A 72,089-nucleotide genomic window follows, 5' to 3' on the forward strand; every position below is an offset into this window, starting at 1 on the left:
GTGTTTTTATTTAGAGAATCGATTGTGGCGTAGGCCTCGATGTGTATTCTCTAAATATCCAAAAAAACTGTATTTCATTTAGAGAATCGATTGTGGCGTAGGCCTCGATGTGTATTCTCTAAATATCCAAAAAAACTGTATTTCATTTAGAGAATCGATTGTGGCGTAGGCCTCGATGTGTATTCTCTAAACACTCAAAAAATTCAAAAAACTCTTTTTTGGTATGATCTAAGTCACAAACAAATTCCCCATAAAAAAACACCAACCAAAAACACTCAAAATGCTTAATAAAGGTTCAGACTTAAAAGAAAGTAAGGAAGTGGTGCGAAGCCTTGTAGTGGGTTTTGTCACCATGGAATTACCCTAAAAGACACAAACCAATCTCTCTTTTTCTTCTTTCTAAGGGCATTGTTTTTTCCGCTCGATCGCATCGTAGGTCGTCCCTTATGCAAGAGCGCGAACGTTAACTCCGCCCAACTAAAAAAACACAAAAACAAACAGAAAATCGTGAGCCGAGCTACGGTAACTCTGATTCCTGAAAAGGATACGTAGGCAGCGGGGTAGGGCCCGTGCGAGTACAATTCTTTATTTTCCCTACATTTTGCATTCATTCACATGTAGACATAGACATAGATACACACCCTTTAGATAGAAACAAACATAGGTGGATACCATCGAGTACGATGGGCGCGAGGGGTGCTAGTACCTTCCCCTTTGCGTAACCGACTCCCGTACCTAGATTCTCTGGTCGCGAGACCCTGTTCTTTCCTTTGCTAGGTTTCTGATATTCCTTTCCCTTATGGGATAAATATATTGGTGGCGACTCTGTTCATTTTTCGCGAGCGTGCGACATTGTTCATAGGATAAAATTGATTAAATTCGATTGTATGCATGTTCCTAAATTTAATTGCGTGTTATCGTTTGTTTAATTCGTTAACTCGTCATATTCTTAACCGTTTGCTTAATTCGGTAAATAGGAACATAACTCGTATGATTTTGATAAGCGCTTGTCTGATTAATCTCATAATCGAATAGGATCGAAGTCGTTTAGGAATTGGTGTTATTATAACCGATGATAAGTCGGAACCCGAATCAGTAGGATTAGCCGTTTAGCTTATTTTGATAATAAGTTAATTTACTTTGTTTTATAAATTGATTCTAAAACCATAAACCCCCAATTCGATTTTTAATTAGTTATAATACAAGAATCCTTGTGAGAACGATATCCGAGTTGTCATTACCGTTACACTATATTTTCAAAAGTTACTCGTTTTTTATTTGTGCGCGACATTGGATCAAATTGGCACCGTTGTCGGGGATTCTTGTTGTTATTAACTAATATTAAGCATAGTGTTGTTGCTAGGATTTTTCTTTTTTTTGTTGTTTTTGTTGATTTTCAGGGTTGCAATTCCGGTTGTAGTACAGTGATAAGTTTTCCAGCCTATCAGGTAAGTTTGAAAGCTACTGTTTCAAATCGTTCCGAATTTTTTCCACAAAGTCAGAAAAAAATTGACGAACAATACTTTTTTAGAATAGAATTCAAAATAAATTTGACCCTCAAAATCGCAAATTCGTTGTTTTTCTATTTGTTTTGAATTTTTTTACTGTTTTCATAGTTTTAGAAAATTCCAAAAAAATTCTCAAAATTCGTATTTGCCTTAAGTAGATTAAATTTCGTGTTTTTATATTTTTTAAAATTTATTTTAATCGTTTTCCTTCTTTTTATTTGTTTATGCCTGTATGAGACATAATTGGTATTTCTGTGTTTGTTGAAACCATGGCTGAACAAAGAACTTTGACGCAGTTGGCTGTCCCTAATGTGAACTATAATGATTTATGTATTGACTATCCTACGGCTGATGCACCTTTTGAATTGGAATATGGTTTAACACATTTGCTGCCTAGGTTTAATGGTTTTGCAGGTGAGGATCCGCATAAGCATCTGAAAGAATTTCAGGTTGTGTGCTCTGCACCTTCCGAACCTTCACTAGAGGATATTGTCAATCAAATGGCTGCAAATAATCTTCAGTATCAACAACAAATAGATTCTACTCTTCAGACTTTGCAAACACAAATTGGACAACTTGCCACTTTGATGAATGCCATGCAGCAAGCTCAAGGATCAAACCAACAATCCTTGGAAGAACAATTTATTCTTCAAATAGAGTTGCTTTCTGAAACTGTTGATGATACTTGTACTGATTTATTTGCAGATGATTTTCCATCATTGCCTGATTTTGACGATGTTTACTCTTGTGATGTTTGTATTGACACTAAAATTTGCTCTGTTTGTGCTGAAATTGAGGTTGCCTTGCAAAATGATATTGTTACTGCATATGAGGTTGCAAATGAAGTTGTTCATGTAGATGAAGCTCTCGACGCCCTGGCTGCCCGGAACAAATCATTCATCGAACAACCTCATTCCCAAGAGATGAAACCAATTCCTGAAAACCTTAAATATGCTTAGAGATGAATGAAAAGCTACCGGTAATAATTTCTTCTAACCTTGATTTTGATCAAGAAAATAAACTTTTGCAGGTTTTGAAGAAGCATAAGAAGGTGATTGGGTGGACATTGGCCGATATTTCTGATATTAGCTCGTCCATGAATTTGCATAGGGTCTCAATTGAAGGGGAAGATGAAACAAAAGTAGCGGGGCAGCCCCTCAATCTTTTTAGCTTTGATGTTGTGGAAAAGAAGATCACGTTCCCATTCGACACTTTTACTTATCGAAGATTCTTCTTTGATCCTGGAATAAAAGGCGAAGGCACTAATAAAAATTTCAAGTTCAATGGGCATTACCCAAAGTTACTCCACGAGATCCCCACTTTGGAAGAAGAAAGTGTAGAACATATCTCTTTGGGAAAGGCTGCTTATGTGATCACATATCCTCCTTGACTACTCGGGTGTGTTCTTTCCTTTCTCTCACTCTTATTTTATATTTATGTTCTTTCATTGAGGATAATGTGAAGGATAGAAAAACACTTAGAAAAGGGGGGTTTGAATAAGTGTGACTTCAAAAACATGTAAGATAAAAACAATTAACACAATTATTTATATCCTGGTTCGTTGTTAACGAAACTACTCCAGTCCACCCCCTTAGAGTGATTTACCTCAACTGAGGATTTAATCCACTAATCCAACTTATTACAATGGTTATCCACTTAGAAAACTTCTAAGTCTTCTAGAGTATACAGATCACAACTTGATCACTCTAGGAAATCACCACTTAGAAAACTTCTAAGTCTTCTAGAGTCTACTGATCACAACTTGATCACTTTAGGAACCTTTTACAAACAATGTAAAATAAATATTTACAAGAGTAAGATTGCTTCTTATAAAGCTATAATCACAACAATGATATTTCTCTTAAGTTCTAAGCTTAAGACTCACTAAATATTACAAGAGTTTGTGAGGTTGAAGATGATGTTCGTGAGCTTTTATTTTGACAGTGTTTTGTATATTACGCAAGTGTTCTCTATGCTGCTTCTGATAAGAACTTCTATATATAGGCGTTGAGAGAAGATGACCATTGGGTTGCATTTAATGCTTTGTGTGAATAGTATAGCTTTGCATTTAATGTTTCACACTTTTGTCAACTACCTCGAGCCATGCTTTTGCTACTTTTGCTGACTTTCCCTTTTGTAGCTTCTAACGTTCCTTTTGTCAGTCAGAGATTAGACTTAATAGCCTGTCATCTTGTACTTGCTTCTGAACTCAAATTTATAGATAACAATGTTTGAATTTCAGAGTCAACAGCTTGGTGCAGAGCATCTTCTTGTCTTCTGACTTTGAAGAGCTTGAGCGTGATGCCATTCAGAACTTCAGTGCTTCTGCTTCTGACTTCATGTTCTTCTGATGCTTCATAGTTCATGTTCTGATTCTGCTTGACCATCTTCTGATGTCTCAGAGCATGTTCTGATGTAGCCATCCAGAACCTTCTGAGCCAGTGCTTCTGAGCGCAGATTTATGCATACTCTTTATGTATTTCCTGAAATGGAAAATGCATAGGATTAGAGTACCACATTGTCTTATACAAAATTCATATATAATGTTATCATCAAAACATAGAATATTGATCAAAACAAATCTTGTTCTAACAATCTCCCCCTTTTTGATGATGATAAAAACATATATAATTGATATAAATTTGTAACCAGAATATCAGATGACCAAAGACAATTACACAGTTATAGCATAAGCATATAATCAGAGTGTGTGAATATGTCTCCCCCTGAGATTAACAATCTCCCCCTGAAATTAATACTAGAAGAATTTATAAATAAAAGACTTCCCTGAGTATTTTTCCATTTCAGCCGAGACTTTCACGTAGCATAGAACTTCAGAACATTCAGAGCTTCTGCTTCTTGCTTCCATAGGACAGCTTCAGAGCTTTTAATTTCTCTTTGTAATCAATTGAATCAGACCATACTTGATTCTATTGGAGCATTCTTGAATGTATCATAGCATTCTTAAAAAAAATGTATCAGAACATTCTTCTTGCTTCTGATCTTGAAGCTTAACAGCACTAAGCTTGCTTCAATTCTCTAAGAATGTGTTTCTTCTTAGAATTGCTTTTCCCCATGTATTTGCTTCTCATGTTGAGCTTTTTCAGAATATCTTCAATCCTTCAAAAACTATCAAAAACATAGAACTTGCAAATAATGTTAGGAATGTTGAAACTTAATCCCAGCAACTGATATAATAAATCAATTTCAATTATCATGTTTCTCCCTGAAAATTATAGTAACACATGCTCGATGTCAAGCTGGATGTTATGACATCCACAATTACGCAGCACATTCAATAATAACAAATAGCATAAAACAGTAAAGAACGCACATAATTGTTTACCCAGTTCGGTTCAAACAACCTACTCTGGGGGCTACCAAACCAGGGATGAAGTCCACTATCAGTAATATCAATTCAAAGCTAAACTCTCCCGGTTACAACTTATCACTTAATCACTACCCTATGACCCTTCTACCTAGGTTCTATCTAGATATGGAATATCTCCATTCCACTCCCCCTCAATCACAGCAGTGATAACACATACACAATAAACAATTACAGATTGAAGGCACACTTCAAAAACACACCTTGATCTGCTTAAAAGCTTTAATCAAGAGACACACACTCGTGCTTAAAAGCTTAGAATGACACAAATAAAACACAAACTAATTCCAACGCAATCATCAAAGATAATAGCGTGCATCACAAGAGACAGATACAGAACATCCGTTCTTCACAATACACAATCTTCTGTCTGCGTTCCAAATTAGGATTGCAGGTCTTTTTATATGCAGTTTTGGGCCTTGGGCTTCTTTAGAAACACATTAGGGTTAACAAAGTTAACCTAATTCGCACGCCAACTGTCTGTTACACAATATGCTGTCAGTAGGATCTTCTAGACGAAATATGCAGCACTCAATAAAAAGTTTCCTAAACTGATAAAAAGGATAAATCAGGAAACACAATTAATAAACAATAACAGCTCCTGCTGTCACACACGGATGTCATGACATCGATCATGACATTCACTACAAAACCTGTATTAGCTCCACACAAATATGCAACCTGCATGCAAAACACCTTCAATCTCCCCCTTTGGCAAATTTTTGGCTAAAACATCCTGTCACACCATACCAGAGAAACACTTGCAGCGGATAATCAAAACAAACACAAGCTAATACAAACAAACAGCACACATCATCAGTATGCACACAGTGCTCAGACAAAAAACAGACAGTGCACAAGAGTAGCACAAGCACAAGCCACAAGAGTAGCACAAGCACAAGCCACAAGAGTAGCACAAGCAAAAACAGATCAACACAAAGATAAGAAAATATAATTTTTGATCACACACAACCACCATTCTTGTTGTTCTGGGGTGACACATAGATCAAAACAAAGATAAGTAAATAGAATTGTTGATCACACACAACCACCATTCTTGTTGTTCTGGGGTGACACATAATACTTCTCCCCCTGTTTGGCCACAAATGTTGCCAACGCTAAAAGAAGTGTCTTCTCCACCTGTATTTTTGTTTTTTGTTTTGTTATTGTTTTACTCTATGGTTCTTCAAGGATGCAGAGTCCCAACTTGCTTTGCAAGTTCTCAAACTGTGTAGCCTCAGGAGTTTTTGTGAAGGTGTTATTGATTTTGTTAGACGCATTCTCGTCACTTTTGTTAGAATCATCTTCAATATGCATCATGTGTACCATTCGCATACTTGCATCATTCAGAGTTGTTTCAGGGTGACCCCCTTCTGAGTGAGTGTGTGTGCAAGGTATTGTTTCAAGAGAGATAAACCGAGATTGTTGAGGCATCTCAACATTGTGAGTTAGCTCTAAACCTGTTTCTGAGATAAAATTTCACTCTGTGATCATACTAGGGCTATTGTGGTGGGATGTCATCTGATAGTTCTCCTGGATATCTAGCTTGTTGGTAATATCTGGATAAGTAGTTGACTTTTGTATTAGGTTCCATTTGTCCTCCACCTTGTTTTTGATGTAGAAAGGCATAGTTACGACATTCCGCTCTATATTCTGGTGAGAAACACCAAGGTATGTCCAGCTTGATTTAAACCAGTTCAACAGATTAGTAGAAATCATACCTGTCATCATCTCATCATCTTCATCTGTGATTACAAGAATCCTGCTCTCCTTTCTTACTTGATCTTCCAAGTGTGACTGGGAGTCTAGAGCTCTTTCCATCCAGAATCTTGAGACTTGGTCTATCTCTAGAATCTTCTTTCTCAGGGGATCCTGGCTGTTGATGGATCCCTTCCTTGGGAGAGCATTTGGAGCAGTGATATCCTTTTGAAAGATTCTATGAATTTTTACTGAAGAACATTCATCAATCCCGGATGCTTTGTTCGTCTCAATTTGCACAATTGAGCTCTCAGCCAGTTTTGATGTTAAGACATCTGTATTAACATTGACCTGATCTGCTGAGTGAGTCAACTCACTTCCTTCTATAATATCCTTTATGATTGTTTTGTTCCTGTTTGTAGCTGAGAAAACTACATCCTTTTTTTGATGTTTGTTTCGTCTGGATTTCCTTTTTCTGGAGTTTCCTGCTTTCTTTACAACTTTCTCTTCAGGTATGTGATGGCTTGAGTGACTAGCTTTCACCCGTGTCTTTTGTTGCGATGACTTCTCCTTAGTCAGGTTTTCCTGATGAGATGTACTTCTATAGGAAGATTCCTGAGTCTCAGGGCAAGTGAACCTCAAGTGACCTATCTTACCACATTGATAGCACCTTTTGGCTGAGATAGGAGTGTGCTAAGCCTCTTGTTTTGTCTTCTTTCCCCTTTTTGTGTCTTGCACCTCTCCTTCTAGATCAACAATGTTCATTATGAGTTTTACTCTTTCTTCTTATAACAGTGCATAAGCATTTTCATACATTGTCAATCTCTTGCTCAATTCCCCATTTAGTACACACATCTCAGAGTATCCAGTAGCTAGTTATTCGCTGGTGAGTTCTTCAATGAAGATCTCATCATCAGACTCATCCATTTCTTCTGTCAGGATTCTTGTTCTTGGAGTAGAAGCTTCTAACTTGATGGTTCTTTCTTGATCTTTTTCTTCATTGATCCTATTTGTCATGGGATAAGTAGTTAGAGACTTGAAATTTGTTGGCTCCCATAGATAACAATTATTTTCAGATCTGACTCCTTTCATGACTTCTTCATTTTCTTTGTTGGTAACAATGCACTCTTCTTTAGTGAATCTGACATACATTCCTTCATCACATAGTTGGCTGATGCTTATAAGGTTTGTGGCCAGTCCTTGCACAAGTAGAACATTATGTAAGTTAGGAACACCCTGACCTTCTATCATGCCAACACCTTTGATTTCTCTTGCATCTCCATCACCAAGAGTCACATAGTTGGATTCCTCAGGTTTGAGGTTTACTAGTGAGTTCGTGCTACCAGTCATATGGTTTGAGCAGCCACTGTCAAGGTACTAATCTTCTTTGGTGGGCATTCTTAGAGCGGTGTGTGCTATTAGAGCAATATTCTTAGCTATCCCATAATGCTTCCTGTTACTAGTATCATGATCAAGTTTGACTTGTTGAGTTTGGTCTGGATATCCAAATAGTCTGAAACAGAATGGATTTATGTGAGCAAATCTTCCACAGTGATGACACCTCCATTTCTGGAACCTTTTCTTTGAGAGCCTCCTTCTTCTGTTTCCTTGATTTTGTGACATTTGGATTAACATCTGGTTAGTCACACACGTCTTGGATTCTATCCTCCTGAGTTCAGAGATTAATTCCTCTTTGGCCACAAATCCCATTCCAAACATATCTCCTGATCTTTGTCCAAAATCCAGAATTTCTTCTTGAGTATCAGATCCATTGTTCAGCATTTTGAATGACTTGGTCATTTGGTCAAGTTTGAGGTTCAACATGCTTACTTCACTACTAAGGGAGTCTATGGTTGCAAGATGTTTAATCTTTTCAGATTCTAGATCTCTTATGATCCCCTCTTGGTTCTCCACTTGTTTGCAGACTTCAGCATTCTCCATACACAGCTTCTTGTACGAGGCAGCTAGTTCTTCAAAGCTTAGCTCATCATCACTGGAATCATCATCAGATTCATAGATTCTTGTTGAAACTCTGACATGCTTTGCAGTTTCCTTTTCTGAATCTGAGTCTTCATCAGACCAAGTAACAATCAGTCCTTCTTTTGCTAGGTAGGACATTCAACTCTAATGTGTCTGAATCCTTCACATCCATGACATTGAACCCCTTTCCCTAGATAGGGCTTCTCCTCAACTTTGAATCTTTTGCTTGAGTCATATGTCTGACTGATGTCATAGGAAGTGTTCTTGACATTGGGTCTGGACTTCTGATCAACCCTTTTGATAAGTCTGTTGAATTGTTTCCCAGGCATGGCTATGGCGTCTGATAAATTCTCATCACTTACACCATTGCTTTCATTTGAATCATTACCTGTGTTGGTGACAAACACAATGCTTTTGTTCTTCTTTTCAACTGGCTCACATATGCTTAACTCAAAGGTTTGAAGAGAACCAAGAAGTTCGTCCAGCTTCATGTTGCTGATGTCTTGAGCTTCCTCTATGGCAGTTATCTTCATATTAAATCTCTTAGGCAGTGATCTGAGGATCTTCCTTACCAGTTTTTCTTCAGTCATTTTCTCACCTAAGGCTGCAAAGTTGTTTGAAATCTCTCGGACATTCATGTAAAACTCATAAATGGTTTCATCCTCTTTCATCTTGAGATTTTCAAACTTAGTGGTAAGTATTTGAAGTCTCGACATCTTTACCTTGTGCTATTTTGAGAATATCCCAAGCTTCTTTAGCCAGCTCACAGTGTTGCACAAGTCTGAAGATGTTCTTGTCCATACCATTGAATATTGCACTTAGGGCCTTGGAATTTCCCAACGCTAACTCTTCTTCAGATTTGCTCCATTGAGTTTCAGGAATTAGAATAGTGGTTCCATCTTCCAGAATTTTCTCAGGATGTTTCCATCCACTTTCAAGAGCTCTCCAGGCCTTGCTGTCCACTGACTTAATGACTTCTACCCCAGTGGTCATAGTTAGAGCCATCCAGGACAGGTGGTCTATTTCCAAACACTAACAGTTCCTTCTCCATAGTACTAGAATTTTGTTATCCCTAGATCTCACCCAGATGTAAACAGGCAGAGTGCCTGCTCTGATGCCAATTGAAAATTCTAGTAATACACACTCGATGTCAAACTGGATGTTATGACATCCACAATTACGCAGCACAGACAATAATAACAAATAGCATAAAACACTAAAGAACGCACATAATTGTTTACCCAGTTCGGTTCAAACAACCTACTCTGGGGGCTACCAAGCCAGGGATGAAGTCCACTATCAGTAGTATCAATTCAAAGCTAAACTCCCCCGTTTACAACTTATCACTTAATCACTACCCAATGACCCTTCTACCTAGGTTCTACCTAGATATGGAATATCTCCATTCCACTCCCCCTCAATCACAGCAGTGATAACACATACACAATAAACAATTACAGATAGAAGACACACTTCAAAAACACACCTTGATCTGCTTAAAAGCTTCAATCAAGAGACACACACTCGTGCTTAAAAACTTAGAATGACACAAATAAAACACAAACTAATTCCAACGCAATCATCAAAGATGATAGCGTGGATTGCAAGAGACAGATACACAACAGTCGTTCTTCAAAATACACAATCTTCTGTCTGCATTCCAAATTAGGATTGCAGGTCTTTTTATATGCAGTCTTGGGCCTTGGGCTTTATTAGAAACACATTAGGGTTAACAAAGTTAACCTAATTCACACGCCAACTATCTGTTACACAATGTGCTGTCACAATTAAAAAAGTTTCCTAAATTGATAAAAAGGATAAATCAGGAAACACAATTAATAAACAATAACAGCTCCTGCTGTCACACACGGATGTCATGACATCGATCATGACATTCACTACAAAACCTGTATTAGCTCCACACAAATATGCAACCTGCATAAACACAATCAACCAGATATGTTTTACCAATAATGCAGCCAACATGCAAAACACCTTCACTCCCCCTTTTTGTCATAACATCAAAAAGCATAAAAGATTCAGATGAAAAAGACACACAGAGTGAAGAAAATAAATTTCATTGATAAAAATATCAGAAGATACAAAATGATAGAAGCAGATGCAGAAAACAAAGAACAACAAGCTAAGACCAAAGACAGTCTACGACTGGCTAAGCCTAGAAGCTAAAACGGCCAGAAGGTTCTTAATCTCAGCATAGTCTTCCTTCTGATCCTTGATGAAGGATCTGAATTCCTCATGAGTATCCTCATGCTTGTCTAGACGGGTAGCCAAATCAGCTTGATTCTGTTAAAGAGCTTTCATAGTGTTTATCAAAACAGAGACAGAAGCTCCAGCAGAAGAAGCATCAAGGCTATTGTCCATAACAGGAGGATTCTCAGAATTTGCTTTAACCATGAGAACATCTCCAAGATTTTCCTCAACAGGAATTTTCTCAGCAGGATGATTCTCAACATCAGCTTCAAACACAGAAGCATCTTCATGATAAACAGAAGCAGGGATCTCAGCATCTGGATTTTCAAGAGCAAGAAGTATTTTAGCCAGATTCTCTAGAGGTGTTGGAGCAGCAGGTTCTGATGGGTATTCAACTTCTGGATATACCATATTTGGTGCTTTAACAGAGGGATTCTCCCTAAGCCAGTTGAATAGAGACTGAAAGTCGCCAGTCAGAACATTGTATTAAGGCTTCCACACAACCATAGCCAGAGGCTGCACTTCTTCAAGCTTATCAACAGACTCCTTCTCTTCAAAAGGTTTCCAGCTGGTGATGGGATAGAAGTAGCTTTCTTCAAAGTCCCAGAGAAATCCAGAAGGACCAGGAGCATCAGCCAAACAAGCTTCTTGAAGCTTCAGAAGGTCAGATTGAATTTCTCTTCTGAAAGCTCTCCAAAGATTCCCAGAAGCAACATAATCCATCTTGGCATTATGTGCAACCTTCAGTGCATCTAAACCTGCTTGTACCTTAAGTTTTACAAATTCAAAACGAACACCAACAGAAAGTTCAGGAGGATTGGTTCTGAATTTGGTGGTTGGAGAGTCTGGGTTAAGAATGAAGTAGGGTTCAGGTTCTCTTGAGAACAAAGCAGAGGTGATAGAGGAGGATAGAGAGGATGAAGAATCTGCGGTGGAGGTGGTTGAGGGATTAATTAATGGTGAGATTGCAGAAGGAATGGATGTGGTTGAGAATATATTTTCAGAAGGGATTTGTGGAAAGATAGCGTTTAGAGGTTGGGGGTTAAGAATTGGTTCAGAATGAAGTGGACATTTTCTTTTAGAGGTGGTGGAAGAAGATGGAATTTCAGAAGGAGGTGGGCTTTTCTGATGGGGAAAGGTAGAAGTAGATTGTGAGCTAGAAGAGTCTGCTTTGAAAGCATCTTCTATGAGGTTTTGAAACTGTTCAGAAGTTCTAGCTACTTTGAGAGACTCTGTTGATACACGTTCAGAATTAGTATTAGGTACAGAGTTAGAGATTACAATACCTGAAGATTTCTTCTGCTTCTTGGCTTTCTTAGCATCAGGTCCTTCTTTTGTGACCTTTCTTTTCAGTTTCTTCTCTTTCTTATTCTTATCCTTCTTCCTTAACTCATCTAGAGATGGAAGAGTTCTTCCACGAATCCAAGCAGGATCAACAGTAGATTGTGCTTTAACACAAGATTTCAGATAGCGTTTAACAGATTTATCTAGCTCCTCTTTGAACATATGAGAGAAACTAACAACAGGAGTTCTTCTAGTCAGAATATTTGGAAACACTTTTGAAGGAGTGGTCACCTTTTCAATCAACTGCATCCTTCTTAGAGCCTGAGCAGTTAGAATACTCCCACGAATAGCATTCAAATTTTGAGAAGAGCCAGCTGCTCTCAGAGTATCTATCAAACCACTCTCAGTCAGAATATCTGATATCATTCTTCCAAAAGGAATAGTAATCTTCTTTAGCTTGGGAAACTTCAGACATTCTTCTTCCCTTGATTCTTCAACATTTGTCTTCAGATGTTGAAACAGAATATGTGGTAGATTAACTCTCATGCCTTTTCCAATGCAGAACAAAACATACTTCTGATCTTGATTGACGTAGGTAGCAGAGTTTGTTGGTTTTCTGTGATAGATAGATCCCAGAATGATCTTTGCCCATACTCTGTAGGAAGGCTTCAAGTCAGTAGTGTAGGGAGAGGCAACTCCAGAAGTGAACAACTCTGGGTCAACTTTTTCCTAATCAGTTCTGCCTAGGAGAGCTCCAGTAACTCCACCTATACCATCAAGACTGTACATTTTCCTTATCAACTTTTCAGTCACAACAACTTCATGACCTAACACGAAGGAAATGATAGCAGTTGATGTAACACTGGCATGTGTCTGGAATTACTTAACCAAAGTGGGGTAAACTGGTCCAATTAACCATTCAAAGAAGTTTGCCCAACCTTGTACTAGCATTCTAGTTTTGATTTTAAAATCATGAGCCATAAGATTTTCAAAATCCATCATAGTTTCACAGAGAACCTCCAATTCGTCATAAGGAATCAAACAAGTCTACAAAGGAGTGTTTGCAGATTTCTTTTGTTGAACTTGCTTTGAAGATGAGACCTTGCGTTGAACATTTGACGAAGAAGCCATAGATTCACACTGAGATTACTGGGTTTTGTAACTAGGGTTTATGAAAAGAGAGAGAGATATAGACGAGATTGCGCAGACAATGAATAATGAAGATGAATGGAAAGAGATGAAATGATATAGAGATGTGTTTATAAAGGCACGGATTTGAAATGATATGCAATATGATTCTGAATAACAAGGATTACAGACAATGAATCAATTAGCATTTAATGTTAAATGACGTTAGGGTAAAATGTGATATTTGAAATGATTTGCACAGTTACCTAGGGCGGCGTCTCATCAACTGCATGCATGCTTGTCCCTTTAGAGTGAACACGTGTTCATCTTCTGGAATAGCTGGTGACAGCTGTTTTGTTTTAAAAGAAATTCTGAGTCAACTTAGACATATGAAACGTTATTAATAATAGAATTAGAATATCTAACTGATCAACATTTTCAGAACTTCTGATAAGAAAATTAATAATCATTTCAAATCTAATTCATATATCAGATCTTCTCATCCTTTCACTCTGGGCAAAAATCCATACTGATATTCTTCAGAATGAACTTAAACCTATCTTCAGCAAGGGGTTTTGTAAATATATCAACTCATTGATGGCCTGTATCAACAAATTTTAAAGAAAGAACACCCTTATGAACATAGTCCCTAATAAAGTGATGTTTGATCTCAATATGTTTAGCTTTGGAATGAAGAATTGGATTCTTAGATAAACAAATAGCAGAAGTATTATCACAGAAGATAGGAATGTTACTCTCATATATCTGATAATCTTCTAGATGACTCTTCATCCAGAGCATCTGTGTACTACATCCAGCAGCAACAACATATTCTGCTTCTGTTGTAGAAAGGGCAATTGTAGCTTGCTTCTTGCTGTACCAAGAGATCAGATGACTTCCAAGAAACTGACAGCTTCCAGAAGTACTTTTCCTTTCAACTCTATCTCCAGCATAATCAGCATCACAATATCCTACTAAGTTGTATTCTTCATATCTTCTGTAGACTAAACCAACATTAGTAGTACTTTTCAGATACCTCAGAACTCTCTTAACAACAGTTAAGTGAGATTCTCTAGGATCTGATTGGAATCTTGCACACAGACAAACACTGAATAAAATATCAGGTCTAGAAGCAGTAAGTTATAGAAGAGATCCAATCATACCTCTGTAGAGCTTCTGATCTACCTTCTTAGTTACCTCATCCTTACCTAAAACACACATTGGATGCATAGGAGTCTTTGCTTCTTTGCTTTCTGAAAGATTAAACTTCTTCAGAAGTTCTTTCACATACTTGGTCTGATGAACATAAGTTTCTTCAAAAGTTTGATTGACCTGGGTCCCAAGGAAATACTTGAGTTCTCCCATCATGCTCATTTCAAACTCAGCCTGCATAGACTTAGCAAACTCCTATCCAAGTGTAGCATTAGATGTTCCAAAGATTATATCATCAACATATATTTGACAAATTAAAATATCCTTTTTAAAGGTTTTATAGAAGAGAGTTGTATCCACTTGTCCTCTAGTGAAACCATTATCCAGAAGGAAAGAACTTAATCTTTCATACCAAGCTCTGGGAGCTTGCTTCAGGCTATATAATGATTTCTTTAATTTAAAAACATGTTCTGGAGACTTAGAGTCTTCAAAACCAAGAGGTTGGTGGACATATACTTCCTCATCTATATAACCATTTAATAAGGCACTCTTAACATCCATCTGATACAGAGTGATGTTATGCTGAGTGGCAAAAGAAATTAATAAGCGAATAGATTCTGACCTGGCCACTGCTGCAAAGGTTTCTGTATAGTCAATGCCTTCTTACTGACTATAGCCCTGAGCAACCAGTCTGGCTTTGTTTCTTACAACTTCTCCTTTTTCGCTTAGCTTGTTTCTGAAGAACCACTTAGTTCCAATGATATTAAATCCTTTTGGTCTTGGAACTAGATCCCAAACATCGTTCCCTGTAAACTAATTAAGTTCTTCTTGCATGGCAATTATCCAGTCAGCATCCTCCAGAGCTTGATCAATAGAAGTTGGCTCAATTAGAGATATTAGACCAAATTGACATTCTGCATTGTTCTTATGGAATGATCTTGTTCTGATAGGATCATCCTTCTTTCCAATGATAACATCTTCTGGATGAGCAGAGTTAAGTCTAGGAGATCTTCTGATAGTTGGCTCTTCAGAAATTCTGAGATAATGAAGCAGCAACTTGATCTTCTGAAACTTTGCTTCTGGGTTCCTCATAGTCTGAATTAGAGATTTCTTTATATGCAAAATTCTCAAACTGCTTTGGCTTTTCAAGACCAAGCTTATCATCAAATCTGATATTGATTGATTCTTCCACTACAAGAGTCTCAGTATTGTAAACTCTGTAGCCTTTTGAGCGTTCAGAATATCCAAGTAGAAAACACTTCTGAGCTTTAGAATCAAACTTATGCGGATGATCTTTAGTGTTCAGAATATAACATACACATCCAAATGGATGGAAATATGAAATGTTGGGCTTTCTGTTCTTCCACAATTCATAAGGAGTCTTATTAAGAATAGGTCTTATAGAGATTCTATTATGAATATAACACGCTGTGTTAATTGCTTCTACCTAGAAATGCTTAGCCATATTGGTTTCATTGATCATGGTTCTGGCCATTTCTTGTAGAGTCCTATTCTTTCGCTCTACAACTCCATTTTGCTGTGGAGTTCTAGGGCAAGAGAAATCATGGGCAATACCATTTTCTTTGAAATAAATCTCAAAGAATCTATTCTCAAATTCTCCACCATGATCACTTCTGACCTTTATGATTTTGCATTCCTTCTCAGATTGAATCTGAGTGCAGAAGTCAAAGAACACAGTATGATCAATGTGCAGAAGATCTAGCGGCCTAGAGGAAGAGACAACATTCTTAGACTTGAATGCAGGTTTTGAAAACTTCCCTTTCTGACATGCTTCACAAAGAGAATCTGATTTGTATTTCAGATTAGGGAGTCCTCTGACCAGATTAAGTTTGTTAATCTGAGAAATCTTTATCAAACTAGCATGACCTAATCTTCTGTGCTAGACCCACTGCTATTCACTAACAGACATAAGGCAAGTAACCTTCTGATTCTTAAGATCTTGAAGATCAATCTTGTAAATGTTGTTCTTTCTCTTGCCTGTAAATAGGATATAGCCATCCTTCTGACAAATAGCTTTGCAAGACTTTTGATTGAAGATTATGTCATAACCATTGTCACTTAATTGACTTATGGACAATAAGTTATGAGCTAATCCATCTACTAAAAGTACATTAGTTATAGAGGGAGAGTTACCAATACAAATGGTTCCAGAACCAATGATCTTGCCTTTTTGGTTCCCTCCAAACTTGACTTCACCAGCAGATTTAAGCTTCAGATCTTGGAACATATACCTTTTTCCTGTCATGTGTCGCGAGCATCCAGAGTCCAGGTACCATGACATGTTTTCCTTTGTCTTCTTGGCTGCCAAGGATATCTGCAACAGGGATAATCATTTCCTTAGGTACCCACAATTTCTTGGGTCCTTTTTTGTTAGTTCTCCTCAAGTTCTGATTGAACTGAGGTTTAGCATGAAGATTAACAGGAGGTACAACATGATATTCCCTATTCTAAATAGCATGATATTTTCTAGTGTGTGCAGCATGCTTCTTGGTGTGTATTAAATGAAAACTCTTAGAGTTAGATGTGTGCTTTATATCATGAGAATGGCCAAACTTGAATTGATCATACAGAGGTTTGTATGTGATTTTCATCTCATCAACAGGGTCAAGTTTTTATGGGGTTTCACCCTCATATCCTATGCCAACTCTTTTGTTTCCACTAATTGCATATATCAAAGAGGCAAGTTGACTTCTTCCAATACTTCTAGATAGAAATTTTCTGAAACTCAATTCATATTCCTTAAGAATATTGTTCACACTTGGAATAGACTTTTCTGAACTAGAAGATGACTCAGCATCTTTAGATAGTTTTAAAACTTTTTCTTTGAGTTCAGCATTTTCTATTTCAAGCTTCTTAGTTTCAGACGCAAAGAGCTTTCTCACCTTTTTGTATTTGATACTCAGTTTAGCCTTGATTTCCAGAATTTCAATTAAGCTGGAAACTAGCTCATCTCTAGAAAGTTCAGAAAATACCTCTTCAGAGTCTGAGTCTGATTCTGATGTAGATTCTGATTCATCATCAACAGTGGCCATCAGTGCTATGTTTGCCTGCTCGTCTTCAGAGTCTGACTCTTGATCAGAAGAATCTGAGTCATCCCAAGTAGCCATAAGGCATTTCTTCTTTTCAAACTTTTTCTTGGGCTGTTCCCTCTGAAGCTTTGGACACTCATTCTTGTAATGTCCTGGCTCCTTGCATTCATAGCATGTCACCTTCTTCTTGTCAGATCTTCTGTGTCCAGAAGATTCTCCTCTTTCAGGCCTTTTGGAACTTCTGAAGTTATTGAACTTTCTTTGCTTACTCTTCCAGAGTTGATTTACTCTTCTGGAGATCATGGAAAGTTCATCTTCTTCTTCTTCTGATTATGACTCTTCAGAATCTTCTTCTTCAGCCTGAAAAGCACTAGTGCATTTTTTATTATTAGATTTTAATGCAATTGACTTACCTTTCTTCTGAGGTTCATTTGCATCCAGCTCTATTTTATGACTTCTTAAGGCACTGATCAGCTCTTCAAGAGAAACTTCATTCAGATTCTTAGCAATCTTGAATGCAGTCACCATTGGGCCTCATCTTCTGGGCAAGCTTCTGATGATCTTCTTGACGTGATCTGCCTTGGTATAACCTTTATCTAGCACTCTTAATCCAGCAGTCAGATTTTGGAATCTTGAGAACATTGCTTCAATGTTTTCATCTTCCTCCATCTTGAAGGCTTCATACTTCAAAGATGTCATGAGCAGTTTCTCTGTTTGTTGTCTTCTCATATTCAGCATGAGAGATAGCATTTAGCTATATTGTTCTAGACTTGTGATGATTCTTGAAGTCTTTCTTCTCAACATCACTCATGGCTTGTCTTGACACCTTGACACCTTGAGCATTAACAGGATGTGTGTAATCATCCAGCACTAGATCCCTTAAGTCACCATCTTGACAAAGAAAGTAACTTTCGAGTCTATCTTTCCAGTACTCAAAGTTTTCACCATCAAATACTGGTGGTCTATTATAGCCATTGAAGTTATTGGTTCCATTACCATTGTTGTTTTGTTCAGGTGTAGGAGTAGATGTAGCTGTTTCAACCATATTAACTTTGTGTTTTTCTCCCTGAATCTTTTATCTAACACGGTTAAGTGCTTGCACCTAGAACCGACGCTCTGATGCCAATTGAAGGATAGAAAAACAATTAGAAAAGGGGGGGGGTTTGAATAAGTGTGACTTCAAAAACTTGTAAGATAAAAACAATTAACACAATTATTTTTATCCTGGTTCGTTGTTAACGAAACTACTCTAGTCCACCCCCTTAGAGTGATTTACCTCAACTAAGGATTTAATCCACTAATCCAACTGATTACAATGGTTTTCCACTTAGAAAACTTCTAAGTCTTCTAGAGTATACAGTCACAACTTGATCACTCTAGGAAATCACCACTTAGAAAACTTCTAAGTCTTCTAGAGTCTACTGATCACAACTTGATCACTCTAGGAACCTTTTACAAACAATGTAAAATAAATGTTTACAAGAGTAAGATTGCTTCTTATAAAGCTAGAATCACAACAGTGATATTTCTCTTAAGTTCTAAGCTTAAGACTCACTAAATATTACAAGAGTTTATGAGGTTGAAGATGAAGTTCGTGAGCTTTGATTTTGACAGCGTTTTGGTATATTGTGCAAGTGTTCTCTATGCTACTTCTGATCAAAACTTCTATATATAGGCGTTGAGAGAAGATGACCGTTGGGTTGCATTTAATGCTTTGAGTGAATAGTACAACTTTGCATTTAATGTTTCACACTTTTGTCAACTACCTCAAGCCATGCTTTTGCTGCTTTTACTGACTTTGCCTTTTGTAGCTTCTAACGTTCCTTTTGTCAGTTAGAGATTAGACTTAATAGTCTGTCATCTTGTACTTGATTCTGAACTCAGATTTGTAGATAATAACGTTTGAATTTCATAGTCAACAGCTTGGTGGAGAGCATCTTCTTGTCTTCTGACTTTGAAGAGCTTGAGCGTGATACCATTCAGAACTTCAGTGCTTCTGCTTCTGACTTCATGTTCTTCTGATGCTTCATAGTTCATGTTCTGATTCTGCTTGACCATCTTCTGATGTCTTGCCAGAGCATGTTCTGATGTAGCCATCCAGAATCTTCTGAGTCAGTGCTTCTGAGCGTTGATTTGTGCATACTCTTTATGTATTTCCTTAAATGGAAAATGCAAAGGATTAGAGTACCACATTGTCTTATACAAAATTCATATATAATGTTATCATCAAAACATAGAATATTGATCAGAACAAATCTTGTTCTAACACAATGTATGTCTAAAGTGTGGGGGAGGGAATCATTTATTTGTTTTGTTTTCTTTCAATTTTTTTTGTTTTCGATTCTTAAAAAAAATCATTTTTGTGAAAGTTTTGGGCTATAGATTAATTCGTGGTTAGTTGTGGAGACTTGGGAAAAGTTCACAAGATCGGTATCGTCTTAACACCATAAGTCTCCTGCATATAGAAATTAATTTGAATACTTATTATGACATAACCTTGAATTATCATTATCCAATAGCTCTTGAGTAGTTTATCTTTGCAGTCGGCACCATCTCACACATGCTCTACATAAGGAAGCCGATAAAAATAAGTGAGTGATCCAAGTTTTATTTGAAAAAAAAGAAAGAAAGAAAAGGAATGCACCTTCTAAGTTTGGTGACCCTCACCCGGCCACTTAACCCAACGGTTGTAGAACCTATAAAAAATATGATTTCAAGACCCGTTTTTAGTTGGTTCAGAGGTTTCTGGTGCTGAACTTGGTATGGAGGATTACGGTCCGATTCCCCGCAACTACAATTAGGAAATAAAAGGGGTAATACCACTTAGGTACCAGAACCCCAAGAAAAAAAAGGATCAGAGTCACTAACCGGTAGCCATAATATGAGTGTGTGGAGATAACGGGCTTAATGTGATTGCTCCAGAATGAAAAAGAGTAAAAAGGAGGATGATTAAGTTAGACTTTGGCATAATAACAGGATTCGAAGTGGTTTGTGTGTTCATGAGGGTTATGACTGCACAATTCCGGATTTGTATTCCTACGATATCCTTAGTGTGGAAGATTAGTACCTATTGAAGCAACCTTAACCGCAGAAGAGTTTGTAGCCCAAAATGAGTAATTGATGTTGTGTGCTTCTTTTGAGTTTTGATTTTATTTTGCTCGGAGTCCAAAAGTTCAAGTGTGGGGGAATTTGATCAGTGCATTTTAATGCACATTCTCCTATGTTTGTTCTTAAGCATTTCTTTGATTTTCTTTGTTTACTTTTATGTTTTATAATGTTTTTCTAATTTAGTTTATTTTTGGTTTAATTTGACTTTCGCACTTTATTTTCAGCATTAGCAGTCTGCACTAAAATGATCATAACTGGAGCTCCGGGAATCGAATCGACGCGCTCTAATAATCGCGAGAATTCTAAGAGAAAGAGCTACATCATGTTGGAGTCAAAGGCAAATTTGAAATGCATAGTTCCCAGAATTTCGTTGAAGTTTCAGTCATTAGAATAATTTGTTTTTGGGTCATTATATTAGTGCAATTCACAAGGATATATTAGTGCTCAAGGTATATGAATATATGAGAATGTTTTTCTGCAATATGTATGTAACAATGCAGAAAAAATTTCTCAATGAAAGTTTATGAAAGATGAACACTTTAGAAATTTTGTGAAAATAAGGTTAGTAAATTGTATGAAAGAGGTGAGTTTTTGAAATCTGAAATATATGGTATTTATAGATGACTCTACACCCTTTGAAATGGTTGCATTTTGATGGAACAATGCAATGGTCAAGGTGTTGAAATATAAATTCGCATGGTTCTGAAATATCATTAAAAAGTGCCACTAGTTCAGATGTAACCGGTTACGTGAAGGATGTAACTGGTTACATGGTTACGTTATGCCCAGAAAATTCAAAATCACGAGCATGTAACCGGTTACCTAAATGATGTAAACAGTTACATCATGTTGAAAAAGTTCAATAACAAAGAGGAAAAGCTACTGCCAGCAATGTAACCGGTTACATGGTTTTGGTAACCGGTTACATCAAACTAAAAAGCCTAAAAACGGATTTTTAAGCGCTAAGTGTTTATGGTATGCATTTGTTTGAGGTTTTGATCATGAATTTGAATGAAAGTGTATCTTTTGAGCACTAAAGAATATCAATGTAAAAGAGTTTTAACTTGTACCCATATATGTTGAAGATCAATCATACTATGACTTTAATCTTCATGAAGTTGCAACCTTTGATTCTTATCCATTTGGCTTTGCTCATCCTTTTTGAAATATAAGGAATATGTTGTCTTCATTAAAACTAAGTCTTTAAGAAATTTTGTAGGAGCTTGAAAATACATTCTCCCTCTTTTTGATGATAACAACCAATGACTATTTGAGCTTTGATATTTTGTCCGATTATACATGCTCCCTCTATCTTGATAGCCTTTCTTGATTTATATATGGCCGCAAAATTTATGGATACAAACAATATACAACAAATACATACCTCTTCTCCCCCTTTGGAATTATCAAAAAGAATGGGGAAAGGAATTCAGCAAATTTGACAAATACATTCATGACTGATTCCTTCAGAAGAACAGAATTCAGCAAATTTGACATTTTCAAAGTCCTTCCCATGATCACTCTTGATCCTGACAACACCAATTTCCCTTTCTCTTTGAAGTCTTGTGCATAGGTCCTTGAATACATCAAATACATCTAATTTTTCTCTGATGAAGCTTATCCAGCTGTATCTGGAGTAATCATTAACAACCACTTAAGCATATTTCTTTCCACCAAGACTTTCTACCTGCACTGGTCCCATCAGATCCATGTGTAGCAACTCCAGGATTTTGGAAGTAGTTAGATGTCTAATATTTGGATGTGACATCTTGGTTTGTTTTCCAACCTGACATTGACCACAGACTTTGCTTTCATCAATGTGCATCTTTGGGATTCCTCTCACAGCTTCCTTGGATAATATGATATTCTTCATCCCTCTTAAATGTAGATGTCCAAGTTTTTGATGCCACGGTTTAACCTCTTTTTCTTATTTTGCCATAGAGCATACAGTGGAATAACTAGAGGTTTTAGGTTCCCACTAGTAGCAGTTATATTTAGATCTGAATCCCTTCATGACTTCCTCATTTTCTCCATTTGTGACTACACAATCATCTTTAGTAAATCTGACATTAAAGCCTTGGTCACATAGTTGACTGATGCTGATAAGATTTGCAGTCAGTCCTTTTACCAGTAGAACATTTTACAGTTTTGGAACTCCAAGACATTCTAGTTTTCCAACTCCTTTGATCTCTCCTTTTGCTCCATCACCAAAGGTTACATAGCTAGTGGAATTTGGTTTAATATCTACCAATAGGTTCTTTATTCCAGTCATGTGCTTTGAGCAACCACTATTAAAGTACCAGTCTTCTTTGGCTGACACCCTTAGAGAAGTGTGGGCGATTAAGGCAGTAGCTTTAGCAACCCATTGTTGTTTCTTGATAGGAGCATTCTGTTTAGGTTTGACCTAAAGTGTCTGACTAGGATATCCATACAGTCCGAAGCAAAATGGTTTTATGTGCCCAAATCTTCCACAATAGTGACATCTCCATCTCTGAAATTTCCTCTTTGTCTGGTTCATCCCCATGTTTCCATGATGTTGTGACATTGGTCTTGACATCTGGTTTGACATGTGAGCTTCAAGATTTGACCTCTTGAACCCTAAGGTGGATTCCAATTTACCCACAAATCCTAATCCAAACATATCTCCAGCTTTTTGATATGCTTGTAGAATTTCTTCTAATGTGTCAATTCCACTATTCAACTTCCTGAGAGATTTGGACATCTGGTCAAGTTTGGAATTCAACAGGGTGACGTCACTATTGAGTGAGTCTATGGTTGAAATATGCTCTTTCTTCTTAGCTTCCAACTCTTTTATGAGTTTCTCTTGCTTCTCCCCTTGTTGGCATACTTCTGCACTCCCGACACACAACTTTTTATATTAAGCTGCAAGTTCATCAAAGGTTAGCTCATCTTCACTTGAATCATCATCAGATACACATACACTGGTTAGAGCAGTGACATGTTTTGCAGATTCTTCTTCAGACTTACTCTTAGAGTCTCCATCAGACCAGGTAAAAGATAGACCTTTCTTTTGCTTCTTGAGGTAAGTGGGACATTCAGCTTTAATGTGTCCAAAACCTTCACACCCATGACATTGAATCCCTTTGCCTTGGTTAGGCTTTTCTTCAGATTTGGATCTTCTGCTATAATCATATGCCCTGCTGTTATCAGAGGGAATGTTCTTGATATTTGGCTTGAACTTCTGATGTATTCTTTTTATAAATTTGTTGAATTATCTTCCAAGCATAGCTATGGCTTCTGATAGATTTTCCTCACTTCCACCATTGCTTTCTTCTGAGATCTCTTTAATATTTGATACAAAAGCTATGCTCTTGTTATTATTTTCAACATTGTCACACATACCCATCTCAAATGTTTGGAGGGAACCAATGAGTTCTTCTACCTTCATGTTGCTGGTATCCTGAGCCTCTTCTATAGCAGTAACTTTCATAGAAAATCTCTTGGGCAATAATCTGAGAATCTTTCTCACCAGCTTTTCTTCAGACATTTTCTTTCTTCAAGCTCTAGAGGTATTGGCAATCTCAAGTATGTTCATGTAGAAGTCATGAATGGTCTCTTCCTCTTTCATCCTCAGATTCTCAAACTTAGTAGTTAACATTTGGAGTCTAGACATCTTCACCTTGGAGGTACCTTCAAGAGTTGTTTTGAGAGTGTCCCAGACCTCTTAGGCAAGTTCAAAGTGATGCACAAGTCTGAAAATATTCTTATTTATTCCATTGAACAAAGCATTCAAGGCCTTAGAATTACCAAGGACTAATGCTTCTTCTTCTTGGCTCCAATTCTCTGTTCTCACAGGATGTACCCATCCTTTGCTTGTAGCTCTCCAAGTTTTGCTATCCAAAGATTTTAAGAAGGCTATCATATGTGGTTTCTAGTAGTCATAGTTAGATCCATCTAGAATGGGTGGTCTATTCACAAATCCTACATCCTTGTCTATAGTACCAGAATATGATGTCCCTAGATCTCACCCAGAAAATAACAGGCAGGGTGTTTGCTCTGATGCCAATTGTAAATTCTAGTAACAGACAATTGATGTCGTATCGGATGTTATGACATTCGCTACTGAACAAATTATTACTTTTAGTTGTAAGTAAATAATAACAGTAAAGAACACAGGGAATTGTTTACCCAGTTCGGTGTACAACAACACCTACTCTAGGGGCAACCAAGCCATGGAGGACATCCACTATAAGCAGTACTAATTCAGAGCTAAACTACCAGTTTACACCCCTCACTTAAGACCTACCCAATGCAATTTCAATCTAACACTAGACTTGAGTTCCTATTCATTCTCCCTCAATCACACCAGTGATAACAAACAGACAAAAATAAATTTAAAGTGAAGACACTCTTCAAACAAATCTTGATCTTGCTTAAAAGCTTCAATCAAGAGACATAACACTCGTGCTTACAAGCTTATAATAACACAACAAATTACAACTCAAAACACCCTAGTCCAATACAATCATCAAGGTGATAATTGCTTTGCTCACAAGAAACACTGAGAACGATTAAACCTAAAACACAAAACTCAACAAAAATATTCTTCACGCCAAAATCTCTGCGTCTGAAAGTAGGATTACTAATCTTCTTATATGCAGAACATGGGTCTTGGGCCTCCTCACAAATATAAATTAGGGTTAACCAAGTTAAACTAATTGTCACATATCAGGATGCTAAAAACCAGCCCTTGGCTCGTTCTGTTACTGATATTTAATCAGCACAATTGTTAGTTTCCTAAAATATAGCTTGAGATTAATAAGGAAACATAACAGAAACCATAAGAGTCCATCTGTCAGATATTGATGTCACAACATTCAGCTTGACATCCAATAAACTCTGTATTAGCTTACCATACACATCCTGCAGATTACTACAGATGCATGTCATGACATCAGTCAAGACATCTAAACACAAAAGTATGTTTTACCATAAAATGCAGCCAATCAAGAACATCTACAATTTTTATAAAGGGAAAAAGGTTTATTGTTGATACAAATATTTTTCTAAACGAAAAGCGTATTGTTGATATAAATATTTTTATAAATAAAAAAAAATATTGTTAATTCAAATATTTTTATAAACGGGAAATATAGTATTATTGATACAAATATTTTTATAAATGGCAAAATTGTATTGTTGATATAAATATTTTTATAAATGGAAAAAATATATATATTTATGAATAATCTTTTACACCTATAAAATTAAAATCTATGTATTTATTATAGTTAAAATAATTTATTTATTTGTAAAAAATCGCTATTTAGAAAAAACATATTTATAAATAATAATAAAGTAAAAATAATATGTTATACATTTATGAAAAAATTACTTTTAAAATATTCTTTATAACATATAAAATTAAAAAATATGTTATTTATTTGTTAAAAATCGTTATTTAGAAAAAACACATTTAGGAATAATAATTAAGTAAACAAATATTTTATGGATTTCTGAAAAAATTACATAAAAACATTCTTTAAAACCTATAAATTAAAAATCTATGTATTTATTATAGTCCAAAGATGTAATTAAAAGTACTATGTACAAATTATTATAAATAGAGCATGGTATTATCTCTAGATTACCTAGACATACAAGTTCTAACTACAAGCTGTATTCCATTGTGAATATGGATGCCCAAAAATATTCAGCTGTGAAATTTGCAATCTTACTGATTTTCGTTATTGTTGCATCAGGTAATAAATCCTACTCCTCTACTCTTAATATCAATTAGCAAAATATTACAATAAATATGATATTATTTTTAACGATGATTTTGTGATGTTTATATGAATGTAGATATGTGTAAGATATCAGATGCAAGAGGTCCTATTGTCTCATTTCACTGTGCTCGTGATGAAACTTGTGAAAGTCGTTTTCCAAATCATGGTTGCAAATGTGTTCAATCTTTATGCATTTGTCAAGGAGATCCTCCAATAATGTGATACATGTACGAAGAATAAAAAAAAATAGTAATACAAGATTGCATCAATTGTTATGGTGTGAAAAAAAATTATATATTTGATTAATAAATCCTCCAATATTTCTTAGTTGATTGATTTTGCATATAGTTTAGATTTATGATAATAACATCATAAAAATTAAAGAGCTACTTATCGCGGTTATGAGTTATGTGTCATTCAAATTGAAATTCTCGTAACAAGAAATTGATATCATCGAAACAAATTATCCATCACATAGAAATACATGTATTATTTATTTTTAACTATATTAAAATTGCTCCCTTGGACACCTAAAATATCTGGAAACAAGATGGTAGCTAACATCGCCATTATGTTCTTAAAAAAGTCAAAGGTCCACACTAAAAGATTCATACATTGCTCAATTATGTTCTTACACTTCCGATAATGAAGCTTGAGAAGAACAAATTCAAGAAAAAGTAGAGAACATGCATATAACTTAATAAAGTGGAAGGCTATACTATACAATGTTCATCTTACTGACAAGATCATGTTTAATTAGTTTATTCAAATGTTCCATATGAATATGAGCAATTCTTTTGTGCCAAATACATGAGTCGTTATTGTTCGCCATGAGACATTCTACCTTCAAAGACAAGTCATCAAGAGAAATCATAAATATATTATTAATTATTTTACCTTTAAGTTTAACCTCATGTGTGACTTCGTCTCCTATCACATATTTATCTTTAGTGAACTTGATTTTGAATCCTTTGTCACATAATTGGCTAATACTAAGAAGATTGTGCTTTACCTACGCCAATAATCTTTCCTTTATTGTTATCTCCATAAGTAACATAACCCTTGGCCTTAAGCTTTAGATTTGAAAATTTGTTGATGTCTCCCGTCATATGCTTGGAACAACCACTATCGAGATACCATAGATTTGATGTGGTCTTTAAGCATACCTACAAAAAAATTAAGTTTTGTTAGGTACCCAAACTACTTTGGGTCCTTCATCATTAGTACCTTTCTTTACCCACACATAATGCCCACTTTCCACACTAAAGTTTCTAACATAGCAAACATTAGGTGTATGGCCACTTATACCATAATAAAAACATGTAGGGACAAAATTACTTCTATATCTAGAAACATAAGGTTTCTTTTTAGGAGATCTTTTCTTGGGATGGTGATGAACCATTTTAGGCTTGTTAACTTTCTCTTGGGATGTTTGGTCACTAGCCTTAACAAATATGGTTTTGTTAGAACTTGGTTTTGAGAACTTTGAATAACCAAGCCCACTTTTATCATTAGAATACCTTTGTTGTCTAAGGACACCCTCTAAACCAATATGCCCTTTTTTATATCTTTCAAAGACTCTCTTTAGTTGGACAATTTGAAAGGAAAGTGATTCACAATTATTACATGTAGATTTTTGTTTTTCTTTATCAACATATTGTTTCTTCTTAATCTCGAAATCTTTTTGCACAATATCAATTTTCTCTTCAAGAGATTTGATTTGTTTTTCTTATGTTGATATGGTTCTATATAACATTTTGCATTCATTCAATAGTTCATTTATGGCACCTTGTGCATCATTATCATAAATGGAAAATTTATTACTAACCTCATCATTTTCATCATCGGAATGGTGCGAAGTCATCAATGCTAGATTTGTACTTTCGTCACTATCCGAATCAGATGATGAACTTATCTCATTATCTTCCCATGCAACATAGGCCTTTTTATTCTTTAAGCCTTTTTTCCTTTGACACCACCATTCTTGGAGAGTTTAGGACAATCTGGTTTTATATGACCTTGCTTGCCACATTCATAACATGTGACATCTTATGTTGAAGTGGAAGCCTCCTTTTTCCTGAAATGTTTCTTTCTTTTTACAAAAGAAGAAGATTTATATTTTTTACCAAAGAACTTACCAAGTTATTTAATAAGGAGCACGAAATTTTCATCTTCCACCAGTGGATCATTGTACATAGAATCTACTTTCAAAGCAATGCCTTTGGATTTTGAATCTAAACTTTCATGCTTTTGAAGTCTTCCGAGTTCCGTTTCGTATTCTTGAAGTTTTCCGAACAATGTTACGGAAGTCATTTTCGTTAGAGTCTTTTCGGATATTGTCGTTACCTTTGGTTGCCATTATCTGGTTAAGGATCTTAGAACTTTAAGATTTTGTTCCTCAGTAGAGATTTTATTTCCAAGAGCGTCTAGATGATTTATTAAATGAACAAATCTCTTTTGTAGATCAAGAATGATTTCTCCAGGCTGCATTCTAAATAACTCATTTTCTTGACTCAAAGTATTTAATCGAGATCTCTTAACTTCATCGGTTCCTTCATGAGTTTTTACTAGCATATCCCATATTTGTTTAGCCTTTGTACATGCCGAAACACAAAATAACTCGTCCATGCTAAGTGCTCCTTGAAGAAGATTGATAGCCTTTTGTCAGCAAGAACCTTCTTTCTATCGTTATCATCCCATGAAGCTTTAGGTTTATCTGATCCAACACCATTGATGACAGTTACAGGAACATGAGGACCTTCTAGGACAGCCTCCCATACTTCTTCTCCTTATGCTTCTAAGTGAGCCTTCATACAAATTTTCCAAAAGTCGAAGTATTGTCCACAGAACAATGGAGGTTTGTTGTTGCTACCACCGTCTCGAAAAACTAGATTTTGATTTGCGGAAGCCATCTGGATCTTTTAGGAACAGGTTACCTATAACCTGCTCTAATACCAATTGTAAGTATGAAATACGCCTAAGAGGGGGGGGGAATTAGGTTCTTAAAATTTTTATCGATTTTTAGAGATATGTGGATTATTTTTCTGGTTTATGGTAAAGTTATGGAAAGAATAAAATGCAGAAAAATAAATGACACAAGGATATATCCTGGTTCCCCTTACAATCCGAGAGTACTCCAGTCCCCTTACGCAGTAAGAGATTTTCACTATTGTTGGTAACTTGTACAACACACGACAACACTACCAAGAACAATTCTCTTGGATTTTTCACGAAGACCACTTATGAGAACAATCCTCTCAAAGTGCCTAAATTGTTTCCAACAATACTGGATAACAAGAATACAACAAGTATTTGATTTTTGTATAAGAATTTTGAATAGTAGAACAATGTATCAATCATTTGATTGATCTTCTCTTTCAAGTAAACAATTCACAAGGATATATTAGTGCTCAAGGTATATGAATATATGAGAATGTTTTTCTGAAATATGTATGTAACAATGCAGAAAAAATTTCTCAATGAAAGTTTATGAAAGATGAACACTTTAGAAATTTTGTGAGAATAAGGTTTGTAAATTGTATGAAAGAGGTGAGTTTTTGAAATCTTAAATATATGGTATTTATAGATGACTCTACACCCTTTGAAATGGTTGCATTTTGATGGAACAATGCAATGGTCAAGGTTTTGAAATATAAATTCGTATGGTTCTGAAATATCATGAAAAAGTTCCACTGGTTCAGATGTAACTTGTTACGTGAAGGATGTAACCGGTTACATGGTTACGTTATGCCCAGAAAATTCAAAATCACGATCATGTAACCAGTTGCCTAAATGATGTAACCGGTTACATCATGTTGAAAAAGTTCAATAACAAATAGAAAAAGCTACTGCCAGCAATGTAACCAGTTACATGGTTTTGGTAATCGGTTACATCAAACTAAAAAGCCTAAAAATAGATTTTTAAAGGTTAAGTGTATATGGTATGCATTTGTTTGAGGTTTTGATCATGCATTTGAATGAAAGTGTATCTTTTGAGCACTAAAGAATATCAATGTAAAAGAGTTTTAACTTGTACCCATATATATTGAAGATCAATAATACTATGACTTTAATCTTCATGAAGTTGCAACCTTTGATTCTTATCCATTTGTCTTTGCTCATCCTTTTTGAAATATATGGAATATGTTGTCTTCATCAAAACTAAGTCTTTAAGAAATTTTGTAGGAGCTTGAAAATACATTCTCCCTCTTTTTGATGATGACAACCAATGACTATTTGAGCTTTGTTATTTTGTCCGATTATACATGCTCCCCCTATCTTGATAGCTCCCCCTATCTTGATAGCCTTTCTTGATTTATATATGGCTGCACAATTTATGGATACAAATAATATACAACAAATACATACCTCTTCTCCCCCTTTGGAATTATCAAAAAGGATGGGGAAAGGAAGTCAGCAAATTTGACAAGTACATTCATGACTGATTCCTTCAGAAGAACAGAATTCAGCAAATTTGACATTTTCAAAGTCCTTCCCATGATCACTCCTGATCCTGACAACACCAATTTCCCTTTCTCTTTGAAGTCTTGTGCATAGGTCCTTGAATACATCAAATACATCTGATTTTTCTCTGATGAAGCTTATTCAGGTGTATCTGGAGTAATCATTAACAACCACATAAGCATATTTTTTTCCACCAAGAATTTCTACCTGCATTGGTCCCATCAAATCCATGTGTAGCAACTCCAGGATTTTGGAAGTAGTTAGATGTCTAATATTTGGATGTGACATCTTGGTTTGTTTTCCAACCTGACTTTGACCACAGACTTTGCTTTCATCAATGTGCAGCTTTGGGATTCATCTCACAGCTTGCTTGGATAATATGATCTTTTTCATCCCTATTAAATGTAGATGTCCAAGTTTTTGATGCCACAGTTTAACCTCTTTTTCTTATTTTGCCATAGAGCATATAGAGGAATAACTAGAGGTTTTAGGTTCCCACAAGTAGTAGTTATCTTGAGATCTGAATCCCTTCATGACTTCCTCATTTTCTCCATTTGTGACTACACAATCATCTTTAGTAAATCTGACATTGGAGCCTTGATCACATAGTTGACTGATGTTGATAAGATTTGTAGTCAGTCCTTTTACTAGTAGAACATTTTACAGTTTTGGAACTCAAGGACATTCTAGTTTTCCAACTCCTTTGATCTCTCCTTTTGCTCCATCACCAGAGGTCACATAGCTAGTGGAATTTGGTTTGATATCTACCAATAGGTTCTTTATTCCAGTCATGTGCTTTGAGCAACCACTATTAAAGTACCAGTCTTCTTTGGCTGAAACCCTTAAAGAAGGGCTATTAAGGCAGTAGCTTTAGCAACCCATTGTTGTTTCTTGATAGGAGCATTCTGTTTAGGTTTGACCTAAAGTGTCTGACTAGGATATCCATACAGTATGAAGCAAAATGGTTTTATGTGCCCAAATCTTCCACAATAGTGACATCTCCATCTCTGAAATTTCCTCTTTGTCTGGTTCATCCCCCTGTTTCCATGATGTTGTGACATTGGTCTTGACATCTAGTTTGACATGAGAGCTTATGGCTTTGACCTCTTGAACCCTAAGGTGGATTCCAATTTACCCACAAATCCTATTCCAAACATATCTCCATCTTTCTCACCTACTCGTAGAATTTCTTCTAATGTGTTAGTTCCACTGTTCAACATCCTGAGAGATTGGGACATCTGGTCAAGTTTTTAATTAAACAAGGTGACTTCACTATTGAGTGAGTCTATAGTTGCAAGATGCTCTTTCTTCTCAGCTTCCAACTCTGTTATGAGTTTCTTTTACTTCTCCACTTGTTGGCACACTTCTCCACTCCTGACACACAACTTTTTATATTAAGCTGCAAGTTCATCAAAAGTTAGCTCATCTTCACTTGAATCATCATCAGATACACATACACTGGTTAGAGCAGTGACATGTTTTGCAGATTCTTCTTCAGACTCACTCACTCTCAGAGTCTCCATCAGACCAGGTGACAGATAGCCCTTTCTTTTGCTTCTTGAGGTTAGTGGGACATTCAGCTTTAATGTGTCCAAAACCTTCACATCCATGACATTGAATCCCTTTGCCTTTGTGAGGCTTTTCTTCAGATTTGGATCTTATGCTAGAATCATACGCCTTGATGTTATCAGAGGGAATGTTCTTGACATTTGGCCTAGACTTCTGATCTATTGTTTTTATAAATTTGTTGAATTATCTTTCAAGCATAGCTATGGCTTTTGATAGATTTTCCTCACTTCCACCATTGCTTTCTTCTGAGTCCTCTTCAGTATTTGATACAAAAGCTATGCTCTTGTTCTTCTTTTCAACATTGTCACACATACCCATCTCAAATGTTTGGAGAGAACAAATGAGTTCATCTACCTTCATGTTGCTGATATCCTGAGCCTCTTCTATAGCAGTAACTTTCATAGAAAATCTCTTGGGCAATAATCTGAGAATCTTTCTCACCAGCTTTTCTTCAGACATTTTCTCTCCTAAAGCTCCAGAGGTATTGGCAATCTCATGTATGTTCATGTAGAAGTCATGAATGGTCTCTTCCTCTTCCATCCTCAGATTCTCAAACTTAGTAGTTAACATTTGGAGTCTAGACATCTTCACCTTGGAGGTACCTTCATGAGTTGTTTTGAGAGTGTCCTTAACCTCTTTGGCAAGTTCACAGTGATGCACATGTCTGAAAATATTCTTATTTATTCCATTTAACAAAGCATTCAAGGCTTTAGAATTACCAAGGGCTAATGCTTCTTCTTCTTGGCTCCAATTCTCTTCAGGAAATAACACAGTTGGTCCATCTTTCTCGGTTCTCACAGGATGTACCCATCCTTTGTTTGCAGCTCTCCAAGCCTTGCTATCCAAATATTTTAAGAAGGCTATCATACGTGGTTTCCAGTAGTCATAGTTAGATCCATCCAGAATGGGTGGTCTATTCACAAATCCTACATCCTTGTCCATAGTACCAGAATATGTTGTCCCTAGATCTCACCCAAAAAATAACAGGCAGGGTGTCTGCTCCGATGTCAATTGTAAATTCTAGTAACAGACAATCGATGTCGTATAGGATGTTATGACATCTGCTATTGGACAAATTATTACTTTTAGTTGTAAGTAAATAATAATAGTAAAGAACACAGGGAATTGTTTATCTAGTTTGGTGTACAACAACACCTACTCTGGGGGCTACCAAGTGTAACACCCCATATTTTCTAATTTTAATTTAATCGGAAATTAAATTATTATTTAGAATTATTAGGTATTTTGTTGAATTATTTGGAGAATTATGAGATGGGCTATTGGGCCAAGTGTGGTGTTAGTAAAGAGGGGGTGCTATGTTAGTAAGCCCTTTTCTAAAATTATAATCTATTTTCATAAATAAGAAAAAGAAGGAAATTGGAAAATAGAAGAGGAAAACCTAAGAGGAAGAAGGAGAGAGCTCATGGACAAAGTCCACTTTCGTATTCATGGTGCAGCCTTCACAAAACGAGTCATAACTCTCTACACGTAGCTCCAAATCAGGTAATTCTTGAAGATTCGGATTCTACACGAAATTTCCTTCGATTTGATATATTAAATCATGTCAGGGGAGCTCTTGATGAGGGAGATAAGCGAGTTTGAAGATTGGAGATTCTTGTTGAATTTGAGAAAAGAAGGCTTACGGGTTTGATGGAGAAAAAGGGGAAAAGTCCAGATTCTTGGCTAAGGTAAGGAGGGACTCTTCCGGTTAACATATTTTATCGAATTATAGATAATAGGATTGATTTAGATGCATTGTTTGTGTCAATTGGTTATATGCTAGGTTGGGGTTTTGGGATGATTTGATGGGAATTGAATGATTTGATAAAATTGCATGATTTGATGATGTTATGATGTTAGAGGATCCATAATATATGTTACATTTGTGTTATAACATGTGCTTTATTTTTGTTCGTGAGGGTTGGTGTTCTCGGTGTGATTTGATCATGGTTGGGGATTTGGGTTAAAAACTCGTAGATTATTTCTGCGATGGGGGCTTTCTGATTTTGCCGGTTCGCGCGGCATCCAATTGTTGGCGCCGCGAACTGCTTGGCAGAAAGCTTAAGGGAAATTATCTCACTCAGTTCGCACCGCGTCCCTTGTTGGCGCAGCGAAGGCGTCGTTTCCTGGCAGCGCGTCGCGAAGAATGTGTGGCGCCGCGTGCTGCTAGTGATTTTTGGAAAGTTTAAAGAATGCATAACTTTCGAACCGTTGGCCTGTTTTAAGTGTCATTTCGAGCAGGATAAAGCTTATGAAATATTCTTTGTGTTATAATGATGAAGTGAGCAGTATCTTGAATTTATTTTTATCATTATTTGCTTGTTTTGATGTATGATGTGTTGTGGACATATATGATAAGATATGACGATACATGCTATGTTTAAAACATGAGTCGTATGATGATTTGTTTGAATTGTATGACGAAGCGTATGAGACATCCTATGCGAGGATATGAGTATGATGTGAATATTTTGTTAGTTTGATGGATGATGTACTGTTGACATGTATGACGAAATATGACAATATAAGATGTGTTTGAAAACATGATTATGTGATGATTGTTGAGAATTGTATAATGATGATTGATTATTTTGGAAGATGTGAATACATGTATGTTCTTTATGGATGATGATGTTGATGAGGATTGATGCGGATACATGTATGTTCTTAAAGATGATGACGATGATGATATGATTGTATTTGAATGATGCTAATGTATATAAACATGCTTTGATGATAATGATGATGGTTTGAGTATTGGATGATGTTACTCATAGACTTGCGAGGACATAAGTATGTTTCATATATGTTTGCATTCATTCATAATCATATGTTTGAGGGCTGAATCCGAATGATGTGTGGATTCAGTGAAGGGCGTAATTCTCATTGTGTGGAATTTATGCTGGCAGGGCCGTATCTTGATGATGTTGGATCGGTCCGGTCGGTGGGTTATTCCCATTGATGATGTTGGTACCACATGCACAGTGTCAGTTGCATTCACATGCATGATTTTTATAACATGATTGGATGTTTTCCAGTGTTATGAATATTGATGATGTGTTGGTTGTTATGATGACAAAACTTGTCTGAATATCTGTATATGATACAATTGGGTGAATAATGTACTATGATGTGTTATTGTTTATGACTTTATAACATTTGTTAATTGTGAATGAGACTCACCCTTAATATTGATATTTTCAGCTTGACGAGTAGCGGCTTTTGGCTTGGTGAGGATAGCTCATAGGCCAGTTTGTTTAAGTATAGCGTCGGTGTCATGCTCTGATATTGTAACACTGGGGAACACTAGTTTAGAGTCTATGATGTTAGACTATTATGTTGTTATTGTATTAATTTTGTGGGATATTGCATAGATGATGTTATGCTTATCCGTATGATGAATATTCCGTTGTGTAGAAACATGATTTTATTGAATTGATGATTGTTCACTAGTGAAGCATGACAAGTGAGTTATAATAAATTGTTTTATTGAATTTTGGAACCCTTGTTTTCATGTTTACTCTGAAATTTTTATATAATTGTCGCGGGGTTTAGAAGGGTGTTACACTAAGCCAGGGAGGAAATCCACTATAAGCACTATTAATTCAGAGTTAAACTACCAGTTTACACCCCTCACTTAAGACCTATCCAATGCAATTTCAATCTAAAACTAGACCTGAGTTCCTACTCACTCTCCCTCAATCACACCAGTTATAACAAACAGACAAAAATAAATTCAAAGTGAAGACACTCTTCAAACAAATCTTGATCTTGCTTAAAAGCTTCAATCAAGAGACACAACACTCGTGCTTACAAGCTTAGAATAACACAACAAATTACAACTCAAAACACCCTAGTCCAATAGAATCATCAAGGTGATAATTGCTTGGCTCATAAGAAACACTGAGAACAATTAAACCTAAAACACATAACTCAACAAAAATATTATTCACGCCAAAATCTCTGCATCTGAAAGTAGGATTACTAATCTTCTTATATGCAGAACATGGGCCTTGGGCCTCCTCACAAACATAAATTAGGGTTAACCAAGTTAACCTAATTGTCACATATCAGGATGCTAAAAACCAGCCCTTGGCTCGTTCTGTTACTGATATTTAATCAGCACAATTGTTAGTTGAAATTCTGGTAAGACAGAACTCAGATGTCATATAAGGATGTCTTGACATCTGATCTGACATTATAAAACAGACAAGGTAGGAGTACAAATAACACAGTGCAGAAAATAAAGAACACAACATAATTATTCACCCAGTTCGGTTCAATCGACCTACTCTAGGGGCATACCAAACCAGGGATGAAGTCCACTATTAGCAGTATCAATTCAGAGCTAAACTCCCAATTTACAACTCCTCACTTAATCACTACCCAATGACCCCTCTACCTAGGTTCTCCCTAGATATGGAATATCTCCATTCCACTCCCAATCATAGCAATGATGTCTAGCAGTTAACAACTCAGCCACTGCATCGACGGCCTAATTACCAACATTCTAAGCACACAAATAAACATAACTTAGAGTTGCTTCAAAGCTTCCTCCAAGAACACAACTCCACTCATTGCTTTACAGCTTTTGAGTGAGTAAAACAAACCTCTTACCTACAGGCTTCGAGGCACAAATCAGTGACCATACCACAACCCGGGTGGTTCACTTTACAGACTCAACCCTTAAAAACTATATTGTTAAAATTACGGGTGGTTCAAAACTTAGGTTACAAAGCTTCTATTTATAACCTATTCCCAACTGGACTTGGGCCTTCAATCACAGCTTTATTTGCTGTTACAAATCAGCAAAATTCTTCTGCTAAAAGAAAGGTCTTCAATCATAAGTTTCCTAAATTATCTCCATAATTAGAAACTGCATAATCTTCAATATTCTGACTTGATTCTTTTGACCTTTAAATCGTAACAAACTGACATAACAAGTTGTTGCTAAAATTGCTCCACAATATAAGCTCCAAGATATTCTCCACAAATATCTCCATAAATATGCTCCAAAGAAAAACAATAAGTTGTTACGCTTTTGCAACAGGTTCTCCTATAAATCTTTCCAACATTTTATTATAATAGAATCCAAACTATCAGCTCAAACACGATGTCATTTACGATGTCACGACATCTTCTTCGACATGTTGTTCCATATGTTGAAACATTTCAACACAACATGTTTCTCCATTTAATAGAACTTCAACTTGCTTTCTCTTACAAGTTATAATTCTATTTAACCTATTGCTGCTAAATTAGTTTTACCAAACATAAAGCCAATCCTCAAAAGCACTAACAATAGTTTCCTAAAATATAGCCTAAGATTAATAAAGAAACATAACAGAAACCATAACAGTCCATGCTGTTAGATATTGATGTCACAACATTCAGCTTGACATCCAATAAACTCTGTATTAGCTAACCGTACAAATCCTGCAGAATACTACAGATGCATGTCATGACATCAATCAAGACATATAAACACAGAAGTATGTTTTACCATAAAATGCAGCCAATCAAGAACATCTACAATTTTTATAAAGGGAAAAGGTTTATTGTTGATACAAATATTTTTCTAAACGAAAAGCGTATTGTTGATATAAATATTTTTATAAATAAAAAAAAATTATTGTTAATTTAAATATTTTTATAAACGGGAAATACAGTATTATTGATACAAATATTTTTATAAATGGCAAAATTATATTGTTGATATAAATATTTTTATAAATGGAAAAAATATATTTATGAATAATCTTTTACACCTATAAAATTAAAATCTATGTATTTATTATAGTCAAAATATGTTATTTATTTGTAAAAAATCGCTATTTAGAAAAAACATATTTATGAATAATAATAAAGTAAAAAATAATATGTTATACATTTCTGAAAAAATTACTTTTAAAATATTCTTTAAAACCTATAAAATTAAAATCTCTTACTTATTATAGTCAAAATATGTTATTTATTTGTTAAAAATCGTTATTTAGAAAAAACACATTTATGAATAGTAATTAAGTAAACAAATATTTTATGCATTTCTGAAAAAATTACATAAAAACATTCTTTAAAACCTATAAATTAAAAATCTATGTATTTATTATAGTCCAAAGATGTAATTAAAAGTACTATGTACAAATTATTATAAATATAGCATGGTATTATCTCTAGATTACCTAGACATACAAGTTCTAACTACAAGCTGTATTCCATTGTGAATATGGATGCCCAAAAATATTCAGCTGTGAAATTTGCAATCTTACTGATTTTTGTTATTATTGCATCAGGTAATAAATCCTACTCCTCTACTCTTAATATCAACTAGCAAAATATTACAATAAATATGATATGATTTTTAACAATGATTTTGTGATGTTTATATGCATGTAGATATGTGTAAGATATCAGATGCAAGAGGTCCTATTGTCTCATTTCACTGTGCTCGTGATGAAACTTGTGAAAGTCGTTTTCCAAATCATGGTTGCAAATGTGTTCAATCTTTGTGCATTTGTCAAGGAGATCCTCCAATAATGTGATACAAGTACGAAGAATAAAAAAATTGTGATACAAGATTGCATCAATTGTTATGGTGTGAAAAAAAAAATTACGTATTTGATTAATAAATCCTCCAATATCTCTTAGTTGATTGATTTTGCATATAGTTTAGGTTTATGATAATAACATCATAAAAATTAAAGAGCTACTTATCGCGGTTATGAGTTATGTGTCATTCAAATTGAAATTCTCGTAACAAGAAATTGATATCATCGAAACAAATTATCCACCACATACAAATACATGTATTATTTATTTTTAACTATATTAAAATTGCTCCCTTGGACACCTAAAATATCTGGAAACAAGATGGTAGCTTACATCTCCATTATGTTCTTAAAAAAGTCAAGGATCCACACTAAAAGATTCATACATTGCTTAATTATGTTCTTAAACTTTCGATAATGACGCTTGAGAAGAACAAATTCAAGAAAAAATAGAGAACATGCATATAACTTAAGAAAGTGGAAGGCTATACTATACAATGTTCATCTTAGTGACGATACTTTATACCTTATACTTCGGGAGAATTTTTTATTTATTTGGTGTGATAGAGATATCATAAGATCTCATAAAATATTTGATCTAATGATTAATTATTATAACTCACTGTGAACCATTTTGTTAGTGGTTCACCTTAAACGTCATTTGACATTCAATCCAAGGAAAAAACCATAAATTTATATCTACATCCTGTATCAGTAGCTTTAGACCTCATTGGAATCAGTCGATTTTGACACTGAATGCTAATCTGATAGCTCAGAAATTTGTCTTGAATGTCTTCAACCATATTTGGTAGCGCTATGGAATCTGCTACATACCTCCTTTGGTTCCTCCAATACCAGAGTTGGTGACAAGTGATGGCCCAAAGTGCATGCGAGTAAGTTTCTCCCTTCCGAAATTCATCTTCATATTCAGGCTCAATTAATCTTCTAGATTGATATTAAAAAAAGGTGTTTATCTTCAGAATTCACCAACTGTATCCATAGATGATTGTCTCCTCCTTGCCAACACAATCCTCACAATGTGGATCACGAAGATTTATAACACTAAGATAGTGATTTGTACCTGCAATATGCTCTAAAACATTGGATATTGTGAAACATCCTGTGTTAGTTCCTCCCCATATATATTTTCTGGTTAATGACTTCTAACAGTTGGGAGATCAATTTCTCTTATTATTTCCACAGTCTCATGCAGAAGCATACTCTTAAGAAGGCCCCAGTTTTAGCTACCATCGCTCAACAAAATGGTTGACAATGGAGCTTTCTCGAGGCAACCATGCATATTTACCATAAAATCCTTGAGCCTAATTTCAGAATCAATCTAATTTCTCCTCTTTGATGGGTTTCCCATTGTCAACCTCCCACTTTGACACACTATCTAATAGAGGCCGTAAGCTCACAATTTTCTTCCACAAACTAGAGTCGTACGCTTTGGCTTATACTTTTCCATCTTCCACATCGTCCCTATCATACTTGCCACACATAAAATTCTCCACAAAGAATTTTCGCCACTTTTAAGCTTCCACCCTAGCTTTTCAATGCAGGCTATATTCATCTCTTTGAGATTTCGCAAGCCCAAGGCTCCAAACTTCTTAGGTTTGGTTATCTGCTTTCACCTTATAGTATGCATATGTCTCTTGTTATCTTATCATAATGGCTCCATATGACATTCCTCTGAATTTTGTGAATCTCTTTCAAGCAAGTTAGGGGCACCCTACTACTCATTCCAACATAGGTAGGCAGCGCGTCAATCACTGATTTAGCTAATGTGACTCTCCCAACAAAAGATAGATGCTTACCCTTACAATTAGCAAGCATATCTCTTACTTTATCAATGATGTAATGGTAATTCTTGACTTTAGGGATTTGACTTGTCAGTGGCAGTCCTAAATAGATACCAGGCTCCATACTTTCTCTTAGACCTGAAGCTTGCACAATCTATCTTCTAACATGCATAGAATTGTTTTTAAAAGATACTAGTGAGAAACCTGTGCGTCCGCACGGGTTCTGGTGTGGACCGCGGATATGTCACCAGTTTGTCATGAGAATTCAATCAAATTAAAAAAATATTTAAATATTATTAGAAAAAAATAGACTGCAAGTTAATTGTATAAGCATTTTAAAAATTTCTATTGTTAAAAAAACCATTAAACACATAATTTGTAAAAAACCAACTGTGAAAAATAAAAATAAAATGTTTTTTTAGAATTGTAATAATAAAAAGATTTATAAAGTTTAATATATGAGACAAATAAATATTTAAAATTAAAATTAGTTGAAAATCAGTAGAAACATAATTTTACATAAAAGTCCAAAAAAATGATATAAAAGAATTAAATTTAATATTGTATTTATTAAAATTTGGACAATGGTCTACAAAATATATATATATATATATATATATATATATATATATATATATATATATATATATATATATATATATCACTAGTATAATTCACATAAAAAATGCGTATTTAATTTAATTATTTGTGCGCCCGCATGGGTACTACTGGGTTACCCGTGTGCTCACATGAAATTTGGTCGTGTTGGTGTGTTACTCATGCATTCACACGGATACTGGTATGGAACATAAGCTTTTGTTTTCAAAATCTACTTTTTATATAATAAAGTACAATACATATGAAATCCTATAATTATCCTTATAATCACCAATTTGAGGGTGATAATCGGGGACATAACGGTAATTGCATCTCCTTTATTATTTTAATTAATAAATAAATATTATAATTATTTAGTAACAATAATTACACCCCTTAACCAATTAAATTACACAAATACTAATTATTACTAATTGTTACATTGGAACACGCTTTGTAACCAAATTCACACGGTTTTATTTTTCCATGCATTGAAAAATACACCAGTTTTAATTTTTAGTCCAGTTTTAATTTTTAGTCCATTCCATTGGGTCATGCAGACATAGAGCCAAGTGAAGTCTGCATAATTTCAAATTTGCATACCTTTTCCATTCCTCTCATTCAATTTCGTTTGCCTCTTGAATCTTATAATAACTACATAATGCATCTCTCATCCAAAAGTTCAACCCTAAACCCATTTGCTTTATTCCATACACAATAGTATTTTTATTGCTTTTACGGTTTAGTGTATTGGGAATTGTTGAACCATTGTATGAGTCCCTCCATCTATCTCTTTGCATCACCTTTTCTTCTTTCATTCTCTGTTATTTATTTCCACCTTCTTCATTCTTTGCATTCTCAATTTTTTATTCTCTTCCTTTGCTCCTCATTCACTGCTCTGCCATCATTCAGTTGCTCTGCTTAACTTCAGATCTTACTATTCTGCATATCTACGAATTTGATTTTCAATTTTAATTTCTGATTCTCTAATATAATTTTAATTCATTAATGTATTTTTTTGCAGTGACAAAGAGTGGAAAATTTGACTGCATCAAGGATATTAACGACCACAAAGAAACGTGGAGTTGATTTAATGAGATAAGAAAGAGAGTATGGTGTTTACTTGATTTTATTAGAATAGAGAAGACATAAATCAAAGAAAGAAAAAATGATTTTGGATTGAAATAAGCACTTTTTATAAGTGTTTTTGGAGATAAAAAGTTATTTTTACGTTGCTGCACACAAAATTTACATCACTGCATTCTCTTTCCTTCCTCATGATTACTTCTTTTATTTATTTTTCTTTAATTTTTAATTAAATGGTGAAATGTCATTTCTTACTTGATTTGAAAAATTCAATATAAAAATAATTAAGATTATTTTTATTAATTATTATTGTTAATTAAGAGTCGTTAGTTTTAATTATTAAGATTTAGTTTTTTTAATAAATAAAGTGAAAGGGTTAAATTTTCCCACTTTATTTTTCTAAACTCTTAACTTTTCATTTTTCTACATTACTCTTACTTTATTTTTTTTGAAAAAGAAAAAAAATATATGAGAAATAGAAAGTGAAAAAGTTTAATTACAGAGCATTCCATTGAGAGAGAGATATATTTTGTTTATTTTTTATTTTTATTAAATATTTTGTTATATTATATGAGTATAGAATGAGTATTATCTTCTAAATATTGCTTTAAAAATTTAGGGTGTTATTATATATATTAATTTTTAATATATAAGACCATCAAATTATCTACTATCTATATAAGAAAATCAATAGCCGATTTAAGGTCATCTATATCAATAATGACATTAATCCAGAGAATCTTTTTACGGCTATATAATTAACATTCTTAATTATTTGTTTTTTTTCCAAAAATTGCAATTGTCTTTTGGTATTGAATGAGAATATGAAAAATGAATGAGAATATGAAAAAAAGACAAAATTTGAATGAGAATATGAAAATATTAATTGAATGATAATAAAGAAAAATATTTATTCAATGATAATAAGAAATCGGAAGGCAATAATTTTTTATAAATGAATATTTTACATGGACAATAACAATAGGTGAATACACAAAAATCACAAGATCATTTTGGTCCTATAAAAATTGATTTAATAAATTAAGTATGATTTTTTATAAATTTATCTTAAAAAAATATAATAAATTAAAAAAAAAAATAATTATATTTAATATTATGACTTAATACAAGAAAAAAATACTTAACTCCTTCTAATAAGAATTTCTGATGATTAATTTTGATTTCAAACTAATAGATAAAAAATATTTATTTAATATTTGATCTAAATTATCTTAAAATAATTGGAATATTCTTACATTACCAAAATATAATATGGTATAATCCATATTTTTTTTAATTTTCTTATATATGTAATTCATATAAATACTTATTAATAAAACGTTAAATTTATTAATTCAATTTTATTTTGATTTTCAAATTTGTTTTTGATTTAGAGTGTCAATTTTATAGGCAACAATAATTTGCTTCTATAAAAATTGTTTCAATCAATTAAGTATGATTTCTTTTATAAATTTTTTAAGCAAAAATATCATATACCTGATAAAAAATTATATATATTATTATTACATGATACAAATAAAAATAAAATTGACATGAAAAAATGTTAGCATTTATTTATGATAAGATGTTAACATTTATTCTAAAAGTTGACACATATATTTGTTTTTATTAAAAAACATGAGAAAATTATGATTGATGAATAAACAAATTTTTTTATGAAAGACACAAATTTATTTCTTTTTTATATTTAAAACAAAAGGCCAAGATATCAACTATTATATATTTATTTACTATTTATAAAAATATTATATATAAGTAGTGTACATCCTCATATTTAATTCTTTAAAAAAAACTTTTAATGTATTTAATTGAAAAAAAACGGGTATATGAATTTCACGGGAGAGTTTAAAATTGGGATTGCAATTTTCTCACGTAAAATTTCAAAAGGAAGGATAAGATTTCACGGGAGAGTTTGACTACGATTCTCTCATATAAAAATTTCACCAAAAATAAAGTGTCTTCATGGTTCGGAGGAACATCTTAAATTCCAATAAATTAAATGATTTACTGAAGTTCAATGGAGAGTTAAAAAAGATTAGGATTTGATTTAATTCATAAATTAAATATGATTTTTCAATTTATTTATTTCAATCTAAATTAAAAATTAACTACACACAAATAATTATAAAATGCATTAAATTATTACGTGCCAAATATTTACGTTCCAATTAAATTATTACCATTTTTATTATGTGACTCTTTACGTGCCAAATATTTATGTTTCAAATAATTCAATCATGCTTTGTTTCTTTTTCCAATTTAATTATTTTGATTCTCAATGTTAATTGTAGCTAACAAGTCTTAAATGCATTATTACTTTAAATATTAATCATATATATATATATAATCATATTTGACCTAAAATCTTTTCCCAAACCCTATTATACTTCCAAACAGTTTTTCTCGGTTAAAGAAATTAACATATTGGAAACAGAAAATTAACCTTTTGAATTCCCACTCTATTCATTCATCAAATTTTTGTTTCGATTTATAGTAGATTTATGATTCACACCAACCTCTGCGTTTGGTTTACTTGCCTTTTATTTATTAATGTATTTTTTTCAGTGACAAAGAGTAGAAAATTTAAAAAGTGGAGATGGTTCGATGGGAGAACAGTCTCATTTTTCATTAAATTTTCATAATAATCAACATTAAGAGTTTATTAATAACAATTATACATTAATCAACCTAATAAAAATATTATTTTGAGTTAACAGCCCCAAATTATTAATCAAAGAAATAATAATATTTTTAAAATTAATATATAATAATAATAATATCTCTAAAAGTTATTTATGGCTAAAAAAATTCACACGATTAACTTTTTTTTGTTTTCCAATCCTAATTTATTTAATAAAATATTAAATAGTTTTATTTTATTTTATCGCAATAAAGGACCCAATAGAGGTAGGTTTTAGTTGTAGGTGGTAATAATTAATAGTCTTTTTTAATTAGAAGTTTGAAGAAAATGTCATTGGGAATATGTAGTTTTAGGTGATAATAATTAGTCTTCTTTTTTAACATTTGCAATTATTAATATTTTTTAAGAAATAATTGATCTACTATTATAATAACTAAAATCGATGTCTACCAAAATTAATTTCATGTCCAAGTTTAAACAAATATTTTAATCCGATTTTCATGCCTTCAATTGTCTTTTTTCATCATCAACTCATATTAGCATGCCTTATGTCTTTAATATTTGACAATATCTAAAAATAATCATTATTTCTTTTGCATGCTACAAGTTTTCCAATCAATTCCAATATCTAAAAGTAATCATTACGGTTAATTAATCATAAAAAAGTGAAATTTATATAACTCTCTACCTTCCATACAATATCAACAAATATATAGTACCTTGACATAATTCAAATTCAAATAGAGGAATCAATATAAAATAATTGTAAATAAACATACAAAAAAGATTTTGTATAGAATTAAAAATTAAAAATTAAATGCATATAACACCTTTCAATACGCATTATTGTATCTTTTCCATTGAAAATAGTTGACATTACTTCTAATTTATATTCATTTCTTTAATATCTATAAAAAAAATATTTGACATTAATTCTAATTTATATTCATTTCATTAAATATATCAAATATAAAGAAAGAGTTGGTATATAAATCTTTTTCTGTCAAGATTATAAATAAAATTATACGTTATTTTTTATTTAATAAATGTTCTATTTTTGTTATTGGATATGCAATTTGAATTAAATATTTTTGCTGTTTTTATTTCATTACATTAGTATTTTTGATTCGGTATGAGGAGCTAACACAAATATGTGAATTTAACGACATATATGTGATAAGTAACATTAATATTAATAATATACATCTTTTGTACAAATTTTTCTTTGGTAAATTAAATTAAATATATATTTAAAGTTAAATAATGAGATTTAAATGTGTTGCATTGAATTATAATATGTCATTTCATTATTTTTTGTTTCTTGACTTATATATATGTTATAATTTTTTTTGCAATTTTTTATTTTGATAATTTGAATTTGCAATTTGAATCATGCTCATAAAAAGGCGGGTAGACATACTAGGGGTGGGAGCCCATAAAAATTGTTGATAATGTGCGTGGAAAAAAAAGGCGGGTAGACATACTAGGGGTGGGAGCCCATAAAAATTGTTGATAATGATAGTACATAATAACTACATTATCTCAATTTTTATTTATTTTTTTACTTTTTATCAAGAACTATATTTTTTCAGAGTTAAAATTGTAATCAACAATAATAATTAATTATCTCTAATATTATTTTTATTTTTATCCAACATAAATATCATCATTGAAAACAACTACAAATTGATAAATTAAATTAATATTGATATGATAATCATCATTGAAGAAATTATTTCGCTTAATTAATATATATTTTAAAATAATTCTTTAACCATAACCATATTATATTTATTTAATATTTATACCAACTTTACGTGACCCGTGCGGGCGCACGGGTCCTTTACTAGTATAATAGAAATGTAAATACGAAAAATAAAATAGTTATACTACAATAGTTTATTATTTAAAAAAGAATGACATATTTTAAAAATAAAAACTAAATTGAATCGAATTTTCAAGTTTTAAAAGAAAGACATAATAATGTATATTTTAATTATTCATATATTATTTTAAAAATTATTGTATATTAATTTAAAAAATTGCAAAATAAAATTATTAGATACATAAGTAATTAAAAAAACAACACATTTTTCTCGTGTTTGGATTCATACATTATTTTAAATATTTTTATTTTTACTTTTTGTAATTGTAAAAATATGTAATAAACTGTGCGTTCACATAGATTTTGGTTTGGTTACTCGTGCGTTCACACGGTACTAATTTCTTACCCGTGTGTTCATATAGATTTTGACCTGATTACCCGTGCGTTTGGACAGTATTGATGAGTTACCTGTGCGTTTGGATATTGGTGTAGTACGCACACTTTTGTTTTTAAAATTTAATAATATAATAATAAAAATAAAATGGGAAAAGACAAAATTGTCTAACTAAAATAGTTTATTATTTTTAAAAAAGATAATAAATTGGTTCCAATATTTTCGTCTGTATATAAAAATTGTTTAATCAACAATATAATTATTATAAAATATAATAAAAATAATAGTACCTACTATTTAAAATAATTAAAATAGTAACTTAAATAATTAAAATTATTTCAAATTGCATATAATTTTAATAGTACCTAATAATAAAAAACAATAGTAAGTGGATGATTGGCAAAGGACATTAGAAGCATATGAGCAATGATTCAATGTTTCGCCAAGTAAACATTTGGTTCATTTTCATACCTAAGCAAAATGTGTACTTTTCTATCTTAAAAAAAGAGCACTCAAAATATTAAAAAAAAAAAAAAAAAACTATGGGAGACCAAAAGTGTAGCATTCACCCAGAAAGCTAACCGTGGTATATATGAAGTTATATAAAGAAGAAACTCGGAAGCTATGTACTTACGAACACTTGTAAGAGATTAAAAAAGTTTCACAAAAGTTTTCAAGAAAGCTACTCAATATACTTTTTTTTAAAAACCCTTTCTATACACTTTTTCTATCATTAAAAAAAAGAGTTCAAAACTCATAGCTAGATGTTGAACTTGAGTGTTTAGGTTGAGCTTCACTTCAAACTCATCGCTGTCTCTGTCATATACACAGTGAACCTTTTATCACAGTAGAGGTATAGTATTTGAACCTTGTATATATTGCATACTGTATATACCTGACTTATTGCAAAAAGTGTGGCAAATACAAAATAAAGAAAATACGATGTGGACAATAAACTCAATTAGTATAGAAAATGCTCCAAAGAATTTATCTCAACAACATTATTTATTTCTTCATAACAGTTCAAAAGGATACGGTTATAACAAACATTTTGTTCCTCAACAGTTCAGCCCCACAGATCCTGTTCAGGTTTGTTGTAACTTCCCGGTTTGCAGAATGTCTGTCGAGACAATTATTTGTAGTATGTCAACTGTGAGATCAACAGATTTTGGTCCTGCCTCTGATAATACTCAACATGACCGCTTGTACACTCGAGCTCAAACTGTCCATTCTTTACGACGAGATCAGTGTGTTATGGGGAAACCTCTGGGAACCTTGCAGTTATTCATTAATAATCCAGCAGAAATATATTTTGATTAATCCAAACCAATATTTAGATAATAGCAGCCAAAGAACATCATAAAAAAAGAACATAATATGAAGTGAAAGAACTCTATAAGTAGCAGATCGAAACAATTTCAGGGAATCCATTTAACATTGAATTTATTACTACAACTCCTAAATACAGAGAGAAGAGAAGAACAAAGACAATTTAGTAGATTGAGAATTTTGATCAACAAACCTGATTTTCCTCATCTTGATGAGCATTGTTCTTTGCCTCTTCCTTTTTACTATGTTTACTTCTGACATTTGGTTTAGCTTAGTATTTAGATCGTACATCGAGTGGCAAAAGTGATAGTGGTACAACTCATTCAATTTCATATTCAGTAAACTTCAATAATATATACATTTAAAACTTCAATTAGTCCAAAAAAATTAAGTAGACAATAAATGTAGATTTAAAAAGTTAAGCTTACCTTAGAAAATCCCTCCAAGTCTTGCTTTGCTGAAAGCCGAAGACATTTCCAATAATAAACACTAGTAAGAAACTCGTTCCCGCACGGGTAATTTAGTTATGATATTGTGATTCTAACTATAAAAAAATGGTGAATTCTTATTTACCCACCTCAAAAAGGTGGGTAAGGTTACCTTTAGCGTAAAATGCATTGAAAACATCAAACAATTATTCTATATAATAAATAATTAAATACATAAAAATTAAATGGTGTCTTCTAATTGGTGGAATGTACATTACCCATCTTTTTGTGATGGGTAGAGAAGTTGTCCCCTAAAAAAATATACTAATTGAGAATTTTTAAAGAATAATCATATAATAATTATATAATAGCAAAAGTTTTGTTAATGTAATAACACATGAATGTGTGTTATTGTCAAAACATTCAAATCTATCTATTTCTGTTATAAATATATAAAAACGAAAGTACCTGTAAATTACACACTAATCCCTCTGATTAAAACTTAAAAGTATTATCTAATCTAATTTTAAGGGTTAAAATTGACTTTTTAAAGAAAGCTAGCTTTATATTTATTTGGCATTAAATGCCGCTGATGTGACACAACCCTAATTTTTGTTGAATTTTACATTTTACATTATTTTAATTACACAATTATCTCACTAAACCCTGATTTAGTTATTATTATCACGATAAAAATCCACCAACATTATTACTAGCGGTGGAATATGAACAACCGACAGATATATCGATACTGCAAACACGTTTCACGTTTTCAAACCCAAAGCATCTTTTTCCAAGATTACAACCCAAAGCATCCTTTCCCAATATTACAATATTTGATTTTCTGTTGAAGGCTATTAAGATGGTTGCATCCATTCCAAATCCTAAACTTGATGTCGATCCAGACATTGATCTGTGTGATTTACAAGACTAATATTTGTTTATGTAGATTTTTTTTTTTAATAAGTAATGAGATTAAAAACCGGATTAAAACCGGAAACCGAATACACGAGCTATCACCTCTTTATACAGGATAGAGGGAAAGTATGCCAAGCATAAAAGTTACAATTTAAAGAAGATCCGTTAACTATTCTAAACCACTTCCACGAGCTCAGAACGATCGCCGAGAGGCATTCATCAAAGCTGAATATATTGCCTTTAAAGATGATGGCGTTCCGCATCAACCAAACATTCTACAGAGTCGATAACCAAATAATTCCCACAGTTAAACGATCTTCTTTAGCCTTAACCTTATCAGCATGATCCAAAAAATTCCTCAACTCCTCCAAGGACAAATTCACAGAGTCACCCAGCCATTGACCCACCTTTGTCTAAATTCCTCTGGTTACCGAGCAAGAGTCAAATAAGTGACTGGAATTTTCTGGAACAGAGGAACAGAAAACGCAGCCACATTCGGAATCATTGTCAATGATTCCTCTCGCCTTCAAAAGATCTCTCGTAGGTAACCTCCCCAGCACAAACCTCCATCAGAAAATACCCACTTTAGAAGGTACACTGAGTTTCCAAAGAAAACTTAATTTTTTCAGCACATTAGGATGCATACCCGGATTCACATCCCTCCTGCATATTTCAGAAACACACCTTTTTACCGAAAACCCATTAGTTTCATCCGGTAACCAAACTATTTCGTCCCTACTCAAATTGTTACGGTCTAGGCTTGGGAGGCACTGCAGCAGCATCGTCAATAGATATTCGTCGTCGTGGTCGTAGACAGACAGCCACTCATCCGGTTTCCAACGCCAAACCAGCCCGTCCCACCACCCAGCTTCAGCCACCAGCATAAACGGCCTGATAGCCTTCGCGTACAGCTCCGGGAAGGCTTCCGACAGAGGCTGCTGATCCACCCATTTGCTGAACCAGAAGGATGTAGCCTCACCATTATGGACCCTGCAAAGAAAAACATCAAAAACAGACAGCCCATTTGCAGCATCACAGTCATTGGTCATAATTAGATCGCGCCACCAAATGGAGTCGTTGTTAGATACGACTCTCTTGTCATTGACAAACATCTTTGCCTCCGGGTTACCATTGAAGGATAGAAAAACACTTAGAAAGGGGGGGTTTGAATAAGTGTAGCTTTAAAAACTTGACAGATAAAAATAAATTGCACAGTTATTTTTATCCTGGTTCGTTGTTAACTAAACTACTCCAGTCCACCCCCGCAGAGATGATTTACCTCAACTGAGGATTTAATCCACTAATCGCACGGATTACAATGGTTCTCCACTTAGTCAGCAACTAAGTCTTCCAGAGTCTTCTGATCACACACTGATCACTCCAGGAACAACTGCTTAGATACCCTCTAAGACTTTTCTAGAGTATTCTGATCCACACGATCACTCTAGTTACAACCTGCTTAGATAACCTCTAAGACTTCCTAGAGTATTCTGATCCACACGATCACTCTAGTTCCTTACAACTTAATGTAATCAATTCTAAGAGTATTACAATTGCTTCTTAAAAGCTATAATCACAAACTGTGATATTTCTCTTAACGTTTAAGCTTAATCTCACTAATATATTACAACAGCAATGTAGTGAGCTTTGATGAAGATGAAGATTCTGAGCTTTGAGTAGAACAGAGTTTCAGCAAGTTAATAGGCGTTGTTTTTGTTCAGAATCGTTAACCTTGCTTCTCATCAGAACTTCATATTTATAGGCGTTGGAGAAGATGACCGTTGAGTGCATTTAATGCTTTGCGTGTTCCGTACAGCATCGCATTTAATGTTATACGCTTTTGTCAACTACCTCGAGCCTTGTTCACGCTGTGTCTACTGACGTTGCCTATAATAGCTTTTAACGTTCCTTTTGTCAGTCAGCGTAGCTTGCCACTTGTACTTCCTTCTGATCTGATGTTTGTGAATACAACGTTTGAATATCATCAGAGTCAAACAGCTTGGTGCAAAGCATCTTCTGATCTTCTGACCTTGAAGTGCTTCTGAGCGTGATACCATCAGAACTTCAGTGCTTCTGATCTCATGTTCTTCTGATGCTTCAATAGACCCATGTTCTGATTCTGCTTCGACCATCTTCTGATGTCTTGCCAGACCATGTTCTGATGTTGCATGCTGAACCCTTTGAGACAAAGCTTCTGAGCGCTGAATTATGCATACTCTTTATATATTTCCTGAAAAGGAAATTGCATTGGATTAGAGTACCATATTATCTTAAGCAAAATTCATATTATTGTTATCATCAAAACTAAGATAGTTGATCAGAACAAATCTTGTTCTAACAATCTCCCCCTTTTTGATGATGACAAAAACATATATAAATGATATGAATTTGCGATCAGAAAGAGCAGACGGCAAAAGATAAATTACACAGCTATAGCATAAGCATATGAATATGTCTCCCCCTGAGATTAACAATCTCCCCCTGAGATAAATAATCTCCCCCTGAAATAAATACTCGAAGAACTTTAATAAAAGACTTCCCTGATTATTTCGGTAGAGACGATCACATAAGCTTCTGTCTTCAGAGAATTCATAGCTTCTGACTTCTGCTTCCATTGGACAGCTTCAGAACTAGAATTACTTTAGATCCCTAGAACACTCACAGCTTCTGATTCCTGCTTCCATCTGGGACAGCTTCAGAACTTGAATTTCTTTGATCTTCAGAACATTCACAGCTTCTGATTTCTGCTTCCATTTAGGACAACTTCAGAACTTGAATTTCTTTGATCTCCAGAACATTCACAGCTTCTGATTTCTGCTTCCATTTAGGACAGCTTCAGAACTTGAGTTTTCTGGATCTTTAGAACATTCACAGCTTCTGATTTCTGCTTCCCTCGGATAGCTTCAGAGCTTTGAATTTCTACCAACATCACTTCATGCTAGATTTGTATCAGAACATTGTTGAATGTACCAGAGCATCATCAGAGCATCTCTACATCCTGAAATGTTACAGAACAAAAACTAAACGACAAAAGTCAGCATGAACGAGTCAGAACATAAAATGTATATTAGAACACATGATATGTATCAGAGCCATATAGGCTAAAATAATGTATCAGAGCAAATAGAATTTTGTCAGAGCAAATAGACAAATATGGATCAAATTCTATTATCAGTGCTTCTGATTCATTCTTCTTTCTTGCTTCTGATTTCTGAAGCTTGACAGCACTCAGCTTGCTTCAGTTTCCATGAGCTTATTCTTTTTACAGAATAGCACTTCTTATGGTTTTGCTTTGAAGATTCTCTTCACTTCTTTATACCTGCAAAAACACTTAAACCATATAGAACTTGCAGTTCTTGTTAGTAAATGTGTGGGAGCTTTACCCAGCAACTGATAGATTTATCAAATCATTTATCATTTATCTTCTCCCCCTTTTTGTCATAACATCAAAAAGAATATTTCAAAAGATTCAGATGAATAAAACGACAAATAAAATCACTGGAATGTAAAAACAAAGAAACTTTTCATTGATAATCAAAAGATATTACAAACGGTTCCTATGTTTAACAAGATGAGAAACATTCCTAGCAAATACATAAAAAGTCATCCCAAGAGGAAATGACTACAAAAATTAAAAACAAAACCCTAGCAAGACACACTCTGTGTCAACCCATCAAGAATCCCGGTGGGCTTCTTGTCTTCCAGACTAGAACCTCCACTGTAGGAGAGATCCAAGAGACCAAAGAGGAAGAGAGGGACAGTTCACAGACAGAGAGCTACTGTTGCAAACGGGGCTTTCCCTTAACATAGAAGTTAAGAATATCATTCTTAACCTCTTCCCATAACTCAAGAAAGTCTTCTGTCTTTGGGTGAAAGTTGATAACAACTTCAAAGAAGAGGTCTGACTTGAGAGGTATTAGGAGAGCCATCCCGAGATATGCAGAGATCTGCCGTCTTTGAGTCATAGATCTTCAAGATGAACGCTAGGTTTGAACTAGGTTTTTTTAAAAGAACGAAAAACTTTGTTTGAGCAAGAGAAGAAAACGGAAGAGAGAGAGAGAAAAAAAAACTTGATGAGGAATGCAAAGAGATAGAGAAGGAGAACACAGACAGAGTGTAATAGAAAATATAAGAGGGAAGGAGACGCGTTTGAAGAATATAAAAAGAAAATAAAATGAAACAAATGATGGATAGCATTTAATGTTACGTGACATGAGGAGAGATAATAAAGACGAATGAGGTGACTAGCACAGTTACCTATGGTCGGCGTCCCTTCAACTGCACGCGCGCTTATCCATGAATAGTAACGACAGGTTTACCATCCCGAGATAAAACGTTGCAGCTGTTTTGCTTTAAAAGAGGTTCTGAATCAACTTAGACACTGAAACGTTAGTAATAACCGAATCATAATTTCTAAAAGATTTCAATCAGAACTTCTGAAAAAAAATAATCCACTTTCATTTCAGAAGATACTCATACGTAAGAACTTCTCATCTTCTCATTCTGGGCATAAATCCATACTGATGTTCTTCAGAATGAACTTAAACCTATCTTCAGCCAGGGGTTTTGTAAAGATATCAGCCCATTGATGGTCTGTATCCACAAAGTTTAAAGATATAACACCCTTCTGAACATAGTCCCTTATGAAATGATGTTTAATCTCAATATGTTTAGCCTTTGAATGAAGAATAGGATTCTTAGATAAACATATAGCAGAAGTATTATCATAGAATATAGGAATGTTACTCTCATATATCTGATAATCTTCTAACTGACTCTTCATCCAGAGCATCTGTGTACTGCAACCAGCAGCAGCGACATACTCTGCTTCTGTTGTTGATAGAGCAATAGTTGCTTGCTTCTTGCTATACCAGGAGATCAAATGACTTCCAAGAAATTGGCAACTTCCTGAAGTACTTTTTCTTTCAATTCTGTCTCCAGCATAGTCAGCATCGCAGAATCCTACTAAGTTGTAGTCTTTAGATTTTCTGTACACTAAGCCAACATTAGTAGTACCTTTCAGATACCTTAGAATTCTCTTAACAGCAGTTAAATGAGATTCTCTAGGATCTGATTGGAATCTAGCACACAAACAAACACTGAACAGAATGTCAGGTCTAGAAGCAGTCAAATATAGAAGAGATCCAATCATACCTCTGTATAACTTCTGATCTACCTTCTTACTCACCTCATCCTTACCTAGGATGCATGTTGGATGCATAGGAGTTTTGGCTTCTTTGCAGTCTAGAAGATTAAACTTCTTCAGAAGTTCCTTCACATACTTGGTTTGGTGAACATACGTTCCTTCTGATGTTTGATTTATTTGTATTCCAAGGAAATACTTGAGTTCTCCCATCATGCTCATTTCAAACTCAGCCTACATAGACTCAGCAAACTCCTTTCCAAGTGTAGCATTAGATGTTCCAAAAATAATATCATCTACATATATTTGACAAATTAAAATATCCCTTTTAAAGGTTTTACAAAAGAGAGTAGTGTCCACTTTTCCTCTAGTGAAACCATTATCCAGAAGGAAAGAACTTAAGCGTTCATACCAAGCTCTGGGAGCTTGTTTCAATCTATACAACGATTTCTTTAGTTTAAAAACATGATTCGGAGACATAGAGTCTTCAAAACCAGGAGGTTGATGGACATAAACTTCTTTATCTATATAACCATTTAAGAAGGCACTCTTAACATCCATCTGATAGAGAGTGATGTTATGTTGAGTGGCAAATGAAATTAATAGACGAATAGATTCTAACCTGGCCACTGGTGCAAAGGTTTCTGTATAGTCAATCCCTTCTTGCTGACTATAACCCTGAGCCACCAGTCTGGCTTTGTTCCTTACCACTTCACCTTTCTCACTGAGCTTGTTTCTGAAGACCCATTTTGTACCGATTATATTGAATCCATCTGGTCTAGGAACAAGATCCCAAACATCATTCCTTGTAAACTGATTCATTTCTTCTTGCATAGCAATTATCCAGTCTGGATCTTCTAGAGCATGATCAACAGAAGTTGGCTCGATCAAAGATACAAGACCTAATTGACAGTCTGCATTGTTCTTAAGGAATGCTCTTGTTCTGATTGGATCATCCTTCTTTCCAAGAATGACATCTTCTGAATGACCAGAGATGAGTCTGGATGATCTTCTGACAGATGGTTCTTCAGAAATGCTTAGATTCTCTAGAGAAGCTGATACTTGATCTTCAGATTCTTTGCTTCTGAGAAGCTCTGCTTCTGATGCGTTGCTTCTTGGCTCAACAACTTCTGATATATCAATATCACAATCTGCAAAATTATCAAACTGCTTTGGTTTTTCAGAACCAAGCTTATCATCAAACCTGATATTGATTGATTCTTCTACAATCAATGTTTCAGTATTGTATACTCTGTAGCCTTTTGAGCGTTCAGAACATCCAAGAAGGAAACATTTTTGTGCTTTGGAATCAAACTTACCAAGATGATCTTTAGTGTTCAGAATAAAGCATACACATCCAAAAGGATGGAAATATGAAATGTTGGGCTTTTTATTCTTCCACAATTCATAAGGAGTCTTATTTAGAATAGGTCTGATAGAGATTCTATTCTGAATATAGCATGCAGTGTTTATTGCTTCTGCCCAGAAATGCTTAGCCATATTGGTTTCATTGATCATGGTTCTGGCCATTTCTTGCAGAGTCCTATTCTTTCGTTCTACAACTCCATTTTGCTGTGGAGTTCTAGGACAAGAGAAATCATGGGCAATACCATTTTCTTTGAAGAATTCTTCAAAGGATCTGTTCTCAAATTCACCACCATGATCACTTCTAACCTTTAAGATTTTACACACTTTTTCAGATTGAATCTGAATGCAGAAATCAAAGAACACTGAATGAGTCTCATCCTTGTGTTTCAAGAATTTTACCCACGTCCAGCGGCTATAATCATCTACGATGACTAATCCATATTTCTTCCCTCTGACAGATGCTGTTTTGACTGGGCCAAACAGATCAATGTGCAAGAGTTCTAATGGCCTTGAGGTAGAAACAACATTCTTGGACTTGAATGCAGGTTTGGAGAACTTGCCCTTCTGACATGCTTCACAAAGAGCATCTGATTTGAATTTCAGATTAGGGAGTCCTCTGACAAGATCCAGTTTGTTAATCTGAGAAATCTTTCTCAAACTAGCATGACCTAATCTTCTGTGCCAGACCCACTGCTCTTCAGAAACAGACATAAGACAAGTCACCTTCTGACTCATAAGATCTTGCAGATCTGTCTTATAAATGTTGTTCTTCCTCTTGCCTGTAAATAGGATTGAGCCATCCTTCTGATTTACAGCCTTGCAAGACTTTTGATTAAAGATTATATCATAACCATTGTCACTCAATTGACTGATAGATAAGAGGTTATGTGTTAATCCTTCTACAAGAAGTACATTAGAAATGGAAGGAGAGTTACCAGACTTTATAGTTTCAGAGCCAATTATCTTGCCCTTCTGATCTCCTCCAAACTTGACTTCTCCTCCAGACTTAAGCACCAGGTCTTGGAACATAGACCTTCTTCCTGTCATGTGTCGTGAGCATCCAGAGTCCAGGTACCATGACATGTTGTGCTTTGTCCTTTTTGCAGCCAAGGATATCTGCAATAGGAATAATCTTATCCTTAGGTACCCACATTTTCTTGGGTCCTTTCTTGTTAGATTTTCTCAAGTTCTGATTGAACTTGGGTTTAACATTGTAAGCAATAGGAGGAACAGCATGATAATTTTTAATGTGAGTTTCATGATATTTCCTAGGTTGTGTCACATGCTTTTTGGTGTGTGTTATGTGAAAACTTTGAGCATGTGAAGTGTGCCTAATATCATGGGAGTGGCCATACTTGAACTGATCATACAATGGCTTGTATGTGAATTTCATTTCATCAACAGGTTCAAGTTTGTATGGGGTTTCACCCTCAAAACCAATGCCGACTCTTTTGTTTCCAGACACAGCATATATCATAGAAGCTAGCTGACTTCTGCCAATACTTCTAGATAAGAACTTCCTGAAACTTAAATCATATTCTTTCAGAATATGGTTTAGACTAGGAGTGGATTTTTCTGAATCAGAAGGAGATCCAACATTGTTGGATAATTTTAAAAGTTTTTCTTTTAATTCAGAATTCTTCAACTCAAGCTTCTTTGTTTCAAATTCAAATAGCTTTTTCAGCTCTTTGTATTTGAGACTAATTTGAGACTTGAATTCCAGAAGTTCAGTTAGACCGGAAACTAACTCATCTCTAGTAAGTTCAGAAAATACCTCTTCAGAATCTGATTCTGATGTAGATTCTGATCCGTCATCTTCTGTCGCCATCAGCGCACAGTTAGCCTGCTCATCTTCAGAGTCTGAATCATCTTCTGACTCATCCCAGGTTGCCATAAGACCTTTCTTCTTATGAAACTTCTTCTTGGGATTTTCCTTCTGAAGTTTTGGACATTCATTCTTGAAGTGTCCAGGCTCATTGCATTCATAGCACATGACCTTCTTCTTGTCAAATCTTCTGTCATCAGAAGATTCTCCACGTTCAAATTTTTTTGAACTTCTGACGCCTCTGAACTTCCTTTGCTTGTTCTTCCAGAGTTGATTTAGCCTTCTGGAGATCAAGGACAGTTCATCTTCTTCTTCAGATTCTGATTCTTCAGGATCTTCTTCTCTAGCCTGAAAAGCGTTAGTGCATTTCTTGATATTGGATTTTAATGCAATAGACTTACCTTTCTTTTGAGGCTCATTTGCGTCCAGCTCTATTTCATGGCTTCTCAAGGCACTGATAAGCTCTTCCAGAGAAACTTCATTCAGATTCTTTGCAATCTTGAATGCAGTCACCATAGGACCCCATCTTCTGGGTAAGCTTCTGATGATCTTCTTTACGTGATCATCCTTGGTGTATCCCTTGTCAAGAACTCTCAATCCAGCAGTAAGAGTTTGAAATCTTGAAAACATCTTTTCAATGTCTTCATCATCCTCCATCTTGAAGGCTTCATACTTCTGGATTAAAGCGAGAGCTTTAGTCTCCTTGACTTGAGCATTTCCTTCATGAGTCATTTTCAAGGACTCATATATGTCATAGGCCGTTTCCCTGTTAGATATCTTCTCATACTCAGCATGAGAGATAGCATTCAGCAAAACAGTTCTGCATTTATGATGATTCCTGAAAAGCTTCTTCTGATCATCATTCATTTCTTGCCTTGACAGCTTTACGCCACTGGCATTTACTGGATGTTTGTAACCATCCATCAGAAGATCCCATAGATCACCATCTAGACCAAGAAAGTAACTTTCCAGTTTATCTTTCCAGTATTCAAAGTTTTCACCATCAAATACCGGCGGTCTAGTATAACCATTGTTACCGTTGTGTTGCTCAGCAGAGCCAGATGTAGATGCAGGTGTAGACTTTGCAGTTTCATCAACCATCTTTTACTGAAGCGTTTTTCTCTTCCTGAATCTTTTCTAAACACGGTTAAGTGCTTGCACCTTAGAACCGGCGCTCTGATGCCAATTGAAGGATAGAAAAACACTTAGAAAGGGGGGGTTTGAATAAGTGTAGCTTTAAAAACTTGACAGATAAAAATAAATTGCACAGTTATTTTTATCCTGGTTCGTTGTTAACTAAACTACTCCAGTCCACCCCCGCAGAGATGATTTACCTCAACTGAGGATTTAATCCACTAATCGCACGGATTACAATGGTTCTCCACTTAGTCAGCAACTAAGTCTTCCAGAGTCTTCTGATCACACACTGATCACTCCAGGAACAACTGCTTAGATACCCTCTGAGACTTTTCTAGAGTATTCTGATCCACACGATCACTCTAGTTACAACCTGCTTAGATAACCTCTAAGACTTCCTAGAGTATTCTGATCCACACGATCACTCTAGTTCCTTACAACTTAATGTAATCAATTCTAAGAGTATTACAATTGCTTCTTAAAAGCTATAATCACAAACTGTGATATTTCTCTTAACGTTTAAGCTTAATCTCACTAATATATTACAACAGCAATGTAGTGAGCTTTGATGAAGATGAAGATTCTGAGCTTTGAGTAGAACAGAGTTTCAGCAAGTTAATAGGCGTTGTTTTTGTTCAGAATCGTTAACCTTGCTTCTCATCAGAACTTCATATTTATAGGCGTTGGAGAAGATGACCGTTGAGTGCATTTAATGCTTTGCGTGTTCCGTACAACATCGCATTTAATGTTATACGCTTTTGTCAACTACCTCGAGCCTTGTTCACGCTGTGTCTACTGACGTTGCCTATAATAGCTTTTAACGTTCCTTTTGTCAGTCAGCGTAGCTTGCCACTTGTACTTCCTTCTGATCTGATGTTTGTGAATACAACGTTTGAATATCATCAGAGTCAAACAGCTTGGTGCAAAGCATCTTCTGATCTTCTGGCCTTGAAGTGCTTCTGAGCGTGATACCATCAGAACTTCAGTGCTTCTGATCTCATGTTCTTCTGATGCTTCCATAGACCCATGTTCTGATTCTGCTTCGACCATCTTCTGATGTCTTGCCAGACCATGTTCTGATGTTGCATGCTGAACCCTTTGAGACAAAGCTTCTGAGCGCTGAATTATGCATACTCTTTATATATTTCCTGAAAAGGAAATTGCATTGGATTAGAGTACCATATTATCTTAAGCAAAATTCATATTATTGTTATCATCAAAACTAAGATAGTTGATCAGAACAAATCTTGTTCTAACAACCATATCTATGCCTAATAAGCTTTTTCCAAATGGGTTCTTCCTCCGTACATATCCTCCACTTCCACTTCATTAGGAGCGACACATTCATGCAATCGACGTCACGAATTCCTAAGCCTCCTTCTTCTTTAGATTTACAAACTTGACTCCACTTCACCCAACTAATACCTTTTCCTCCATCCACACCTTTCCAAAGAAAAGACCTTTGAATGCAACGAATCTCCTTTACAACCTTCTTGGGGGCACGATAAAATGATAGAGAGTACAACGGAATAGAGATTAGGACAGAATTAATTAAGACCACCCTACCACCAATTGAAAGAAATCTCCCCCTCCACTTATCAAGCCTCCTTCTAATACCTTTAATCACCTCCAGCCACATTTTCTTTTTCCTCGGACTATCGCCAACCATGATCCCTAGAAACTTAAAAGGAGTAACTCCTATCCCACAAGACAAAAATGAGGAAGCTAACAGAAGAGAATCGTCGCTCATATTTATCCCGAAAATGTTGCTTTTACTGAGATTTATCTTCAGGCCAGCCATTAATTCGAATCCTCTTAAAATGGACTTCAAACACCAGAGATTATGTTCCTCTCCATTACCTAGAATGATAGTGTCGTCGGCAAAGTGCAGGATATCAACCATATTATTATCACCAAAGGAAAAACCAGAATAATCACCCAAGGAAGCTGCCTTTTCCATTAATAAAGTGAGGCCTTCGTTCGCGATGACAAATAACAACGGAGATAGAGGATCTCCCTGTCTGAGACCACGTTCCACTTTGAAGTCCTTCGTACTGCTGCCATTAACAAGAACCGCCATGGAACTAGTAAAGACACTAGCATCCATCCACCTTCACCACTTGTTGCCGAAACCCATCTTCTTCATTACATATCTGAGGTAATCCCAATTAACACAGTCGTATGCTTTCTCGAAGTCGACTTTAAGAGCAAGACACTTTGATCCTTCCCTCTTAGCTAAGTCCATCACCTCACTGACCATTAACACGCCATCCAGAATGCTACGATTTTGAATAAAAGCGGACTGCTTCTTGGATATCAAAGAGTCAATAACTTCCTTTAACCGACCTGCCAGAATTTTAGAAAGGATTTTTTGGAGACTCCCTACCAGACAAATAGGTCTGTATTCCGCCACAGACTGAGGATTCATAACTTTCGGAACAAGTGTGATAAATGAAGCTGTAACAGCCTTTAAGAGCACTTCCTTCTCATGAAAATCAGATAGAAACTTTAATAAGTCATCCTTCAGCATGTCCCAGTGGAATTTGAAAAAAACCAAGGTGAAACCGTCGGGGCCAGACGTCTTGTCGTTATCGCACTCCCATATAGCATTCTTTATTTCCTCTAAAGAGAAAGGTCTCTCCAATTCGGATGATTCAGAAGTACTCAACCTGTTGAAACTAATACCTTCCGGCACGGGACGATTCAAACGAGGTTCCTTGAAGAAATTGGAAAAATACTGATGAATAAAAGATTTGATTCCTACGACACCTTCCACCACGCCCGAGTCAGACTCGAGAAGATTAATCGAGTTCCTTCTGATCCGTTCCCTGATTGAATTATGGAAGAATTTGGTGTTTAGATCACCCTCTTTAAGCCAACACTGCCCAGACTTTTGCCTTAATAACCCTTCCTTCAATTCTAGTTTGTTCCAGATTTCCTCCGAGGCTAACCTGCGCGCTTCAACAGCATCAGACATATTATCCTCTGCACTATCGACCAGGACCTGATCAAGAAGATTCTGCTCATCAATTTTGTCTTCTATGTTTAAATCTAACCAACCAAAAACCTCTTTGTTCCAAGCCTTGAGCTTGATCTTCAGCGCTTTCATTTTCTCATAGAGCCTAAAATCGCCTCTACCGTTTATATGCAGCCGGCTCCATTCCTCCTTAACAAAGTCTTCGTAATCCTTATGACGAGTCCACCCATTATTGAACCTAAACGGCTTCGGGCCCCAATCAATTCCTCTAGATTTAATCCAGACCGGACAATGGTCCGACAATTCTCTCTTTCCAACCACTTGGCAATCGATTTTCCATTTATCTATTAGAGAATCAGATAATAGGAAACGATCCAATCTGCTCATGGCTTTTCCGTTACCGCTATACCACGTGAACCTCCCTCCAACGCTTTGAAGATCAGTGACATCCATCTCTTCTACCATCTTCATGAAATCAGAACACTCCTTGTTTATTCTACCATCAGAATATGAGGCCCCTATTCTTTCCTCTTTGAACATAACAGAGTTAAAATCACCTCCAATACACCAATCACAACCCGTGTTCTTCCTCTTCAGATTGATAAGATCCCTCCAAACCTCTCTTCTCTTAACGTAATTACACGGAGCATACACGTTTATAAAATTAACAGAAGAACCTGAAACTTTATGAAGAGCCTTGACTCCAATGAAACCAGAACCTTTGAAGCTTTGGATAGGTTCCATAGAATCCCTTCTCCACATAATCACCGAACCTCCAGAGGCACCTACCGAATCCATATGAGACCAGTCCACCTCCTTATCGCCCCACAATTCTTCCGCCAATTTCGAATTGAACTGAGGAAATTTTGTTTCCTGGAGAAAACACACATCAGCCTTATTAACTTGAATCAAGTACCCAATTCTTCTCCTCTTGATTCTACTCCCTCCTCCTCTAATATTCAGAGTAACAACTATCATTTCAAACTTTTCGAATTCGCCATCCTTTCTTTCATTCCTTCCTTATCTCTTTTCTCCATATCTTCAATTTCTCTCAGAATATTATCTTCTTTGTCACCGCACTCGATCCCCAAATTCTCCATGGTCTGCTTTAATCTCCTTGCCACTGAGTCTTCTTTGTTGAGGACCAACCTCTTATTACAGCGATAAACATCTGATTCCGTCATAGAATCGCAACACAGCACCGTTCCACCAGAAAAATCTCCTTCGTCTTTCTTGGTTTGGATGTTCTTCGTTAGAATAGGACCATAGTTAGGTTTCAAGCAGGCAAAATAAGATTGTTTGATATCAACTGTATCAGTATTATTTTCCAACTCACGGACCTCTCTCAATTTCTTCAATTTGGGCCTTATCTTTTTCGTCTTGTTACAAGCCTCGTCAAACGATAGTAGGCCCAAAGAAAGTGGGCCCACCAAAACAGATCCTTTGGCATTAACATTATCACACATATTCTCTCTCCTATTAAACCTCTCGGGACAAGTCCCTCTCAAAAAGCTGCCACTTGTTTCCCCCTCTGACTCAGTAACATTGGAACTCTGAAACGCTGATTTTGCCCCCAAAAAATGCCTGGCACCTTTTGTACCTTCCTTAAACAACTGAAGGTCAAACTGAATATCCTTTGAATTAGACTGCTCAATACCCACTGGATAAACACCCACTTCCTTAGAACTTTTCCTCACCGTCTCCGTTTCGACTTCATCGGCTTCTTTGTTTCCGGCAGAGTCCGGTACGTACTCCTCTTCACTTCCAGCGTCCCCATCGTCAGAATCATTTACTGAATCTGCAACAGAAGATTCAATGTTCACCTGATATCTACTTTGGCTTAACTCTTTCAAGTTAATTTCATCAACCAAGCAAGGGTCCTCAACGAACGTGATGTGAAAAACCTCGTCGTCAATCACAAACTTCTCTTCTTCATTAATCATAGAATTCTTGTTTGAGCAAACTAGGATTCTAGCGTCATCCATAGCTAGACTGTCTTTTGTTCTTTCATCCGTTTTGATGAAGGTCCCTAAGGAATGGGTAATGAACCTGAAGAAGTCGATTGACCAAGCATGACAAGGGATCCCTTTAGCTTTAATCCAAACCAACCGGTTCTGGTCTAGCTCTCTGGTGGACCACTTACGAACAAGCTTGAAATGATCTTCCAACCACAATCTACCTCCCTCCATCAACTCACCCAAACCTCCTTCGTGTTTCTCTTCAAGTAAACAGAGATTAGCTCCTAGAGGGATAACAGAGACCGAGAAAATGCCCGAAGAGTAAAATTGCTCTTGCATGGAGTAGGCCGTCCCCGGAGATGAGACTTCCCCCACAAAAGCTTTCTCAAACCTCCTTCTTCCCTCATCGCACGTCTTAAAAACTCTCAGTATTGAAGAAGGTTCACCCTTCAATCTCTGAGCAAAGGAGATTCCATGAGTAACTCTAGAGTCCCGTTTCATTTCTTCCGTCAATAATCCTTTCCCCCGTGAAGGAACGCCTCCATAGGTAGTCCTATGTTGGCCCTTGGTAGAACTGCCCAACGCTTTCCTGGCGAACTTAGGAAGATTGGCAAAGATTTTTTTCCCATCGAGAAAAATGTTGTCTAATTTAGTCTCCAGCAGTTTCTTGTCTGCCACATTTAAAAACCGCACAAAGCCATATTTCTTCCCCCACCTTGACCTTTTGTTAGGGATGAAGACCTCATCAATCTCTCCAAGATCTTTGAACTCGTGGTAAAGATCTCTAGCCTCCCATTTGTCTTCAAACCTAATAACAAAGAAAGTTGTTTCTTTCCTCCCTTCCCCAGCCACATCTTCCCTTCTACCATTTGATTCCTTGCTGCCTAGAAACTTCGAGTTTTTCTTCCTGTGAGTAGCCCGTTTCCATTCACCATCTTTTTTAGACATGTTCAGCTTGATAAATAAACGAGGAAGTTAGAGAGAGGGGAGAGCATCTCTCTCTAGCATTCAACTCAAATAAATTCGGTCCCATTTGTTTATGTAGATAAATGTGTGGTTTGGTGAATAGGTCCATTTGTTTGGAGAAGAACTTTGTAGAAGAGAACAAACTCAATCGGCCAAGAAGCTATGGTTGCAACCTAGACAGGTGTCGGTATGGTTTCAGAACCGTAGAGCTTGATGGAAGACAAAACAATTTGAAAGAGATTATGATGTTCTCAAATCTTCCTTTGATTTCCTTATTTTAACATATGATTCCATTGTCAAGGAGAATGAGAAACTCAAATCTCAGATACTTATATACATGATTGTCGGTAACCTTCTTCCTCGGATCATCAATGGATTCCCCCTATTTCATGGTATTTTGCAGATTACTGGTAACCTTCTTCCCCGGCTCTTCAATAGCTTCCCATATTTCATGGTATTTTGTCGCTACTGATGACTTTTGAGTTGTTGCAACTGATAGTTGGTTATGGTGGGTTAACATTTCTGAAATCTAATAGGCTTGATGCTATTATTCTGTTTCATAATATTTAATTATAATAAGTGGCCTAATGTTTATTTTTAGCAACTTTTTAATTTTAATTTTAATTTTCTTTATTATAATTTTGAAGGAGACATAAATTTGAAGGAGATTTTGGATTCAATTAAGGAGAATCTTGAAAAAGTTGCTGTGGGTAGAGATCAATTTCTGTAATGCTTGAGATTTTGGATACTTCTATAATTAATTTTAGATTTAATGTACATATGTTTTCAACTTCATTGTTTTTGTATGTTCCAAAATAATGATAATAAAAAATATTGATTAAATTCTATTAACTGATATTTTGATATTCTAAGATATCACAACTTCTCATATCCATTCTCTACCCTATATAGAACCATTCTAAACCCTTACTCTTTCACTCCTCAATCTTCTTCATTCTCCATTATTTTCAAAAGGTTACGTATTATTTTTCAATTCTTCTTCATTTTCATATTATGATTCTCTGTGTCCATTTTAATAAAGATTTTGTAACAGGTCTAAATAGTAACATCAATGGTGCGACCGATTGAAGCTGTGGAAGACATCAACGACTCAAAGGATTTGTGAAAGATTGTTGTTTTTTTGTTAATATATGATGTTGGAGGTTTAAATTAATCCGTTCTAATCTCCCACGGTTAATTTTACGTTTTGCGGATGGATATGATTCAAGCCATTGTCCCACCGCATTTGGTGTCAAATTAAATTTTTTTATATCTTAAACGCAATTAAATGATATAACTACAATAATAATTGTCAAATTATTATTTAATCATAATTACAATTTATTACTTCTTTATTTTAGTGTGATTGTTTATAACATATTTTGATCCTTAGTGTCTTATACTACAAATTAGTTTTGTTTTTATCATTTATACAAAAAAAAATTAAATTTGAGATTCTATTTTGAAATAAAAGATTTTTTTTTTTAAGTTTTAGATTTTTATGAGAAAATTAATAAGAATATGAAACACATTTAAATTAAAAACATTACCATCTATTTTAAATATTTTGGCCTCAATTAATAGACCATTTTATAAATTATAGTTGATGTCAACAGTAAAATATTAAATTATAAAAATTAACATATTTTTTTTATCTTCGAAATATATATAATGGTAATTAAAGATTGAAAGTTTTTTTAGTTATAAATATACTAAATTAAAAAAAAATTAATTGATTTATTTTAAAAAATTTCAAACAAAATTTTTCATATAAAAAAGAAATTTGTTCTATGATAAACTAAAAGTAAGTGTTACTCTATTCTTTTTTTAAGTATATTGTTGATCCAATTTAAACTAAGTGATAATAAATATAATAAATTATTTGTGATTGATTTAATCGCACTTTTATTTATACCATTTTATGAATTTGCTTATAAAATTAAATTAATAATGACCAAATTGTCATTTTAATTTAATACCAATAATTTGTTTATTTCTTAATAATCTAACTAAATAAAACATATTTAAAAAAACATTCTATGATTTAATTCATTAAATCTACTCAATTATTATAAATTTTAATTTTCTTATTAAACCAATTACATTTTATGTAATTATAGAATGTTTTATTTTATAATGTTTATTAATAAATAAAACAGATAATTTTAATTTTCATATTATAGGATTTTTAATCAAATATATTTATAAAAAGGAAAAGTGTAATGTTTGTCAATCATATTTTTTTTTCTGATTTTATAATATAATTAAATATTATTTGTTAGCTTAAAATATGTTATCTTTTAATAATGATATACGGGTTTCACTATAAAAGCTATGACTTCTGATAGATTTTATTCACTTCCACCGTTGCTTTCTTCTGAGTCCTCTTTAGTATTTGATACAAAAGCTATGCTCTTGTTATTCTTTTCAACATTGTCACACATACCCATTTCAAATGTTTGGAGGGAACCAATGAGTTCATCTACCTTCATGTTGCTGATATCTTGAGCCTCTTCTATAGCAGTAACTTTCATAGAAAATCTCTTGGGAAATAATCTGATAATCTTTCTCACCAGCTTTTCTTCATACATTTTCTCTCCTAAAGCTCCAGAGGTATTGGCAATCTCAAGTATGTTCATGTAGAAGACATGAATGGTCTCTTCCTCTTTCATCCTTAGATTCTCAAACTTAGTAGTTAACATTTGGAGTCTAGACATTTTCACCTTAGAGGTACCTTCATGAGTTGTTTTGAGAGTGTCCCAAACCTCTTTGGCAAGTTCACAGTGATGCACAAGTCTGAAAATATTCTTATTTATTCCATTGAACAAAGCATTCAAGGCCTTGGAATTAACAAGGGCTAATGCTTCTTCTTCTTGGCTCCAATTCTCTTCAGGAACTAACACAGTTGGTCCATCTTTATCTGTTCTCACAGGATGTACCCATCCTTTGTTTGCAGCTCTCCAAGCCTTGATATCCAAAGATTTTAAGAAGGCTATCATACGTGGTTTCCAGTAGTCATAGTTAGAGATCCATCTAGAATGGGTGGTCTATTCACAAATCCTACATCCTTGTCCATAGTACCAGAATATGATGTCCCTAGATCTCACCCAGAAAATAACAGGCAGGGTGTCTGCTCAAATGCCAATTGTAAATTCTAGTAACAGACAATCGATGTCGTATCGGATGTTATGACATCCGCTACTGAACAAATTATTACTTTTAGTTGTAAGTAAATAATAACAGTAAAGAACACAGGGAATTGTTTACCCAGTTCGGTGTACAACAACACCTACTCTGGGGGCTAACAAGCCAGGGAGGAAATCCACTATAAGCAGTATTGATTCAGAGCTAAACTACCAGTTTACACCCCTCACTTAAGACCTACCCAATGCAATTTCAATCTAACACTAGACCTGAGTTCCTACTCACTCTCCCTCAATCACACCAGTGATAACAAACAGACAAAAATAGTTACAAAGTGAATGAAGGATAGAAAAACACTTAGAAAGGCGGGGGGGGGGGGGGGGGGGGGGGGTTGAATAAGTGTGACTTTAAAAACTCTTAAGATAAAAACAATGAACACAATATTTTTATCATGATTCGTTGTTAACGAAACTACTCCAGTCCACCCCCTTAGAGTGATTTACCTCACCTGAGGATTTAATCCACTAATCAATCTTGATTACAATGGTTTTCCACTTAGATACCCTCTAAGTCTTCTAGAGTATTCTGATCACAACCTGATCACTCTAGGAACACAATGCTTAGATACCCTCTAAGACTTTCTAGAGAATCCGATCACAACTTGATCTCCTCTAGTTCTTTACAAATGAATGTAAACAAATTCTTACAAGAGTTATACAATGCTTCTTAACAAGCTATAATCACAACTGTGATATTTCTCTTAAAGTTTAAGCTAAAGTGAGGTTGAAGATGAAGTTTGAGAGCTTTTGAATTTGACAGCGTTTCTGTATGTTTGCGCAAAGTGTTGTATTCATCTTCTCATAAGAACTTCTATTTATAGGCGTTTGAGAAGATGACCGTTGGGAGCATTTAATGCGTTGCGTGATCCGTACAGCATTGCATTTAATGTTTCACTCTTTTGTCAACTACCTCGAGCCTTGCTTTTCCTACTTTAACTGACTTTGCCTTTAATAGCTTCTAACGTTCCTTTTTTCAGTCAGCGTAGCCTGTCATCTTGTACTTACTTCTGATCTGATCTTTGTAGATACAACGTTTGAATATATCAGAGTCATAGCAGCTTGGTGCAGAGCATCTTCTTGTCTTCTGACCTTGAAGTGCTTCTAGCGTGATACCATGAGAACTTCAGTGCTTCTGCTTTTGATCTCAAGTTCTTCTGATGCTTCAATAGACCATAATCTGATTCTGCTTGACCATCTTCTGATGTCTTGCCAGAGCATGTTCTGATGTTGCATGCTGAACCTTCTGAGTCAGTGCTTCTTGCCCTGATTTTGTGCATACTCTTTATATATTTCCTGAAATGGAAATTGCATAGGATTAGAGTACCACATTGTCTCAAGCAAAATTCATATACATTGTTATCATCAAAACTAAGAATATTGATCAGAACAAATCTTGTTCTAACAGTGAAGACACTCTTCAAACAAATCTTGATCTTGCTTAAAAGCTTCAATCAAGAGACACGACACTCGAGCTTACAAGCTTAGAATAACACAACAAATTACAACTCAAAACACCCTAGTCCAATACAATCATCAAGGTGATAATTGCTTGGCTCATAAGAAACACTGAGAACAATTAAGCCTAAAACACATAACTCAACAAAAATATTCTTCACGCAAAATCTCTACATCTGAAAGTAGGATTACTAATCTTCTTATATGCAGAACATGGGCCTTGGGCCTCCTCACAAACATAAATTAGGGTTAACCAAGTTAACCAAATTGTCACATATCAGGATGCTAAAAACCAGCCCTTGGCTCGTTCTGTTACTGATATTTAATCAGCACAATTGTTAGTTTCCTAAAATATAGCCTGAGATTAATAAGGAAACATAACATAAACCATAACAGTCCATGCTGTCAGATATTGATGTCACAACATTCAACTTGACATCCAATAAACTCTGTATTAGCTAACCATCCACATCCAGCAGAATACTACAGATGCATGTCATGACATCAGTCAAGACATCTAAATACAGAAGTATGTTTTACCATAAAATGCAGCCAATCAAGAGCATCTACAATTTTTATAAAGGGAAAAAGGTTTATTGTTGATACAAATATTTTTCTAAACGAAAAAGCGTATTGTTGATATAAATATTTTTATAAATGAAAAAAATTTATTGTTAATTCAAATATTTTTATAAACGGGAAATACAGTATTATTGATACAAATATTTGTATAAAAGGCAAAATTGTATTGTTGATATAAATATTTTTATAAATGGAAAAAATATATTTATGAATAATCTTTTACACCTATAAAATTAAAATATATGAATTTATTATAGTCAAAATATGTTATTTATTTGTAAAAAATCGCTATTTAGAAAAAACATATTTATGAATAATAATAAAGTAAAAAATAATATGTTATACATTTATGAAAAAATTACTTTTAAAATATTTTTTAAAACCTATAAAATTAAAACCTCTTATTCATTATAGTCAAAATATGTTATTTATTTGTTAAAAATTGTTATTTAGAAAAAAACACATTTATGAATAATAATTAAGTAAACAAATATTTTATACATTTCTGAAAAAATTACATAAAAAAATTCTTTAAAACCTATAAATTAAAAATCTATGTATTTATTATAGTCCAAAGATGTAATTAAAAGTACTATGTACAAATTATTATAAATAGAGCATGGTATTATCTCTAGATTACCTAGACATACAAGTTCTAATTACAAGCTGTATTCCATTGTGAATATGGATGCCCAAAAATATTCAACTGTGAAATTTGCAATCTTACTAATTTTCGTTATTATTGCATCAGGTAATAAATCCTACTCCTCTACTCTTAATATCAATTAGAAAAATATTACAATAAATATGATATGATTTTTAACGATGATTTTGTGATGTTTATATACATGTAGATATGTGTAAGATATCAGATGCAAGAGGCCCTATTGTCTCATTTCACTGTGCTCGTGATGAAACTTGTGAAAGTCGTTTTCCAAATCATGGTTGCAAATGTGTTCAATCTTTGTGCAGTTGTCAAGGAGATCCTCCAATAATGTGATAAATGTACGAAGAATAAAAAAATAGTAATACAATATTGCATCAATTGTTATGGTGTGAAAAAAAATTATGTATTTGATTAATAAATCCTCCAATATTTCTTAGTTGATTGATTTTGCATATAGTTTAGGTTTATGATAATAACATCATAAAAATTAAAGAGCTACTTATCGCGGTTATGAGTTATGTGTCATTCAAATAGAAATTCTCGTAACAAGAAATTGATATCATCGAAACAAATTATCCACCAAATACAAATACATGTATTATTTATTTTTAACTATATTAAAATTGCTCCCTTGGACACCTAAAATATTTGGAAACAAGATTGTAGCTTACATCGCCATTATGTTCTTAAAAAAGTCAAAGATCCACACTAAAAGATTCATACATTGCTCAATTATGTTCTTAAACTTCCGATAATGAAGCTTGAGAAGAACAAATTCAAGAAAAAATAGAGAACATACATATAACTTAAGAAAGTGGAAGGCTATACTATACAATGTTCATCTTAGTGGCGATACTTTATACCTTATACTTCGGGAGATTTTTTTTTATTTGGTGTGATAGAGATATCATAAGATCTCATAAAATATT

The 72,089-nt window shown here is 34.5% G+C and overlaps 3 long non-coding RNA genes across 3 annotated transcripts; all 3 read left to right on the forward strand.

Moving 5' to 3' along the window:
- Positions 1-26,125: 26,125 nt before the first annotated feature.
- LOC131599530 (uncharacterized) lies at positions 26,126-26,584 on the forward strand. The gene is made up of 2 exons (XR_009282821.1): positions 26,126-26,230; positions 26,334-26,584. It is a non-coding gene; the product is annotated as an uncharacterized LOC131599530 (long non-coding RNA).
- An 11,894-nt stretch (positions 26,585-38,478) lies between these two features.
- On the forward strand, positions 38,479-38,937 carry LOC131599531 (uncharacterized). Its single transcript, XR_009282822.1, has 2 exons — positions 38,479-38,583; positions 38,687-38,937. It is a non-coding gene; the product is annotated as an uncharacterized LOC131599531 (long non-coding RNA).
- A 32,201-nt stretch (positions 38,938-71,138) lies between these two features.
- LOC131599532 (uncharacterized) lies at positions 71,139-71,596 on the forward strand. Its single transcript, XR_009282823.1, has 2 exons — positions 71,139-71,244; positions 71,348-71,596. It is a non-coding gene; the product is annotated as an uncharacterized LOC131599532 (long non-coding RNA).
- Positions 71,597-72,089: the final 493 nt, after the last annotated feature.

Source organism: Vicia villosa, linkage group LG4 (assembly GCF_029867415.1).
Source record: "Vicia villosa cultivar HV-30 ecotype Madison, WI linkage group LG4, Vvil1.0, whole genome shotgun sequence".
Lineage (NCBI taxonomy): Eukaryota > Viridiplantae > Streptophyta > Magnoliopsida > Fabales > Fabaceae > Vicia > Vicia villosa.